The sequence below is a fragment of the Schistocerca americana genome, chromosome 10 (assembly GCF_021461395.2).
Source record: "Schistocerca americana isolate TAMUIC-IGC-003095 chromosome 10, iqSchAmer2.1, whole genome shotgun sequence".
Lineage (NCBI taxonomy): Eukaryota > Metazoa > Arthropoda > Insecta > Orthoptera > Acrididae > Schistocerca > Schistocerca americana.
This window is the reverse complement of record NC_060128.1, coordinates 150,546,932-150,619,020: the sequence shown is the minus strand read 5'-3', so window position 1 is coordinate 150,619,020 and position 72,089 is coordinate 150,546,932. Positions and strand designations below refer to the sequence as shown.

The following is a 72,089-nucleotide window of genomic DNA, read 5'->3' as shown; positions in this document are numbered from 1 at the left end:
CAGGATGGCCGGACGTGGGATTGAACCGTCGTCCTCCCGAATGCGAGTCCAGTGTCCAACCAGGTTTAGTACTGTATGGTAGTTCGGATTCTATAATTTTCACAGTTTTTCCAACAGAAAAGAGTATCAGGAAAGTTTAAGTGCAGAAGATGCAAACGTTGAATCATTACGTCAAGAATTAAAGACTGTTTTAGGAGAGGGACACTGGGTTGCTTCCGAAGTCCAATCCTCATAACGCTGGGTCAGTGCGAATGGCATTTCAGCACCTGGACCCAGAGTGAGTAAGAAAAAACAAATCACTGGTCACTAAAGTGTGGTACTACCGACAGTTCGCACAGGTTGACATCACTCGTAAATGTGGAAACTGTAAATCTTAAAGGAATCAAGAATGCTATTCGGCATCTGTCTGTCATATATAAAACTAACAGAAACGCTTAATTACCACATGGTTAATCTCTGAGTGAACGCTGTACTTCGAAAATTGAAAATTTATGTTACCACTACGTACATAGTATGCCTATAACTATTTCAGAAAACATTTCTGTAACTGTGACTTGCAGAAATTCGACCTTAAGCTCGCCCCAATTAGATTCAGTACGGTTTTACTATATTTAAAATCCTGTTTCCAACTAGCAGAATGCTTGCTACTTTAATGTAAGCTGCTTTAAAACATCGTCAGTGGTCTGAATTAAAACACATTTTACAATTTCGATAAGGGATCCCAGATCGATTCCATGTTCTTAGATTTCCAGAAGGCTTTTGATACCGTTCATCACAAGTGAATATTAATCAAATTGCGTGCATATGGAGTATCGTCTCAGTTGTGTGACTGGATTCGTGATTTCCTCTCAGATAGGTCACAGTTCGTAGTGACAGACGGTAAACTGTCGAGTGGAACAGAAGTGATATCTGGCGTTCCGCAAGGTAGTGTCATAGGCCCTCTGCTGTTCCTGATTTACATAAATGATCTATGTGATAATCGGAGCAGACTACTTAGATTGTTTGCAGATGACGCTGTAATTTACCGTCTAGTAAAATCATCAGACGAGCAATTCCAATTACAAAATGATCTAGAGACAATCTCTGTATGGTGCGAAAAGTGGCAATTGGTACTAAACAAAAGTGCGAGGTCATTCACATGAGTACTAAAAGAAATCCGATAAATTTTGGGCGTACGATAAATCGCAAAAATCTAAGAACTGACAATTCGACTAAATACCTGGGAATTACAATTACGAGCATCTTAAATTGGAAGGGCCACATAGATAATATTGTGGGGAAGGCGAAACAAAGACTGCGCTTTGTTGGCAGAACACTTAGAAGATGCGACAAACCCACTAAAGAGACAGCCTACATTCCTCTTGTCCGTCCTCTGCTGGAATATTGCTGCGCGGTGTGGGATCCTTACCAGGTAGTATTGACGGCGGACATCGAAAAAGTGCAAAGAGGGGCAGCTCGTTTCGTGTTATCGTGTAATAGGGGTGAGACGGTCTCTGATATGATACGCGAGTTGGGGGTGGCAGTCACTGAAACAAAGGCGGTTTACGTAATTTCAATCACCAACTTTCTCTTCCAAATGCGAAAATATTTTGTTGACACTCACCTACGTAGGTAAAAATGATCATCATAATAAAATAAGAGAAATCAGAGCTGGAACGGAAAGATTTAGGTGTTCGTTTTTCCCACTTGCCATTCCAGAGTGGAATGGTAGAGAAGTAGGACGGATCCTCAAAATTACAGACCAATATCCTTAACATCGGTTTGTTTCAGAATTCTCGAACATATTCTCAGTTCGAATATAATGAATTTCCTTGAGACAGAGAAGTTCATGCATCAGCACGGCTTTAGAAAGCATCGCTCATGCGAAACGCAACTCGCCCTTTTTTTGACATGATATCTTGCGAACCATGGATGAAGGGTACCAGACGGATGCCATATTCCTTCCGGAAAGCGTTTGACTCGGTGCCCCACTGCAGACTAATAACTAAGGTACGAGCATATGGGACTGGTTCCCAAGTATGTGGGCGGCTCGAAGACTTCTTAAGTAATAGAACCCAGTACATTGTCCTCGATGGTGAGTGTTCATCGGAGGTGAGGGTATCATCTGGAGTGCCCCAGGGAAGTGTGGTAGGTCCGCTGTTGTTTTCTATCTACATAAATGATCTTTTGGATAGGGTGGATAGCAATGTGCGGCTGTTTGCTGATGATGCTGTGGTGTACGGGAAGGTGTCGTCGTTGAGTGAGTGTTGGAGGATACGACTTGGACAGGATTTGTGATTGGTGTAAAGAATGGCAGCTAACTCTAAATATAGATAAATGTAAATTAATGCAGATGAATAGCAAAAGGAATCCAGTTATGTTTGAATACTCCATTAGTAGTGTAACGCTTGACACAGTCACGTCGATTAAATATTTGGGCGTAACACTGCAGAGCGATATGAAGTGGGACAAGCATGTAATGGCAGTTGTGGGGAAGGCGGATAGTCGTCTTCGGTTCATTGGTAGAATTTTGGGAAGATGTGGTTCATCTGTAAAGGAGACCGCTTATAAAACACTAATACGACCTATTCTTGAGTACTGCTCGATCTTTTGGGATCCCTATCAGGTCGGATTAAGGGGGGACATAGAAGCAATTCAGAGGCGGGCTGCTAGATTTGTTACTGGTAGGTCTGATCACGCGAGTGTTACGGTAGTGCTTCAGGAAGTTTGGTGGGAGTCTCTGGAGGAAAGGAGGCGTTCTTTTCGTGAATCGCTACTGAGGAAATTTAGAGAACCAGCATTTGAGGCTGACTGCAGTACGATTTTACTGCCGCCAACTTATATTTCGCAGAAAGACCGCAAAGATAAGAGAGATTAGGGCTCGTACAGAGGCGTATAGGCAGTCATTTTTCCCTCGTTCTGTTTGGGAGTGGAACAGGGAGAGAAGATGCTAGTTGTGGTACGAGGTACCCTCCACCACGCACCGTATGGTGGGTTGCGGAGTATGTATGTAGACGTAGATGTAATTGAAGTAGTATGAAAATGTTTCGATGAACCCTCTGCCAGGTACTTAAGTGTGAATTGCAGAGTAACCATGTAAATGTAGATAAAAAAATTCGACTATCTGTTGTCTTGTTGTTCCCCTTCCAAGAGGATCAGTGCCTCAGCTTTCTTACAGATACTTTCTGAACCAGTTTTATTTTCACCAGCCTGTATCTAACAATGTAAACCCTTTCAGTAAAGTGCGCTATGGGGCGGGAAGGGTTGCGACACGTCGCTCACAGTGCGCACGTGTCTCGCTGGCATATACTGTGAAGTACGGTCTTCAACGCTCAGACGCTGGGACGTGTCCTGGATGATGTGTGTGGCACAGAGAGAGCTATGCAGATGCTGTCCGTTGAAGAGCAGCGGCTGATACTCCAGCCCGGGGGTCGGATCGTGTAACTTCCTGGTGGTCGCTCTGGCTGACGAAGATTGATGGCCCGACACGACACGCCGCGGCCTCCTCCTCCTCCCAACTTGTTGAGCGCTGCCACTGGTCCGGAAAGATGAGATGGGAGGGTGGCGACAGAGACGTCTTAATGGTGTCACCGTGAAAGAGCACTGCTAGCAGTTCCAGCAGGGGCGGCTTTTCTTAAAGGACTTATCCAGAGACGCGTGAACTCTACGAAAAGATGGCAACACTTCCCTGCGTGTCACTTTCTGTTAGCGTGACGGTGTATAGGATCCGGAAGTTCACTGAAGGGAAAAAATCGCAACACCAAAAAATAATTGATAGTGAGTAATGAAAACTTGGGAATGCGTTTGATTAGGATATTTAAGTGATTAACACTGCAAGTGTTACGGCGTAAAGTCTACATCTACATCCATACTCAGCAAGCCACCTGACGGAGTGTGGCGGAGGGTACCTTGAGTATCTCTATCGGTTCTCCCTTCTATTCCAGTCTCGTATTGTTCATGGAAAGAAAGACTGTCGGTATGCCTCTGTGTGGGCTCTAATCTGTCTGATTTTACCCTCATGGTCTCTTCGCTAGATATAAGTAGGAGCAAATATTGCAGACAATATCGAAATATACCACTGTACGTACTTGCAAAATTGTATCATCGTACGACACTTAGTTCAAGATCTATATCAAGTCATACAGTTTGAGAGGCGTGGAACACTAGGTTCTGCTGAAATGGGAACGCAGTTTACCCAGAATATACTCATCAGGTTTTTGATAATGAGAACACTTGAACTTTCCCTGTCCATTCTTCGAAGACCCTCCTCATTCCTTATCTCGTTAGTCTACCTAATTTTCAACATTCTTTTGTAGCACGATATCTCATAGGGGGAAGTGGCAAAAAAACGACTATTCACGTTGGTGTGTAGAATATATGAGTCTGGCGACATACCATCTGACTTTCGGAAAAGCAACATCCACACAATTCCGAAGACGGCAAGAGCTGACAAGTGCGAGAATTATCGCACAATCAGCTTAACAGCTCATGCATCGAAGCTGCTTACAAGAATAATATACAGAAGAATGGAAAAGAAAATTGAGAATGCGCTAGGTGACGATCAGTTTGGCTTTAGGAAAAGTAAAGGGACGAGAGAGGCAATTCTGACGTTACGGCTAATAATGGAAGCAAGGCTAAAGAAAAATCAAGACACTTTCATAGGATTTGTCGACCTGGAAAAAGCGTTCGACAATATAAAATGGTGCAAGCTGTTCGAGATTCTGAAAAAAGTAGGAGTAAGCTATAGGGAGAGACAGGTCATATACAATATGTACAACAACCAAGAGGGAATAATAAGAGTGGACGACCAAGAACGAAGTGCTCGTATTAAGAAGGGTGTAAGACAAGGCTGTAGCCTTTCGCCCCTACTCTTCAATATGTATATCGAGGAAGCAATGATGGAAATAAAAGAAAGGTTCAGGAGCGGAATTAAAATACAAGGTGAAAGGATATCAATGATACGATTCGCTGATGACATTGCTATCCTGAGTGAAAGTGAAGAAGAATTAAATGATATGCTGAACGGAATGGACAGTCTAATGAGTACGCTGTATGGTTTAAGAGTAAATCGGAGAAAGACGAAGGTAATGAGAAATAGTAGAAATGAGAACAGCGAGAAACTTAACATCAGGATTGATGGTCACGAAGTCAATGAAGTTAAGGAATTCTGCTACCTAGGCAGTAAAATAACCAATGACGGACGGAGCAAGGAGGACATCAAAAGCAGACTCGCTATGGCAAAAAAGGCATTTCTGGCCAAGAGAAGTCTACTAATATGAAATACCGGCCTTAATTTGAGGAAGAAATTTCTGAGGATGTACGTCTGGAGTACTGCATTGTATGGTAGTGAAACATGGACTGTGGGAAAACCGGAACAGAAGAGAATCCAAGCATTTGAGATGTAGTGCTATAGACTAATGTTGAAAATTAGGTGGACTGATAAGGTAAGGAATGGGGAGGTTCTACGCAGAATCGCAGAGGAAATGAATATGTGGAAAACACTGATAAGGAGAAGGGACAGGATGATAGGACAGATGCTAAGACATGAGGGAATGACTTCCATGGTACTAGAGGGAGCTGTAGAGTGCAAAAACTGTAGAGGAAGACAGAGATTGGAATACGTCAAGAAATAATTGAGGAAGTAGGTTGCAAGTGCTACTCTGAGATGAAGAGGTTAGCACAGGAAAGGAATTCGTGGCGGGCCGCATCAAACCAGTCAGTAGACTGATGACCAAAAAAAAGAAAAAAAAAAAAATCTCGAATACTTCGATTCTCTTCCGTTCCGGTATTCCCGCAGCCCACGTTTCACTACCATACAGTGCTGTGCAACATTTGGACATTCTCAGAGAAATTTCTTCCTCGAATTAAGGCGTAAGTTTGATATTGCTCGTTGCCCTGTCCGTCATGGGTTGTTTTACTGCGTAGGTAGCAGAATACCTGAACTTCATTATCACCAGTCCCGATGTTAAGTTCCTCGCTGTTCTCATTTCAGCTGCGTCTCATTACTTTCGTCTTTCTCCAATTTATACTCAATCCATGTATCTGTCTTACTCCCTCTTTAACCCGAGCACTTAGTTCTTCGCGTTCAAGTAGTACTGCCCGTTCTTGATTATTGCACGTGTTTTTTTTTTGTCCGTCTTTTTCTACAGATTACGATCATTTTTTCTGAGAATGTTGAACTACTTCCAGCTGTGGTGTGGCGGTGGTATTCCCGATCGATTCTTGATCGTTGGGCCTCCGAGTGCGCGGGCAGTCAAGTTTGGGCGCGAGCATTGCCTTTTGCGTCGGACGGTGGCTGCCTCCGCGCTGTCGCTGCCCTGGCCTGGTGTTAACTTGCTGTTCCCCAGGGCGGTGGTTGGAGTCGTTGCCTAATTACCGACTTTCCTGTCCTGTCTGACTGCGCCTTGCTGAGGTCTGGGTCACGATACTCGTGCTGGATCATCGTTCTCGCGGCGATTTCCCTGGACCGCGCCTCGGCAGGAGCTTGTGGCTGTGCTGCTCCCGGATATAGGGGAGTACTCTTCCGCCCTCGGAAGTTTGGTGCTGTTTGTGTATTTCAGCGTGCTATGGCTAGATGAAGAATACTATCTTCGTTGTTATGATTGTGTCAGAAACGTAGGCAAACCCCAGTGTTCGTGTTTCTCGGCATGCTGTAGGGTGATGTACCTTACTTAGTGTGGTTTTATTGGCGTTCTACTGTGCCGTTGCAGAACTTTAACCTTTTCCCTCCTTACTCTTCTGCAGAGTGCCTTTGCATCCTGTGGCCTGTAATTTCGCTTGTGCCAAGTTCCGAGGTTTTGGGGGGATAATTGATTGAATTATGTTTTGGAATTTATGGAATTCTGTGAGTTTGTCTGGGTTTTTGCTGGCCTGTGCCCGTACGATTTCCCGTTTCCTCACCCGGGCGTCGTACGTAAAGTTTAAGGTGAGTGAATTTTGGTAGTTCCCGTCGAGTGATTCGGTGGGCCCCCGTGACGTACTGTTTTTCTTGCACCCTGCCTGTCCCATCTCCCGCCGGCCGGAGTGGCCGTGCGGTTCTAGGCGTTACAGTCTGGAACCGCGCTACAGCTACGGCCACAGGTTCGAATTCTGCCTCGGGTATGGATGTGTGTGATGTCCTTAGGTTAGTTAGGTTTAAGTAGTTCTAAGTTCTAGGCGACTGATGACCTCAGAAGTTAAGTCGCGTAGTGCTCAGAGCCATTTGAACTATTTTGTCCTATCTCCCTGGCTTAAGGTTGGCTCCTCTGTGCCCGTGCGTGAGTGTGTATGTGGGCGACGGTGATCGTTTCCTGACTTCTTTACCGTTTCTTGCCGACTTCTCTCCATAGACTACCGAATCTGTAATTTGGTCTATGCCATGTTATAGTTGCTTCAAGTTGGTTCGCACATTCCCCTTGGTAATGACGGCTGCGCACGTATGAGATTCTACAATGTTTTGAACTATAGTAAGCTGGCGGTTGTCGCCGTGTGTGTTAAATTTTAACTTGTATTTGAGTTTTGGTGTAATTGTATTTTGTTAACTGAGCTAATTTTATCTTGCCTACTGCTGCGATGTCAGAAAAAAATTTAACAATCGTAAATTTAATCTTACCTGTGCAGCCATATTTGTGGAGACTTGTTACTAAAATTTCATTCTCTTCCCAGCTTGCCCTTTGCTGCTGTATTAAAAGTGTTTGTTGTTTTGATTAATCGGAGCTGCTTGCCTTAAAGAACTAAAGCTGATTGTGAAACATTGAGAATTAATGTAACTGTTCACTCGAATAAAGCCACCCTGTTAAAAGAAAAATGTTGGTGCTACCTTATGTTTCCCCCTTGTTCCCCTTCAACGGCTCACCACCATTTCACATTGTCGAACGCCTTTTCTGCCTCGACAAAATCCCGTGACAGTGTCTTGATTTTCCTGAAGTCCTTGGTCAAGTGAAGCGTCGTAACTGCCTCGCTGGTTTACCGTTCGTAAAGCCGAACTGATCGCCATGTGACAGGTCCTCATTTTTCAGTGCTACAGGAGTGAAGGATTGCCTTCGGCTGTTGTGCAGAGCGAGTAAGGCCGCAGTTATTGTCTCGTTTTACGCTTTCCTCTTCTGCAATGTGGAACACAGCGTTAGCTGTTACGGAACTCGGGAAGCGAATATTTTGCAAGCGTTCCTTTCTGCGTAACGAGCACCCTCTCTCGCAACTCCATTCTCAACGAGGGACAATTTATCTCCTACCTCGCCCGCAATTAGATTTATAACGCCGCTGTACGGCGAGGTTCAAGAGTTCTGCTACCTGGCTCGCGCTCGATTGCAGTTGGTTGCGTGAGGGAAGAAGAAGAAGAGAGAGAGAGAGAGAGAGAGAGAGAGGAAGTAGGAGTGAGGGTGGAATGAAGGGAGAGGTAGAGGCGGGAAGATACAGGAGGAGGAGATTAAGAGGGTGTGGGAGTTGCCACGCGCTAGACTCGACCGTGGCAGAGCGGAATGTTAGGGTGGGAGGTGTGATGTTGGCCTTGATGCCGGCGTGGGGCGGATTGCGTTAGGGGAATCCCCCCAGGAGCCGCGCCGCGCGATATTGCAGGCAGCGATAGCTCGCGTGCGGCCGGTATCGATTATCGCCCGCGGCATCCAAGAGGCGAGCACGCAGTCGGTACGACCGCAGGGCAGTGTTACTGAAAGAGAGAGAGAGAAAGAAAGAGGGGGAGAGAGAGAGAGAGAGCGCAGAAGAGCGACCTCGCAGCCGCGGCGGATGGAAGACGCCTCCGCCTGCGGCGCCCTCTCTTCTATTGTCCTCTACGTCCACAGCCCCAGGCTGGAACGAGACACCCGGCCTCCATCTCGCATTCGCGTGGCAGCGACCAACGCTGTATATTCTTCTCAGAATATCTGATCCCACGATCTAAGAAACAGTACGTAGATAGATATTTTGTAGGAAATCGTTTTTAACACACTACGGACGGTACCGAAGTATAGTCTCGCAAAGTGTCCAGTTTTAGCCAGGCATTTCCAGCTTCTTACGGTCGTGTTGTGACGATACATGGTGAATGTTACTTAAGTTTCTTCTGCTTGAAACTTCCTAGCAGATTGAAACTGTGTGCCGGGCCGAGACTCGAACTCGGGACCTTTGCCTTTCGCGGGCAAGTGCTCTACCATCTGAGCTACCCAAGCACGATTCACGCCCCGTCCTCACAGCTTTACTTCTGCCAGTACCTCGTCTCCTACCTTCCAAACTCTACAGAAGCTCTCCTGTGAACCTTGCAAAACTAGCACTCCTGAAAGAAAGGATATTGCGAGACATGGCTTAGCCACAGTCTAGGGCACGTTCCCAGAATGAGATTTTCACTCTGCAGCAGAGTGTGCGCTAATATGAAACTTCCTGGCAGATTAAAACTATGTGCTGGGCCGAGTCGAACTCGGGACCTTTGCCTTTAGCGGGCAAGTGCTCTACCAACTGAGCTACCCAAGCACGACTCACGCCCGGTACTCACAGCTTTACTTCTGCCAGTATCTCGTCTCCTACCTTCCAAACTTTACAGAAGCTCTGTCCCGAGTTCGAGTCTCGGTCGGGCACACACTTTTAATCTGTCAGGAAGTTTCATATCAGCGCACACTCCGCTGCAGAGTGAAAATTTCATTCTGGAAACATCCCCCAGGCTGTGGCTAAGCCATGTCTCCGCAGTATCCTTTCTTTCAGGAGTGCTAGTACTGCAAGGTTCGCAGGAGAGCTTCTGTAAAGTTTGGAAGATAGGAGACGAGATACTGGTAGAAGCAAAGCTGTGAGTACCGGGCGTGAGTCGTGCTTCGGTAGCTCAGATGGTAGAGCACTTGCCCGCGAAAGGCAAAGGTCCCGAGTTCGAGTCTCGGTCGGGCACACAGTTTTGATCTGTCAGGAAATTTCATGAAATTACACATTTAAAAAATATTATTTTTTCGAGTTTTTGAACTTCCACTGCTATGAGTGTGATTCCTGAATCCTCCCTGGTCATGCTGAAGGCGACCGCTGTGGCCGAGCGGTTCTAGGCGCTACAGTCCGGAACCGCGCGACCGCTACGGTCGCAGGTTCGAATCCTGCTTCGTGCATGGATGTGTGTGATGACCTTAGGTTAGTTAGGTTTCAGTATTTCTAAGTGCTATGGGACTGATGACCTCAGTAGTTAAGTCCCACAGTGCTCAGAGCCATTTGAACCATTTTTGGTCATGCTGACAAAGTCTTATGAATTTATTTGTAAAAGTATAGACAGTGCAAATTAAATTGTCCTGTGGTGCCTCTCCTTCTCGAAGTTGGCCCGTTTGACGTCCTAGCCCCCTTAAAGCGTCTAGTGAACAGCTACAGAATAGCACGGACAGTATGCAGCGATTTATGATTTAGTAGCAAAAAGATAAATTCCGAGAGACGTGTAATTACCAAGGGATGTCACTGTAAAGGACAGAATAGGGCATTTGAATGTGGTATTGCGACAATTCATCTGAAACAGGGACACAGCACAACGTCAACTAATGTTTATTTTGATTTGCCGTCACTGGGGAGACATACAGCTGCCTTCTTTTGACAAAATGTATTCCGCTAATCCCGGCTCAGAACATTACGGTGGCGGCAACTCGCGTGCTGAACGCTCATTTCGCGCTATCGGCCGAGATGTCGCGGCAGATATGCTGTTCCACACAGCGGCAATCACTGGCATGAAACTGGAAGCCACTGAGCTGGCGGACTATATTATGGCTGTTAATTATAGAAAGGCTGCCTCGTGTGCTCTGTTATCTGAGCCGGGGAATGAAACGGCCATGGGACACATTAGTTACAGCGTGGAAATACGTCGATTTACCTGTGCGTTCGCGTGCTTTCCTGGACAATATTCACACATACTTCTGTACGACCTGAAAACAAATGGAACGGGACTGTTCACAGCATTATGAAGACTTTTTTTGCCCCGCATTTGTTCGCTATTGTATTCGTACTCTAAAATATATTGTCAATGTGTGGGTTTTATTTTTGTTAAGCTGCGCAATAGATTGATCCAACAAGTACCATTTGGCTCCTACAATTTCCACCCCACACTACTACAAAAGTCAGACAGACGCTCCTAGTGTGCCAACAAGAACTGCTTGAAAAAAATTCAGCAACAGATATCTTCTGGAGTCGTCCGCTGTAAGGAAAAGACACAAAAGTATTCTATATTCTTACATAACTAGCGGGTTACTTGGGTACTGCAACTTATTCTAAAAAAAACCACCACCACATTAAACGAATGAAAAATAATATTTATTGCAAAAAAAACTCTGAGAAATCAAGTGAAACTTTTTCTTATATATTATATATTAATAAATTTTCAGGTTCTTTTCAGAACAGTTGTAAGTAGGCTGTTTAAGTTTTTTTATTGGTAACGCCACCTCTGTATGAAAATCACTGGCTGTGCTGTGTGCAGTCTGTGGCTAGTTTGCATTGTTGTCTGCTATTGTAGTGTTGGGCAGCGGCAGCTGGATGTGAACCGCGCGTAGCGTTGCGCAGTTGGAGGTGAGCCGCCAGCAGTGGTGGATGTGGGGAGAGAGATGGCGGAGTTTTGAAATTTGTCATGAACTGCTATATTTATATATGATGATATCAAGGTAAATACATTGTTTGTTCTCTATTAATATCTTTCATTTGCTAACTATCCCTATCAGTAGTTAGTGCCTTCCATAGTTTGAATCTTTTATTTAGCTGGCAGTAGTGGCGCTCGCTGTATTGCAGTAGTTCGAGTAACCAAGATTTTTGTGAGGTAAGCGATTTGTGAAACTTATAGGTTAATGTTAGTCAGGGCCATTCTTTTGTAGGGATTTTTGAAAGTCAGATTGCGTTGCGCTAAAAAATATTGTGTGTCAGTTTAAGCACAGTCCTGTATAATTGTTCAAAGGGGAAGTTTCACAGTAGATTGCCTCTTATGGATACGAATGCTATTAATTTAGAGAGTATGGAAAGGTTCTTTTCTCCCTTTCCTTTAACACTGTTATTTACCCGGCAGAATGGCTGAGACACGCGCCTACACAACTTCAACAATTTATCTTGGTACGGTCAAGGCTGTCGCGTGAGAAATGTAATGGAGTGTACTGTTATGGCGGACAGATGGGGATCGCATACAGTGTAGCGGACAATACCTTGAGCTGCGACGACTGCTGCCTGCGTCACTTGCTGCTGACAAATGACACAAGTATCTCTTTCTATCTGGATTGACCTTCGCCAATCAAATCTCATTACGCCTTGATGAAGTCAAGGACTCCTATTCGCCCCTAGTCTAACTGTTGGCGTGGTACACCGGTCAGATAACCAGTCCACCGCTCCCAGGCGTTTAACTAGTACTATGTCCGTGTTCACACCGCACAATAAGTGTGGCGGCCAACACAGTGAACAACACTTTATCGCGTGCGACTCAATATAGAGTATCACTCTGATTTGCTAGAGACAGAGGTGCTCTCCCAGTTCAGTAGTGAGTAGAGACTTTGTTCCTCGCTCTTTGCGTACGTGTATGAGCGCATTCGCTCTCGTTACATGTTCCAGCTCCAAGAGCGACAACGGAACGGCCCCTTTTTCTAGAAAAGTTGCAAGGGTATATCATTCGCTGCCTTCCCTCACTCCTCTGGCTCTTTGTGTCAGAAATATTCCACCAATTAGCGTTGCTCTTTTAAATAGGAGAATGACGTTTCGTTTAAGTCGACCAATGCAGAACTATGTAGCATCTCCATTAGGCATATACTGTCCTCCTGTGAGAACTCCGTAACCACGCAGTCGGTCTGTCAAAAAATGCGTCTTTTGAGCGCTCCCACACAGTGTAGAGGAATTTGCTTTTAAGTCAAACATGGGGGTTGTTATCCCTTCGCTCTTGCAAAAGCTGTCCTCTCTCTGGGTGGTCGCTTCGCCCGAAGTAGGTGTGTTGTTGACCCACTCCTCTGAAGGGACGGGCCTCCCAGTGGGCCAGCCATCTAGCTAGAGCGAAAATTCCTGTGGCCATCGAGTTGTGTTCGCCAGCGTCGACTTTTTCAACCTCAGTGCGCACTTGCGATATACTTATTGAATTTGCATATCGTTTACATGAATTCATACGAAATTGGCTCTACCTTATCGAGTTTGGCTTCGAATGAATCGTCTTGATGTGCAGAAGACGATTGTGACGAAAGAATATGTAAGAAATGGTCAGGAGACCAAGCCACCTTACAATATATGTACGAATTTTAGTTGGTTTAGTCGTTTTAGTGTTTTATAATGACATGACCCAATATGCAGAATGATTTTATTCCAGTTATTTAAAGTGAGACTAAATATTTACGGCATTCCTTTATGTCATCAAAGGTGAGAGAACTCATGAAAGGATCTGTGGCTGTACGCTGCTTCTGGTATATGGAACGGACACCTTTAGAAGAATCTAGGTGAGTGGAAAAGAACTTGCGATGTGTAGGCAGGCATCCACTTGCACTTCTTGCGTAGTTGGGGAACAACCTGACAGCGCCCTCACATCGACAGTGAACACTAACCAACCCTCCTTCCCCTTCCCCAGTGTTATCAAACACTGTACGAGTATCGTATCTCCAGAGCTGTTTGTCGTACAATGACATAACTTTGCAGGTACAGTCAGGGGTATACACGGCTTAGCTAAATTCCTTTTACTCTGAGGACATGTTTCTTACAGCAGGACAAGGAAAATATGTCCAGTAAACATGAGCTCTAAAATGCATGCCTTAATAGCTGTGAGCACCTACCCTGAAGAAGCGATGTGTTTTAAAACAGTGAGGGTCACCAGCTGGTCTTAAGCCATTCACTCTGGTGCCCACGTTTATTCGACATTTTTTCCTTGTTTTGGTTCATACTACCTTTTACCAAAATACGGAAAGCAAAGAAACTGCAGTAGAAGAGATGTGTTTAACAGTACCGAAGACGAAGAAATGCTGATAGCTCTTAAAGTATGCATTTCAGAGCCCAAGTTTATCAGACTTTTTTCCATGGTTTGATGTAAGAAACCTATCCTCGAAGTCTATAGGAGATTTATTTACATGCTGTATACGTACACGGCCAGCACAATGTGTTGCGAATGCAGTTGGTAGTAAAGAAGTAACAAACCGCAATACTGTAAGCGGCTAACTGTTTCCTTTCCATATTCTAAGTGTGTGTGTGTGTGTGTGTGTGTGTGTGTGTGGCGGTGGGAGGAGAGATGGGGGGCTGTCAGTGAGAACAGGGAGAAGATGTTTGGTAAGGTTTGAAATTATGTGTAAAATTTGCTGGAAGTTGCCAAGTGCTCTTACGCTCAAAAGCAGGACGACTGCACTCATAATTTGTGCGCCCTGAGTTACGCTGCCTCAAGAAATAAAAAAAGTGTCTAATTTTAGTTAGTAGTTATTGTGCTAAATCTAATGTACGGCTATACGCATGGGGACCCACAGAAATTTTTCCAAGAGGGTAGGGGGAGGGGGAACGGGTGTGGTGAAAAATTCGGAGAGTGTTTCTTTATATAATTATATAATTGATTTGTTGAGTTTGAAGGCGTACACCGTCACAAAATGTAAATTTGACGATGATTACATAAAACTTACTGTGTCTCAAATGAGTGATGGATGTCCAGTCGACGTTTCCAGGAAGATTATCAACATGTTTCACTAGTTAGGTGAAGAAGAGCTTCGGCGGGATCGCTATAAAAAATATGTTCAAATGTGTGTGAATTCCTAAGTGACCAAACTACTGAGGTCATTGCTCCCTAGACTTACACACTACTAAAACCAACTTAAACTTACGCTAAGAACAACGCGGTGAAACTAAGTGACCATCTTCATATCTTTAATAATATTACAAGACATGCTACAAATTGTTACACAAACAGTGCAACATTAGCCCCCAAAAGAACGAAATGACAAAATACATCCATAAAGTTTATTATAAACATATTGTGCCAGCTACACACGAAATCTTACCATTGAATTTCCAGTTACGTAAAACATGAAATGAGCGACGCGTTGGCATGTCAAAATTAAAATTGCTATGTTCACCACAATTCACCGAAACATCGTTCCCACAACATAACACGTCATGGTTACCAGGGCGCCACAGGACTGTCTATAGCCAACGCGTAAGACGAACTGACCACAAACAGAACAGGTTTCACTGCAGTAAATAGATTCCATAAGCAAAAGTCAAATACGTAATTCAAAAACAACCATGATTCCAAAAATACGTATATAAAAATTTTTCTCAAATGTTTATAAAATATTATAAGCAGAATTGAAAGATATTATAAACAATTCAGAATTATTTTATATTTAACGTACAATGGTTGTTTTTAAATTACTTATTTGGCTTTTAATTATTGAATCTATTTACTCCAGTGATACCTGTTGTGGTTCTGGTCAGTTCGCCTCATGCATTGGCTACTGACAGTTTTGTGGCGCCCTGTTAGGTATGACAGGTTATGTTGTGGAAACGATGTTTAGACTGTTTGTTTTGTTTTAGGGTGCAAAAACAACTTGGGTACTACGCCCCATGTTAGAAACGTAGAACACGAAGACGAAAAAGGAGTTACAAACGACAAAACGTTAACCCCAGTCGACGGAAGGAAAGGCAGTGAGAACAGGGACTTTGAGAAAGGTCCATACAATACGCCATAGAGACAACGAAGATCCTGAACTGAAGGTCACATGTCCTTCGCCATACTGCTACGACGGATAAAACGTAGAACTCTGTCGATAGAGCATTGTTCTCTACAACGACAAATTACTCACACGGCAAATATAAATGGAGACCTTTGTTTACGTGGCCATCTTCCGCAGCAGCTGCTGTTATGTTATCTGTCTGGAGTTGACTGCAATCTAATTAAAACGAACTAGACCAGACGCGTTTTGCTTTTATTTGCAAAGCATCTTCTATAGTATTGTGCAAATTGGATACACACGTTTCTACATTTTTTCTGTAAACTGGATACACACGTTAAAAATGTACAAACGTGTGTATCCAATTTACACAATATCACAGAGGATGCTTTGTAAATGAAAGCGAAACGTGTCTGGTGTATTTTTGAATTAACGAGTATTGCGCTCTCACTTAAATATATGGCCGAAAGAGTCAGCCTACAGGAATTGTGAAACGAACCCTATCGTCCAGGACGGTGTGCCATGAAAGGCGCAGATTCACCACCAGATGCGGAAACTCACAGGCGTGTATTGTATATTGAGGCCTAAGCGCTGTGGTGTGCGGGTGAGAGACGATAATCTACGTCATAGGAAAACCCAGTAGAAGCCGTTTGTAGCCGAGAAGACGTAGCAGTGTTAAATATGGCGGTCCTAAGATTGGCCATAAAGAGAAACATTTACGAAAACTATTTATTTCTGTAGTAATGCAGAGAATCAAGCCACAGTAATTTTAATCTGCCATCCTCCAAAAATTTTCACGGTGATCTGAATAAAACTTGAATATTGATCATATCTATATATCATATATACGCTCGAGTGTAATAGTAAATCTAAATACGACCACTTTCGCTATCAGTTTGCTTTCTGGATAAACATTATTGTAACCAAATCGCAGCTGCGAGGTCTACATCATTAATGGCTCCTTAATTTAGTTCCCGATATTATTATCACTGTTATTTTAATGTTACGTTAACTTTGTGTTTCACAAACTTGCCATCAGCCAGGCAATTTGACCAAAGGGTCACATGTGTCTAATTTAGGGAGTGTAATGTGACCCGTGCAGTGCAACCCCTAGACGAGTTTGAGCCAAGACATTTCGACGAAGAGGAATCGCATGTGAGTCCGAACGTCTATGGGATGTCAGGTCGCAAATTCTTTTTAATTAGATTGCAGTCAGCTCAAGACAGATAACCTATAACAGCAGATAAATGGAGACGTAAGTGGTTAAAAAAAGGGCATTCGGTCAGGAAATGAGTCGCCAAAGGTTGAGGATTTCAAATGGGTCAAATGGCTCTGAGCACTATGCGACTTAACTTCTGAGGTCATCAGTCGCCTAGAACTTAGAACCAATTAAACCTAACTAACCTAAGGACATCACACACATTAATGCCCGAGGCAGGATTCGAACCTGCGACCGTAGCGGTCGCTCGGTTCCAGACTGTAGCGCCTAGAACCGCACGGCCACTCCGGCCGGCCAAAGGTTGAGGACAATGAACGGTGGGGGAGGGGGGGGATCTCCACTAAACAAATGGCGATGGATAAAAAGACGGTGCCCAGTAAGCAACCGAGCTAAAAATGATCATCTCACGGCGGCAGGACCGAGGGAGAGGTTTAGTTCCTTGGAGCTTGTTCCCATGAGGGAAAGACAAGTGGTGATGCCGAAGTGACACCATCTGCTGGCAGTAGTCGAATTGTTATGTACATAATAATTTTAATTTTGACGTGGCAACGCACCGCTCATTTCATGTTTTATGTATTCGAAAATTCAATGGAAACATTTCGTGTGTAGCTAGCATAAGATGTTTGTAATATTTTTTTTATGAAGGCATGTTGTCATTTGGTTCTTACGAGTTAGTGGGTTAGTGTTGCATGATTTGTAAGAGTTTTAGCACGTCTTGTAATTTTATTATAGATCCGAATATAGTAACTTAGTTTTACATAAACCGTTACTCTACGGTGAAGTTTTGTTATAGCGATCTCGGCTAAGAAGTTGTTAACCTACTAAGTAATCGCTACAGATCACCCCTACGAACTCAACATGAGTAACCTCATTAATATTTCATTAGTGCCTATATATTAAGAACATAAGGGGCATGAAAGGGAAGCAGTGGTTTGGAAGGGAGTGAGACAGGGTTGTAGCCTATCCCCGATGTTATTCAATCTGTATATTGAGCAAGCAGTAAAGGAAACAAAAGAAAAATTCAGAGTAGGAATTAAAATCCATGGAGAACAAATAAAAACTTTGAGGTTCGCCGATGACATTGTAATTCTGTCAGAGACAGCAAAGGACTTGGAAGAGCAGCTGAACGGAATGGACAGTGTCTTGAAAGGATATGAGATGAACATCAACAAAAGCAAAACAAGGATAATGGAATGTAGTCGAATTAAGTCGGGTGATGCTGAGGGAATTAGATTAGGAAATGTGACGCTTAAAGTAGTAAATGAGTTTTGCTATTTGGGGAGCAAAATAACTGATGATGGTCGAAGTAGAGAGGATATGAAATGTAGACTGGCAATGGCAAGGACAGCGTTTCTGAAGAAGAGAAATTTGTTAACATCGAGTATAGATTTAAGTGTCAGGAAGTCGTTTCTGAAACTATTTGTATGGAGTGTAGCCATGTATGGAAGTGAAACGTGGACGATAAATAGTTTAGACGAGAAGAGAATAGAAGCTTTCGAAATGTGGTGCTGTAGAACAATGCTGAAGATTAAATGGGTAAATCACATAACTAATGAGGATGTATTGAATAGAATTGGAGAGAAGAGAAATTTGTGGCACAACTTGACTAGAAGAAGGGATCGGTTGGTAGGACATGTTCTGAAGCATCAAGGGATCACCAGTTCAGTATTGGAGGGTAAAAATCGTAGAGGGAGGCCAAGAGATGAATACACTAAACAGATTCAGAAGGATGTAGGTTGCAGTAGATACTGGGAAATGAAGAAGCTTGCACAGGATAGAGTAGCATGAAGATCTGCATCAAACCAGTCTCAGGACTGAAGACCACAACAGCAACAACAAGGTTATATTATTCGTACGGATCTGTATGTCACCAGTACATTCTTCTTATGATTAAATCCAAAATATTCATCGAGATATTAACAAAAAATCATTCGCAAACCAATAATGTAACGGTTTCACAAAAAAGTAGAACTTTGAAATGCAATACGACTGAGAAATTCCTTTTTGATTGCAACCAAATTAATCAGGAAGAAAATGACAAATTAAATAGGAAAACCAGAAATAAACTTTAAAAAATCGCAGTATTTCCGTTCACTTTCCATAATGTTGAACCTGTGGTTTAGTAGAAATGCTGTGAGCCACTGCTAGAAATTGAGAAATGAGAGTGAATTCTGTAGTACATCGATGTAGTGCAACGATGAGACAAAGTAAGGAATCGGAACGGTGCAGATTAAGACAGAAAAAAAGCAAACAAAAATGGAAATATCTGAAGTTCTTACATGGAGAACAGCCAGACTTATGAACCTTGTAGTTTATTACCTTTTTTTTTTTTTTTTTTTTTTTTTAAGAGCAGCTGTAAGAAACTCATTGCTTTCGGACTAGGCTGCACCAGTAATCCAGTTTTCGCATCAGTGAAACAAGTGTTCCCGATACTTCGCCGGCTTTCTGGCACCGCCAAACGAACAGCGCAAACCGCTGCAGCTCGTAACGGAATAGCAGCAACTCGCAACGCATTGGATGGCGGTTATCACTCGCCCACGTCACAGCTATTCAGTGTGGACCACACACCGTGCGGGCTGCGCCGATAGCAAAAGGAACAATGGCGGATAATCCGGCCCGTGTGTTCTGCAGAGGCCGTGTCGTATGGAAGTCCGCGCAGCGGTATTTCGGATGTGGCTGCGCACTAGATTACCATATGGCAGCGGCGACGCGCATGGCAATTCCCCTAGTCTATCTTCGCCCTTTTTATTCCTTCACGTACAGGCCAACAACGGATAAACCGCCAATTTGAATGTTTTATTCCTCGTTCTTTCCTTTTGGATATTGCTCGTGTCACAACACTCCCACAAACGTGACGTCATTTTGACGTCACGCTTCATATCGACTACCGCATGATCTACTGTGGGATTTCGTTAGCTTTCGATAAGGGCCTCTCACAACACTTCATGCACACGTACCAGGGATTTTCCAAAACACGTCATTCTTGGTATACTTTATTATAATTATTGCTATAACAAACTCTTACACAATGATTTGTTGACGGTTGATGCCTTCGCATAACAGTGCTCCTGTAAGAGTGCTTATCGTCAATAACTTGCAAATTAAGCAAGGAACGCGCTTGTTTTATAATTTGCGGTACGTCGTTCCAAAGTAAGGGAGCACTGAAAATTGACCACAAACACGTCACTGTCATTAAATGTCATTTAACAATGCATTGACGATATAAGCCTTGAGGAGAGAATATGACAACTAAGACAGGAGGCGAATAGCACATGATTAAATGCTACAGTAATGGGTAACTTCGTCGTCTCTGCAGTCGAAAGTTATGGGTTCGCATCCCATCACAAGAAAATACTTTCTTTTCTTACTAGCATTGTTAACACGTTCTGGGAGTTTTCGATGAATTTAACGAAAGTATGTTCTGCAACATTCGATGTTATTTACATCCTGTCTGATTTGAGGACGAAGGACGAAATAAATATTTAGTGATTTCCGAGTGTGTAGTTAGGCAGGTTGCTAAGAGGACAGATTAAATTTCTGCGAGTAAAACGAGGAGCAATAACATACGTATGCTCCTGTTCACGAGGTCGATAGCCGATCATGACGTTGTCGATTTTATTTATATATTGCCATGTAATAGACCTGTTACCCGATATTTTAAAACAGGTCGTACATCTTACAATATTCGTTTTTCATCTTTCTGCAGTTTTCTTTTGTTTTATCTACTACATTTACAAAGCATAATACTTTTCAAAATAACAATAATTTAAGGTTGAAACAAATTTTTTTAAAGAAGAATATAAAAAGATAGAAGAAGTATCCATCATCGATTGTGACTGACGTTGAATGTCTCGGAATGGTTTCTTCAAGCCGTTGTCCTACACACACACACACACACACACACACACACACGTTATTAGTAGAGAAATAGTACTGCTAATCCTAGTGATTACTAATCCTATTAGGTGCCCATCTGCGTACAGTATTTGGCGATTTCTTGGCTAGATCGCCAGCACCTTATGCTTATTTACTGTCACATCTCGGATTCCTCCTCCTGTTCCTCCCCATTGTCACACTTTTCGCTGTCACTGCGGGTATCGCTGTCCACCCTCTGGAGACTGTTGTTACGTTGCACATCGGCATGTCTGTAATGTCGCGTCCGCATGTACTCTTCATGTGTTGTTTTTTAAATACTGTTTTTCAAAACTTTTAATTGTGCCCGCTGTTCTTCGTCTCTTATTGCTGAGTGTGTATCTATGTCTGTATCTGTGTAATCTAAGTGTAGTGTATGTCTATTGTTCGCGTATTGCCCGCGGAAAAAGACAGTGTGTTCTGGGCGACCTTCTTCCCCGCATGTGCATGTAGGTGTCTGCCTCAGACTCACGCGGCTTAAGTGCGTGGGGTAAGGCCGGTGTCCGGTTAAGAAATGTACCATACCGCGGCTGGGATCGATACGTTTCATTCTCAACCGCTCCCTTATGTCAGGGAGAAAGTCGTGCAGTCTACGTCCCTTATCACTTACATCCTACTCACCTTGCCACGTATCCAAACGCCAACTTTTAAGTTGACGTATCGTCTCTATCAGCACACCAGTTATTGTGTGTACCGTATCTAGTCTCCCCACTTTTAACCAGTACCTTGCAGCTCTGTATTTGATCGTGATATCTATGGGGCATATTCCGAGCACCACACACAGTGCATCCGCTGAGGTGGTACCGAAGGATCCAGATAGCCTAAGCAGGACACTTCTCTGCCCTCGTCTGACCGATGCTTTGTTGGTGACCACGTTCGGTCTATGTGCCCACATACTAGCTGCGAATCTGAATATTGATTCGAGGAGCGCACAGTGGTATGTCCGTATGACTGGTACAGGTAGTCTGTACTGTTTTGTATTTAGCCTCACTAGTTCATGTACTATTTTTTCTGCTTTGTCTGTTGTTAACCTTATGCATTCGTGGAAATTCAATTTTTCACCTATGTGTACCCCAGGATAGCGCGTATCGTGTGCTCCTTTGATGTTTGTGTCCCCAATTTTAACCGAAGGATTCCTTCGGAGTGATCCTTTCCGTAATGTGTATGTTAGCCAGCCGCGGTGGCCGATTGGTTCTACGGTTCTAGGCGCTTCAGTCCGGCACCGCGCGACTGCTACGGTCGCAGGTTCGAATCCTGCCTCGGGCATGGATGTGTGTGATGTCCTTATGTTAGTTAGGTTTAACTAGTTCTAAGTTCTAGGGGACTGATGACCTCTGATGTTAAGACCCATAGTGCTCAGAGCCATTTGAACCAATGTGTATGTTTTTTTTTTTTCCAGCTATCCTGAGTTGTGACATCACTATGTAACTGTTTATAGTATTCCACTGGCTTTCTCTTGTAATTGGGCTCTGTTGCTTGCAGTGACTACAGCTAACAGGTCATCAGCGTAGGCGACAATTCCGTCTGACCTGTCATCCCCCTCCAGAAGTTGAAGGGGGTTCAAAAAAATGGCTCTGAGCACTATGGGACTTAAATGCTGAGGTCATCAGTTCCTTGGAACAGAACTACTTAAACCTAACTAACCTAAGGACATCACACACATCCATGCCCGTGGCAGGATTCGAACCTGCAACCGTAGCGGTCGCGCGGTTCCAGACTGTAGCGCCTAGAACCGCTCGGCCACACCGGCTGGCAGTTGGAGGAGGGGTTCGATTGTTATGGTCCAGAAGGCGGGGCTGCAGATCGACCACTGAGAAGAGCCTTTGGTAATTCTTTTAATTACTCTCTGGCTGCCCATCTGCCATTCGACTACTCTCTCTTTACAGTAGTCTAGTAAACTGTTGTACAATGACTGCGGTAGCACTAGATGCCTTAATTTCTGAAACATTGCGGGCCACCAGAGATTGTCGAATGCCCCGACAATCATTATTGCCAAGGCGTATTTCTGTGCTGTAGTATGTGTAGGGCCTGGTTGAGGGCATCATTTATTGATCTGCCAGTTCTGAAGCCGAACTGGCGTTGCCTCATACCCCTGAGAGCTCTGTGTGTTTGCAAGAGCTTACGCAGTAGCTTCTCCTGAATCTTTGCTTAGTGCGTTTGCACGTGACGCCAAAATGACGTCACTTGCCCGAAAAAGGCACAGCTCCCCTGCGTCTGTTTCACGGTGGGAAGGTATGACTTGCATTTAGGCGTTCTTGTGTTAGTCTGTGGTATTCCATTTGCTCACTCGTTGATCGTATTACTTTGGTTAATTTAATGTCAGGATTTATTCGGAGCTATGTGACATACTGCCGGATTTGCTATCGTGTCAGGGTTTTCATGGAAGGTGTTCGATTTGCCTGTCACCTTACACCCTGTTCCAATCTCGGTCCGGCACACAGTTTTATTCGGCCAGGAAGCTTCAGGACGCGTGAACACGTCGACGATGTTCGGTAAATATCGGACTAGCCTGACACTGCCGAATTCCGTCAGCGTAAAAACACCGCAGGAGTCAGTCTCTCGAGCTCTTGAGTTGCTTACGAGCTGAATACTTTACGCTCTGTGGTGGTCGAGCGGTTCTCTGCTCTCTAAAAACGATTTGATCGTCGACTGCCGCTACGCAATGCACGAGAGCGTATTCCCCGCTGTTGCTTTGGTTTCTACACGCGACGCTGCGGGGTTTGTTCTGGCGTGGCTATCGCATTGTGAACTATTTTATAACCTGCCTCGGAATGGAAATGTCCGGGTTTTGCTGAAACTCCCCCAAGGGCGCGCTGTAAGGTATCGTGGAAACCTATTCAATACCGGCAGAGCACAAAAGCGGTTTCGGTCCGCCAGAAAAGCAAATCCGCTCGCAATGGAATACGCTATTGCGGGACAGAAACGGAACAGCGGAGCTGCTGCACAATGGAAACAAGCCTCAATTTGGAGAATACTGTCACCTGCTGCTTTGATAAAGTCCTTTGTCCTAAACGCAGTGGCGTGTCGCTGAGAGTTCTAAAATCTAGAGGGTGTATATTGGCGTACTAATTCCTGCCAGAGGTAACTTACATTATGTTTTATTTATTTATGGTATTATTACAAATCACATTACCCAACATAAACTAAGAATAATATTGTTAAATAAACATCTAGATCAGAATTATAGTTAACTGAACTATCAGTCGTATTCAGGATACCGTCAAATTTTCGTGTGTAGGCTATTGATAACATATCTGTACGCCGGATCACTTATCTTGCATTTATCTCGAATCTTTCACCCGGCACAAATTTCTAAACGACTGGGAAAAGAGCGTAAGATTGCTGTACAGAAGGAAAGACCGGACCCGTACAAATCTTTTTTGGCCGTCAGTCCGGTTTTCAACATTCTTCTGCAACACCATGTTCCAAATGCTTCGATCCTATACCATTCCCGCTTTCCCGCAACCTAAGTTTCACTACCAAAGAAAGTTCTGCTCTCAGAAATTTCTTCATCAAATTAACGCCAATGTTCGATACTAGCAAACTTCTCTTGGCCAGGAATGCCCTTTATGTCTGTCCTATTCTGCTTTATGTGTTCTAATTGCTTAACTTCATCTGTTTCGTGATCACCAATTCTGATATCAAGTTACTTCATCTGTTTCGTGATCACCAATTCTGATATCATGTTTCTCGATGTTGTTTCTGGTACTTCTCATTACTTTCGTCTTTCTTCGATTTAGTTTCAGTCCCTATTCTGTATTCATTAGACTGTTTATCGCATTCAACAGATTCTGTAGATCTTTCTTCTTGCTTCTTGTACATATTGTAAATTCCCTGTCTTTCCCTATAAGCTTACCTCTATTTTTTTCGAAATTTCGAACATCTTCAAAATTTTACACTGTCAAAAACTTCAACCATGTCGACAGCTCCGGAACGTGTCTTGATTTTTCTTCAGTATTGCTTCCATTATCAACTTCAACGTCAGAACGGCATCTCTGGTGCCTTAACTCTCCTAAAGCCAAACTGACGCCATTTAAAACATCCTCAGTTTTCGTTTCCGTTCTTCTGCGTATATTTCTTGTCAGCAACTTCGATACGTGAGCTTTTAAGCTGATTGTGCCATAGTTCTCACTCTCGTCGGCTCTTCCTATCTTCGGAACTGTGTGGATGATGCTTTTCCGAAAGTCTGATGGTATATCGCCAGTCTCTCTCATTCTACACACAGACGTGAATAGTCGTTCTGTTGCCGCTGCACCCAATAATTTTAGAAATTCTGCTGTCTATCACTTGTGCCATATTTGGTCTTAAGTCTTCCAAAGCTCTTTTTAATTCTGATTCTAATACTGGATCCCTTATCTCTTTCCTATCCTGTTTCTTCTTCTATCACATTAGACAATTCCTTCTCCTCATAGATGTCTTCAGTGTACTCTTTCCACTTACTCTCTCTCGCCTCTGCAATTAAGATGGAATTCCCATAGCACTCGTAATGATACCTCCCTCGCTTTTAACGCAAGGATATTTTGACTTCTCTGTATGCTGAGTCAGTCCTTCCGACGGTCATTTCTTTTCCTATTTCTTCACATGTTTCATGTAGCAATTCCGCCTTAGCTAGCATGCAAAAAAATGGCTCTGAGCACTATGGGCCTGAACAGCTATGGTCATCAGTCCCCTAGAACTTAGAACTACTTAAACCTAACTAACCTAAGGACATCACACTACATCCAGTCATCACGAGGCAGAGAAAATCCCTGACTCCGCCGGGAATCGGACCCGGGAACCCGGGCGCGGGAAGCGAGAACGCTACAGCTAACATGCACTTTCTGTTTATTTCGCTCCGAAGCGACTTGTATTTCCGTCTTTCTGAATTTTCCTGATTTTAATACCTCCTTTCGTTGATGTACCGAAATATTTCTACTGTTGTCCTCTGTTTTTTTTCGCAGTTACCTTCCCAGTACAGTTTTTGAGTCCAACTTCTGAGACTGCCCTTTTTAGAGATGTCGATTCCTCTTCAACTGAAGTGGGTACTAAACAATTCATTATCGCCATATCTATCGCCTGAGATAACTTCAAGTGTATAATGACATACCAAAACCCTAAACGATGGAATGTTGGAGAATACATTCTCAGTTCGAATACAATAAACAATTTCGTCCACGAATCAGCGTGGTTTTAGAAAGCATCGCTCGTCCAAATCTCAGCTTGCCCTTTTCTTGTATGGTATATTGCGAAGTGTAGATGAAGGGCAAGAGTAAAATGCCATATTTCTAGATTTCCGGAAGGCATTCGTCACGGTGTGCCCCGTTGCAGGCCGTTAGCGATTGTATGATAATATGGGAGAAGTTCACACATATATGAGTGGCTCGAAAACTTCCGAAGTAACAGAACCCAGCATGTCGCTCTCGACAGCGAGTGTTCACTAGTGACAAGGGTATCGTCAGGAATGTCCCAGAGAAGTGTGACAGGACGGCTGTTGTTCTCTGTATACGTAAATGCAATCTGCGGTTGTTTGCCGATGATGCTGTCGTGTAAGGGAAGGTGTCTAAGATGAGTGACTAGCAAATACAAGCTCATTCGGCGTGATGAATGACAGATAGCTCTAGATGCAGAAAAATTTAAGTTACTGACGACGAGTAGGAAAAAACAATCTCGTAATGTTCGAATGATCTACACATGCCCAAAATGTTCCTAGCAAAACCAAGTCTATTATATATAGGGTGTTACAAAAAGGTACGGCCAAACTTTCAGGAAACATTCCTGACACACAAAGAAAGAAAATATGTTACGTGGACATGTGTCCTGAAACGCTTACTTTCCATGTTAGAGCTCATTTTATTACTTCTCTTCAAATCACATTAATCATGGAATGGAAACACACAGGAACAGAACGTACCACCGTGACTTCTAACACTTTGTTACACGAAATGTTCAAAATGTCCTCCGTTAGCGAGGATACACGCATCTACCCTCCGTCGCATGGAATCCCTGATGCGCTGATGCAGCCCTGGAGAATGGCGTATTGTATCACAGCCGTCCACAATACGAGCACGAAGAGTCTCTACATTTGCTACCGGGGTTGCGTAGACAAGAGCTTTCAAACGCCCACATAAATGAAAGTCAAGAGGGTTGAGGTCAGGAGAGCGTGGAGGCCATGGAATTGGTCGGCCTCTACCAATCCGTCGGTCACCGAAACTGTTGTTGAGAAGCGTACGAACACTTCGACTGAAATGTGCAGGAGCTCCATCGTGCATGAACCACATGTTGTGTCGTACTTGTAAAGGCACATGTTCTAGCAGCACAGGTAGAGTATCCCGTATGAAATCATGATAATGTGCTCCATTGAGCGTAGGTGGAAGAACATGGGGCCCAATCAAGACATCACCAACAATGCCTGCCCAAACGTTTACAGAAAATCTGTGATGATGATGTGACTGCACAACTGCGTGCGGATTCTCGTCAGCCCATACATGTTGATTGTGAAAATTTACAATTTGATCACGTTGGAATGAAGCCTCATCCGTAAAGAGAACATTTGCACTGAAATGAGGATTGACACATTGTTGGATGAACCATTCGCAGAAGTGTACCCGTGGAGGCCAATCAGCTGCTGATAGTGCCTGCACACGCTGTACATGGTGCGGAAACAACTGGTTCTTCCGTAGCACTCTCCATACAGTGACGTGGTCAACGTTACCTTGTACAGCACCAACTTCTCTGACGCTGAAATTAGGGTTATCGTCAACTGCACGAAGAATTGCCTCGTCCATTGCAGGTGTCCTCGTCGTTCTAGGTCCCCAGTCGCGAGTCATAGGCTGGAATGTTCCGTGCTCCCTAAGACGCTTCGAACGTCTTCCTGTCGGGACACCTTCGTTCTGGAAATGTCTCGATACAAACGTACCGCGCCACGGCTATTGCCCCGTGCTAATCCATACATCAAATGGGTATCTGCCAAGTCCGCATTTGTAAACATTGCACTGACTGAAAAACGACGTTCGTGATGAACACTAACCTGTTGATGCTACGTACTGATGTGCTTGATCCTAGTACTGTAGAGCAATGAGTCGCATGTCAACACAAACACCGAAGTCAACATTACCTTCCTTCAATTGGGCCAACTGGCGGTGAATCGAGGAAGTACAGTACATACTGACGAAACTAAAACGAGCTGTAACATTATGCGTTTCCGGGCACATGTCCACATGACATCTTTTCTTTATTTATGTGTGAGGAATGTTTCCTGAAAGTTTGGCCGTACCTTTTTGTAACACCCTGTCGATTGATCGTGACCGGGCCAAATATCTCACGAAATAAGCGTCAAACGAAAAAACTACAAAGAACAAAACTTATCTAGCTTGAAGGGGGAAACCAGATGGCGCTATGGTTGGCCCGCTAGAAACTGCGTTTTTTAAAATGGGAACCCCCATATTATTACATATTCGTGTAGCACGTAAAGAAATATGAATGTTTTAGTTGGACCATTTTTTTCGATTTCTGATAGATGGTGCTGTAAGTTACAACTGGCATTGCAACCGTGAGAACGCACATCTGAGGTACTTTTGTAAGCGCTCTGGTGTATTAATTTGCGATCGCCTACATGTGATGTGTATACACACAATTGTTATGTATTAGAGTGGTACACACTTGTCATTTGGTTTCCTCCTTTTGCTGCAGGAGACGCGAAGATGGTCTGACGTTGGACAAAATAACGCAATTCGTAACCCAGGATTTTCTTTGTAGTTCAAAGCCAGTCGGTTTTTCAGAGATATATCGGCATTTCTTGATATCCGTTGCTACAATACCTTCCCAGGCTTTCTTCCAGTATTCCGCAATATGAAAACTATTATTCTTCAAGCGTATAGCCTCCATAAATGGTAGTTTACTAGTGAGGGGCTGTTTTCACATTTATGTAATCAGAAGATGAACGAGATTGAAGCTGTCGATTGTTTTCCATTTTTCTAAATTCTGTGAGAAGTGCTTGTGGCATTAGCAGTTGTGGCGAAGGTATATCACTTCGGGCTGGTAGCTAGAAGGTCACAGTGCAGTTAATTGTGCCCAAAATGATTAGTATTTTCTGGTTCAGTGTGATGTCTGTTTTCTTGGTGTGTGAGCTATTCAGCTAGATGGGGTTGTTAATAAACCACAGCTAAGGCTATTGTTGGCAACGCAGATTCTGTAGATGCCGACGAAGCTTATTCGTCATACAAAGTTTTGCAGTTGTCCATCAGGCGTTCCTTATACACTAAAGAGCCAAAGAAAATGATACGCCTGCCTAATATCGTGTAGGGCCCCCACGAGCACGCAGACGTGCCGCAACACGACGTGGCATGCACGACTTTTGTCTGAAGTAGTGCTGGAGGCAATTGACACCATGTTCCCTGCAAGGCTCTTCGTAAATAAGAGTACGAGAGGGTGGAGATCTCTTCTGAACAGCATGTTGCAAGGCATCCCACATACGAGGTGCATTCAAGTTCTAAGGCCTCCGATTTTTTGCTCCGGACTGGAAAGAGATAGAAACACGCGCATTGTTTTAAAATGAGGCCGTGTTCATTGTCAATATGTCCCAGAGATGGCACCACCGTACGACAGATGGAATTTTACCGCCAGCGGCGAGAATGAGAACTGTTTTAAATACTTAAAATGGCGACGTTTTCCTTGCTTGAACAGCATGCAATCATTCGTTTTCTGAATTTGCGTGGTGTGAAACCAATTGAAATTCATCAACAGTTGAAGGAGACATGTGGTTGTTATGGATGTGTCGAAAGTGCGTTCGTGGGTGCGACAGTTTAATGAAGGCAGAACATCATGTGACAACAAACCGAAACAACCCCGGTCTCGCACAAGCCGGTCTGACGACATGATCGAGAAAGTGGAGAGAATTGTTTTGGGGGATCGCTGAATGACTGTTGAACAGATCGCCTCCAGAGTTGGCATTTCTGTGGGTTCTGTGCACACAATCCTGCATGACGACCTGAAAATGTGAAAAGTGTCATTCAGGTGGGTGCCACGAATGCCGACGGACGACCACACGGCTGCCCGTGTGGCATGTTGACAAGCAATGTTGATGCGCAACGACAGCACGAATGGGACTTTCTTCTCGTCAGTTGTGACAATGGATGAGACGTGGATGCCAGTTTTCAATCCAGAAACAAAGCGCCAGTCAGCTCAATGGAAGCGCACAGATTCACCGCCACCAAAAACATTTCGGGTAACCGCCAGTGCTGAAAAAATTATGATGTCCATGTTCTGGGACAGCGAGGGCGTAATCCTTACCCACTGCGTTCCAAAGGGCACTACGGTAATAGGTGCATCCTACGAAAATGTTTTGGAGAAAAAATTCATTCCTGCACTGCAACAAAAACGTCCGGGAAGGGCTGCGGGGAAGGAGAGCGCGTGTGCTGTTTCACCAAGACAACGCACCCCTACATCGAGCTAACGTTACGCAACAGTTTCTTCGTGATAACTTTGAAGTGATTCCTCATGCTCCCTACTCACCTGACCTGGCTCCTAGTGACTTTTGGCTTTTTCCAACAATGAAAGACACTCTCCGTGGCCGCACATTCACCAGCCGTGCTGCTATTGCCTCAGCGATTTTCCAGTGGTCAAAACAGACTCCTAAAGAAGCCTTCGCCGCTGCCATGGAATCATGGTGTCAGCGTTGTGAAAAATGTGTACGTCTGCAGGGCGATTACGTCGAGACGTAACGCCAGTTTCATCGATTTTGGGTGAGTACTTAATTAGAAAAAAAATCGGAGGCCTTAGAACTTGAATGCACCTCGTATGCTCAATAATGTTCAATACCGGGGTGTATGATGACCAGTATAACTGTTTAAACTCAGAAGAGTGTTCCTGGAGCCACTCTGTAGCAATTCTGGAGGTGTGGGGCGCCGCATTGTCCTGCTGGAATTGCCGAAGTCCGTTGGAATGCATAATGGGCATAAATGGATGCAGATGATCAGACACGATGCTTATGTACGTGTCACCTGTCAGAGCTGTACCAGGGTGAGTCAAACGAAAACCTTAAATTTGTAATAACAGATCGAAATTTCGCGCCGTTATCTTGTAAGTTGGTAAGCGTGCTACAAACAGCGTGCAGATGGGCCAGTAGGTGGCAGCATAGTGCAGATGCACACATATCGTCGCAGTATCAGTATAAAGATGGCCGCCCCACTTGCGACTTGCACCAGGGAAGAACAGCGTTCTGTTATTCGGTTTTTGCGTTGTGAAGGTGTGAAACCTATTGAAATTCGCCGACGAATGAAGGTTCAGTACGGTGATGCATGTCTGTCACAGCAGCAAGTCTACGAATGGAGTAGGAAGTTCGCAAATGGTGAGACTTCAGTGGAAGATGCTCCTCGTCCAGGTCAGGCACAACGAGTTGTGACTTCACAGAACATTGCAGCAGTTGAAGGAAAACCGCCGAGTGACACTGAATGACATTGCAGCATGTTTAATTAATCATGGGTCAGCACACCACATTGTGCATGATGTGCTCCAGTTTCAGAAAGTGTCTGCAAGATGGGTGCCACGGCAGCTGACTCCTGAAATGAGAGAACGATGTGTTGATGCTTGTGAAGAATTTCTTCGCCGCTTTGAACGAGAAGGTGATGGCTTCCTTGCAAGAATCGTTACTGGGGGCCAAACCTGGGTTCACTTCCACCAACCGGGAACGAAGAGAGCGAGCAAGGAATGGTGCCATTCCTCAAGTGATTTCCATATGTCTGGACCACTCAAAGACGCAATGGGAGGAAAGAAGTTCCGTTCTGATGAAGAGGTACGCCACGCGGTGCATGAGTGGTTGCACGGACTACCAAAATAATTTTTTTCTAAAGGAATTTATGCACTTTGTAAGCGCTGGAGGACTTGCATTGAGTGTGGGCGAGATTATGTTGAAAAGTGATACAGCTTTGTACCACTTCTGCATAATAAATAATGTTTAAAAAAAATTTAAGGTTTTTGTTTGACTCACCCTCGTTATCTACACGTATCAGATGTCCCAATCACTCCAGCTGCACACGCCCCACACCATTACAGCGCCTCCACCAGCTTGAACAATTCCCTGTTGACATGCGAAGTCCACGGATTCTTGAGGTTGACTCCGTATTTGTACACGACCATCCGCTCGATACAATTTGAAACGAGACGTCCGACAAGGCAACGTTTCCAGTCATCAATAGTCCAGTGCCGGCCCGGGCGAAGCGTAAATTGTATCGTGCAGTCATCTAGGGTATATGAGTGGGCCCCTCGGCTCCGAGAGCCCATATTGATGATGTTTCGTTATTGGTTCGCACACTGACACTTGTTGATAGCCGAGCATTGAAATCTGCAACAATTTTGTGGAAGTGTTTCACTTCTGTCACCTTCTACATTTACATCTACATACATACTCCGCAATCCACAATACGGTGCGTGGCGGAGGGTACCTCGTACCAAAACTACCATCTTCTCTCCCTGTTCCAAACAGAACGAGGGAAAAATGGCTGCCTATATGCCTGTAAGAGCCCTAATCTCTCTTATCTTTGTGGTCTTCCCGCGAAATGTAAGCTGGCGGCAGTAAAATTGTACTGCAGTCAGACTCAAATGCTGGTTCTCTAAATTTCCTCAGTAGCGATTCACGAAAAGAACGCCTCCTTTCCTCTAGAGACTCCTACCCGAGTTCCTGAAGCATTTCCGTAACACTCGCGTGATGGTCAAACCTACCAGTACCAAATCTAGCAGCCCGCCTCTGAATTGCGTCTGTGTCCTCCCACAATCCGACCTGATAGGGATCCCAAACGCTCGAGCAGTACTCAAGAATAGGTCGTATTAGTGTTTTATAAGCGGTCTCCTTTACAGATGAACCACATCTTCCCAAAATTGTACCAATCAACCGAAGACGACTATCCGCCTTCCCCACAACTGCCATTACATGCTTGTCCCACTTCATATCGCTCTGCAATGTTACGCCCAAATATTTAATCGACGTGACTGTGCCAAGCGCTGCACTACTAATGGAGTATTCAAACATTACAGGATTCTTTTTCCTATTCATTAATTTACATTTATCTATATTTAGAGTTAGCTGCCATTCTTTACACCAATCATCCTGTCCAAGTCGTATCCTCCTACAGTCACTCAACGACGACACCTTCTCGTACACCACAGCATCATCAGCAAACAGCCGCACATTGCTATCCACCCTATCCAAAAGATCATTTATGTAGAAAGCAACAGCGGACCTACCACACTTCCCTGGGATACTCCAGATGATACCCTGACCTCCGATGAACACTCACCATCGAGGACAACGTACTGGGTTTTATTACTTAAGAAGTCTTCGAGCCACTCACATACTTGGGAACCAATCCTATATGCTCGTACTTTAGTTAGGAGTCTGCAGTGGGGCACCGAGTCAAATGCTTTCCGGATACCCTTCATCCATGGTTCGCAAGATATCATGTGAAAAAAGGGCGAGTTTCGCAGGAGCGATGCTTTCTAAAGCCGTGTTGATGCATGGACAGCAACTTCTCTGTCTCAAGGAAATTCATTATATTCGAACTGAGAATATGTTCGATAATCTTGCAACAAACTGATGTTAAGGATATTGGTCCGTTATTTCGAGGATTTCTACCCATCTTATATACAGGCGTCACCTGAGCTTTTTTCCAGTCGCTCGGGGCCTTACGTTGGGCAAGAGATTCGCGATAAATGCAAGCTAAGTAAGGAGCCCATGCAGTAGAGTACTCTCCGTAAAACCGAATTGGAATCCCATCAGGACCTGGCGATTTATTTATTTTCAACCCATTCAGCTGCTTCACAACCCCACGGATGTCTATCACTATGTCCTCCATAAGGGAATCTGTACGAGACTCAAACGGCGGTATGTTTGTACGATCCTCCTGCGTGAAAGATTTCTCAAATGCTAAATTTAAAATTTCAGCTTTCGTTTTGCTGTCTTCCGTTGCCAGGCCAGACTGATCAGTGAGTGACTGGATGGAAGCCTTCGACCCGCTTACCGATTTTACGTAAGACCAGAATTTCCTTGGGTTTTCAGCGAGATCGTTTGCTAAGGTGTGACGGTGGTAGTGGTTGAATGCTTCGCCCATCGCTCTTTTTTCAGCAGCACGAATCTCTACTAACTTTTGCCTGTCATTCTCCCGATCAAACGATTCTCTTCAGTCGTCGTTGGTCCCGTGCTTGCAAGATCTTTTTCCAGCAGCAGCATTATCGGAAGTTTGATGTTTTACCGGTTTCCTGATATTCACGGTACACTCGTGAAATGGTCGTACAAGAAAATTCCCACTTCATCACTACCTCGGAGATACTGTGTTTCATCACTCGTGCACCGACTACAAGACCACGTTCAGACTCACTCAAATGTTGATAACCTGCCATTGTAGCAGCAATAACCGATCTAACAACTGTACCAGACACTTGTCTTATATAGGCGTAGCCGATCGCAGCGCCGTATTGTGCCTATTTACGTATCTCTGAATTTGAATACGCATTTTCTTTGGAACTTCAGTGTATTTTTCTATTTTCAGCTAACAAAGATGCAGTTTTTATTTCGTCAGTAGCGAATCTACATAAAAATTAATTCACCCTTTCACGTTCCTTCGCTATGGGCGCAATGTACGTACGGTGAACGAATTTTGGTCGACAGGTGTGCATTCGATTTGTAAAATGAAACGCTAATACACCCGACTGCAGAATACGGTAGCTCTTTGCCTGTTCGCACACTGCAGCGGACAGCTTACCGCATACCAAAGGCACCTGTTCCGACAGAACACAAAAGCAGATTTAATCTGCTGCCCAGTCGATTGTGTCTGATAGAAAATCCACTCATCCCGAAGGACGCGCACAGCCAAAAGGCGCCAGTACCGAGTGTAACTGAAAATTGCCAGAATTGAGTTTGTTGCACGCGCTCCGCTATTGAACAGTAGAATTCTTTTCGGAAGAATAATTATTTAGCGCTAAAATTTATTGAATACTGACATCCGTTAATGAATTCATTTGTGAAACATGTGCAGCGTAGCTAACGCTTAGAATGTGCATGAGGCTTAAAAAAGCCATTTCTGATAACTGTTACCAAGGATTTATTTGACTTTTTCTTAACGACATTATAAAGCAGTCAAATTCTTGAAAACTTCCCCGCGATTACTAGTTTTATTGCTTTCTCCTTCAGCCAAATACAATGATGGAAAAAATCTCACCATCAAAAAAATTAATATACAGTAATGCATTTTTTATTATATTAGAACAAATAAGCCTTCGGTCACAAATATTAGGTCAAAATTGACCAGGTTTCGACGCTAGACTAACTGTTCTAAAACATATTACGTATACAATACATTAATCAAATTAAAGTTTGTACTGACTGGAAAAGATGCAGTACTTACAAGTCATATATTAAAAAAGATCTAAGCCGGAAAGGCGACGTCAGGAATAGTTGTGAGATGGATAGCCGCTAAGATCTGCTCGTACTGTGAACAAGGGTTGCAACTTTAATTTTATTAATGTATTATATACCTAATTTTTTTGAGCAGTTAGTCTTATTCTGAAGAAGTAGCGTCGAAACCTGGTCAATTTTGACTTAATATTTGTGACCGAGGGCTTATTTGTTCTAATATAATTCTGACACGGTCACTGAACCTTAGCATTTTTTGTTTTAGTTATACTTTTTTTTATTTATTTTCTACTCTTCTAGTTCCGTAGGACCAAACTGAGGAGCAAATCTCCAAGGGCATGGACGTGTCAAAACACGAAACTACAACATAAAAGTAATAAGAGATAAACATTTTATTTTATGAACCCAAAGAGAGAGAAGCCATATATTTATGTAAACGCAATCAATAATGTAACACAGGAATCAGCTTAATTTTTTGGTGAACTCCTCGGCAGAATACAAGGCGTGATCCATGAGAAAACTCTTCAGCTTCGATTTGAAAGCGCGTCGATTACTGCTAAGATTTTTAAATTCGTGCGATCCAAATGCATATTGGATTTCTGGTAAGTGAAAGCTGCTAATTCTCGGGAATAAGCTGGCACTGTTAACAAGAAACGACAGTAAAGAATATCAATACTGCGAGGCCAATGTCAGTACACCCAAACAAGTGAACGGGGGTCAACAAGATATTCGCCAAATTACACCACTTACTGGCCGAACAGCCTGTTTCTGGGCCAAAAATATTCTTTTCGAATGGAAAGAGTTACTCCCAAAATACAATACCACATGCCATAAGCGATGGAAAATAAGCAAAGTAGACTACTTTTCGTGACGAACTATCACTTCAGACACTGTTTGAATAGTAAAAATGGTAGTATTAGGTATTTAAACAAGATGCTTAACGTGGGCTTTCCACTACAGTTTACTATCTGAACATCTAAAAATTTGAACTGGTCAGTTTCACTAATCATATGCCCATTCTGTGAAATTCAAACGTCAAATTTTGTTGAATTGTGTGTTAGAAACTGAAAAAAAACTGAGTCTTACTGTGATTTAGCGTTATTTTATTTTCTACAAGCCATGCACTTATGTCACGATGTGCACTATTTGAAACAGTGCCAATGTTACACGCAACATACTTTACTACCAAGTTAGTGTCGTCAGCAAACAGAAATATTTTAGAATTATCTGTAATACTAACGGTCATATTTGACTATGCCCCACTCACCAGACCCCACATCATAGCCATTCTTAACTTCTTAACATTGCGAATAATATAATGAGCTTTTGGTGTCTGTTGCCAATTGTGTGTTGCTCCCCATATTCCATAATGGTCCAACTTCTGGAGCAATATTTTGTGTTCAGACAATCAAACGCCTTAGTTAAATAAAAAAATATGCCTAGCGCCCGAAATCTTTTGTTTAATCCATCCAGTACCTCACAGAAAAAAGAGAATATAGAATTTTCAGTTGTTCAACCATTTCTAATACCGAATTTCGGGAATACATTTGACTAGGGAACATATTTAAGTGATTAACTTTGCAAACTTACTGGTGAGTGTAAGCGCGTGTTAAGTCATTGCAAATATGAAATGCTGGTACATTAAAAAGCTGTGTAACCGCCACAACGTTGAATGCAAGAATGCAAATATACATGTATTGTGTTGTACAGGTGGCGGATGGCAGTTTGTGGGCTGCAAAATGGTTCAAATGGCTCTGAGCACTATGGGACTCAACTGCTGAGGTCATTAGTCCCCTAGAACTTAGAACTAGTTAAACCTAACTAACCTAAGGACATCACGAACATCCATGCCCGAGGCAGATTCGAACCTGCGACCGTAGCGGTCTTGCGGTTCCAGACTGCAGCGCCTTTAACCGCACGGCCACTTCGGCCGGCTTGTGGGCTGCAGTTCTATGCCTGTTGCACTTGGTCGATCAATACAGGGACAGTTAATGGTGGTTCTGGATGACGCTGGAATATAGAACATGTTGGTTTACAAAATGGGTATGTGGACGAACAGTATCTAATTGGAAAATACCCCCTGGAATGCTGTACATGGGTACTTCCCGTTCTACAAAGAAAAAATACGAATATTATTATTTGTTATTAGATCAGTTGCAATTTTTTTGCCGTTTGTTATCTGTCGTTCTGTCCCTCTGCTAAGACACTCTCTTCTCAGGAACAGTAAACGTATGAAGTTGAAATTTATGTCACGTAGTAATGTCTATGGTCCTTTTGCGGTATCATAATCGTTAACTTCTAAGTCAATGCAATTAAAAGATACGGCCGTTTGTGAGACATATTCTGATATTCGCAACCTCATCTACATCTTCGTGATTACTCTGCTTTTCACAATAAAGTGCCTGGTAGAGGGTTCAATGAACCACCTTCAAGCTGTCTCTCTACCGTTCCAATCTCGAGCGGCACGCGGGAAAAATGAGCACTTAAATTTTTCTGTGCAAGTCCTGATTACTCTTATTTTATCGTGATGATCATTTCTCCCTATGTAGGTGGGTGCCAACAGTATGTGTTCGCAATCGGAGGACAAAACTGGTGATTGAAATTTCATGAGAAGATCCCGTCGCAACGAAAAACGTCTTTGTTTTAATGATTGCCACTCCAACTCACGTATCATGTCTGTGACACTATCTCCTCTATTTTCGGATAATACAAAACGAGCTGCCCTTCTTTGTACTTTTCCGATGTCATCCGTCAATCCCGTCTGATGCGGATCCCACACCGCACAGCAATACCCCAGAACAGCGCGGACAAGCTCGGTGTAAGCTGTCTCTTTTCTAGACTGTTGCACCTTCTAAGTGTTCTGGCAATGAGTTGCAGTCTTTGGTTTGCTCTGCCCACATTTAGGTTATTTGTGATTGTAATCCCTAAGTATTTAGTTGAATTTACAGCCTTCAGATTTGTGTGACTTGTCGCGTAGTCGAAATTTAGCTGATTTCTTTTAGTACTCATGTGAATAATTTCACACTTTTTTCAGGGTGAATTGCCACTTTTCGCACCATACGGATACCGTATCTAAATCATTTTGCAGTCATCAAATTCTATAGGATACTTCGTGTTCCTATAGAATCACAAAATTTGGCAAGAAGCCAAGCTTCATCGCACAAGCAAAGAAAAAAAATCGAGAACTTAATTTGTAATTAGGTCAAACGAAAAAAGAAAATTGTCATTCCCTATCTGACTGACCGTCAAGCACCCTTCCTCTCAAGAACGGGTAGACCTAGTAAGCTAAAATTTATATCACATAGTGAGTTCTATAGTCACTTGGAGGCGTAGTAAATGTTAGTTTCTATGTCAGTGTCACGTACTTCGATACACGCAAATTCACCCATTAAAACATACATGGTAATTGCTTTTCGCCTAGATTCATGAAAGTTGCCAAAACGCAATATTTAACAGTGCAGTAAAAGGAAACAATCCGAAAATCGTTAATTTGTATTTGTATCTCATGAAAAAAATATTTATTTTATCATTTTTTATCTGATTTCGAACAGGCAATTAAAACATTCTCGGAAGTCTTGGAATCCATCGGACCGATATCCTGCCAGCATCACTGTCGGTAAGAGGCTAAAATAGTCGAGATGCTCGATTCCCAGAATAAATTAACTGTCTACACATAATAATGTTTATACAGAACAATTAAGGGTGAGTCCTATTCGCACCTGGCCTATTTTTCTAACTTTAATAATTGTTACGTTAAACGTTCAACGTAAAATTGTAGCCCTTAATGTGTATTTTAAGACAGGATTTTAAACTTTCAGATTCGGTCACTCATTATATTAAATAACGTAAATAAATTTATGTTGCCCCTATAAGCCTTTGGATAGACAACCTGCAAGTGACGCTGGATGACTGGGTGACCGTTTTAGCTGTTGAGTAATGTAGATGATGTTCGTGAAACGCTAAATGAGATAGAGTGTACCACGTTCAGTGTGTTTGTTAGAAATACGTAGATTTGAAGTTCATAGAGGCCAGAAAATGCAATAGCGAGGCCACTGTTTCCGTTTTCCATTTTATTACAGATAACTGACGATATATATGGTCTCTCATGCAGTCTACATAGTGTGTAAGCGGAGGTGCAGAACGCTTCCTACAGTTTATTTCTTTTGGGCTGCTGACCATGTAGCCACTTATTAGTCTAAACTACTGGCCATTACAATTGCTACACCACGAAGATGACGTGCTACAGACGCGAAATTTAACCGACAGGAAGAAGATGCTGTCATATGCAAATGATTAGCTTTTCAGAGCGTTCACACAAGGTTGGCGCCGATTTCTCATACACAAACAGCACTTGACCGGCGTTGACTGATGAAACGTTGTTGTGATGCCTCGTGTAAGGAGGAGAAATGCGTACCATCACGTTTCCGACTTTGATAAAGGTCGGATTGTAGCCTATCGCGATTGCGGTTTATCGTATTGCGACATTGCTGCTCGCGTTGCTGGAGACCCAATGACTGTTAGCAGAATATGGAATCGGTGGGTTCAGGAGGGCAATACGGAACGCCGTGCTGGATCCCAACGGCCTCGTATCACAAGCAGTCGAGATGACAGGAATCTTATCTGCAGCCACGTCTCGATCCCCGAGTCAACAGATGGGGACGTTTGGAAGACAACAACCATCTGCACGAACAGTTCGAAGACGTTCGCAGCGGGATGGACTATTAGCTCGGAGACTGTGGCTGCGTTTACCCTTGACGCTGCATCACAGACAGGAGCGCCTGCGATGGTGTACTCAACGACGAACCTGGGTGCGCGAATGGCAAAACGTAATTTTTTCGGATGAATCCAGGTTCTGTGTACAGCATCGTGATGGTCGCATCCGTGTTTGGCGACATCGCAGTGAACACACATTGGAAGCGTGTGTTCGTCATGATTTCGGCGTGATGGTATGGGGTGCCATTGGTTACACGTCACGGTCACCTCTTGTTCGCATTGACGGCGCTTTGAACAGTGGACGTTACATTTCAGATGTGTTACGACCCGTGGCTCTACCCTTCACTCAATCCCTGCGAAACCCTACATTTCCGCAGGATAATGCACGACCGCATGTTGCACGTCCTGTACGGGCCTTTCTGGATATAGAAAATGTTCGACTGCTGGCCTGGCCAGCACATTCTCCAGATCTCTCACGAATTGAAAACGTCTGGTCAATGGTGGCCGAGCAACTGACTCGTCACAATACGCCAGTCACTACTCTTGATGAACTGTGGTATCGGGTTGAAGCTGCATGGGCAGCTGTACCTGTACACACCATCCAAGCTCTTTTTGACTAGATGCCCAGGCGTATCAAGGCCGTTATTACGGCCAGGGGTGGTTGTTCTGGGGACTGATTTCTCAGGATCTATGCACCCAAACTGCGTGAAAATGTATTCACATGTCAGTTCTAGTATAATATATTTGTCCAATGAATACCCGTTTATCATTTGCATTTCTTCTTGATGTAGCAATTTTAATGGCCATTAGTGTATATTAGTGTTTCAAGGGTCTTCTAGTACTCTGCAGAGCAAAATTTATGCTATAAAGAACTCAATCAGTAGCAGACAAAAAATCAAGAACATAAGAATACGTACAAGCAGCAAATTTGTTTCTTTCGGCATCACAAACCTCCACACGAACATCGCAATACAAGTAGTAATTACTGTTATTGAAGATGATCTGATAAGATACAGGGAAACATCTGTAACGGAAACCAATGAAATAATACAGCTGCTGAACCTAGTACTAAACTAAAACTATTTCACATTCACTAAGAAAATTTAAGTGCAGAATGACGAAGTGAAAACTGAAATTAGCATTGCTCTCTCAATAGCTGATATTTTATTGAACACTTTATAACCACAAATATTTTCATTAATAAAGTGATGGGTTACTAATGATGTGTCGACGACACAATAATGATTATAAATGGATACAATGAGGGCATATACTACGTACATACAACAGTCAACAGACCTAAATGAAATTCACAATAAAACGATAAAAACGGCAATGTTTGACTTGACCTTGAATACTATTAACAGCGCTGATAAATTCGAAATATACTAAAAATCAGTAACTAGTAACATTATCGATGTAAATTCATATCATCCGGAATCACAGAAATACGTGTGTTTTCACACCATGATCCACACAATGATAATCCTGCCTCTAGGAAAGGACGCTGCACAAAAAGAAATTAGAGTCCTGTAACACACCAGAATTATTAAAATCCACAAATGATCACAAAATTATGCAACAAATGTACATACCCACTATCAGTAAAGGAATACCACTCATCAGAGAACAACTAATATAACTGACAAGTATATCGAATAAAAGTAACGCACTACTGAAAAATACCAAATACGTTTTTCTAACCAAACACGAAATAATAAAGAAATAAAAATACAGTCATGAAACTGGAAACCACCAATATAGTCAAACACGGGCATACATAAAATTTGCTACACAGACTGTGGAAAATTCTACAGAGGACAGACAGGCAGAAACTTCGCCCCTAGATATCGAGAGCATGTTAAAGTGACAACAGCCCATCCACCTCCTTACACAACGTTAAAAATGAACGACACACAACAGATCGATTGGAAAATGCTGTAAATTTTTCACGCATAACCCCAGAAGGACCGAGAACGAATATATTAGAAGAAATTGTGATATACCAGGCTATCAAAAAGTGAGTATAAAAATTGAATAAATCACGGAATAATGTAGATAGAGAGGTACAAATTGACACACATGCTTGGAATTACAAGAGTTCAAAAAATGTCCGACAGATGGCGCTTCATCTGATCAGAATAGCAATAATTAGCGTAACAAAGTAAGACAAAGCAAAGATGATGTTCTTTACAGGAAATGCTCAATATGTCCACCACCATTTCTCAACAATAGTTGTAGTCGAGGAACAATGTTGTGAACAGCACTGTAAAGCATGTCACTTGCGACTTCAGGTAACCCCAAAGCCAATAATCCCACGGACTGAGGTCTGGGGACCTGGGAGGCCAAGCATGAAGAAAGTGGCGGCTGAGCACACGATCACCACCAAACGACGCGCGCAAGAGATCTTTCACGCGTCTAGCAATATGGGGTGGAGCGCCATCCTGCATAAACATCGTACGTTCCACCAGGTGTTTATCAGCCAGGCTGGGGATGATGCGATTCTGTAACATATCGGACTATCTCTCACCCGTCTCCATTTCTTCCCGAACTGTCTCAGCAGCATTACGCCTTCTGCTCCGTCGGCTACTACGGGTCTATCGTCTAAACAACCCGTGGCTTCGAACTTCGAAATCATTCTCGCCACAGCTGCATTCCCCATTCTGATAATACAGCTTCACTAAAAGCCCCTTTTCAGGTAACGTCAACATGCTGCGACTGCTGGCGCATCTGATTCTCTCTCTCATTACAGCTCCTTTTATACACGATTGTCATGTGCAGTCACTGACGTTTTGCTGTCCAGCGCCATGTGTCGGACATTTTGTGAACTTTGCTTTTTTTGTTCTTATAAAACCCCACGTCACTCCAAGCATGTGTGTCAAATTTTACCTCTCGATCTACATTATTCCATGGTTTATTAAGTTTTCAAATTTATACTGACTTTTTGATCACCCTGTATTTACACACAAGAAATTCGCCGCACCTAATCCTCAACGAAGAAATAAGCGTAAAACATAAACAACGTAACGGATACTTTATTGAAATTATCTATCAAGATCCACGATAAACCATAACACAATCACAGATGTAATTTAACTTAAATAACACAACACCAAAAATATCCATTCAACACAAACCAATAACATCGCTATTAGAATTGTGAACAAGCAGATGTAACAATACAATATCGCTATCCATCTGAAATAATTCCTGTCACAAGATGTCAACTGGAAACTAAGTTTATTCCTGAGCATTAGCAAAGAAATGTCAGAACCGAGCACACAGATGATTACAACAACGAAAGAATATAATCAGTAAATAAATGGGCAGCAAGAGAATTAACAAAACCGCTGACCACATGTCAGAACTGCTGTCGTTCAATGTCAACTAAACACTAAGATTTATTTCTGACTATCTCTAAAAGAAGAGTAAGAACATACAACAAAAGTGGTACAACGACGTATGATATAATCAGTAACAAATAGCCAGCAAGAGAAAAACGATATTGCTTGGAAGTCGGGACTGGAAAACATATGTAAAATAATATTATTCTCAAGTAACTTACATGTAGTACAACTAATGTACAAAAATGTATACTATGTTCTATTACAGATAATCTGAATGATGACTGCATAGCCGAAATGTGACTATAGTTTAAATAAAAATATTAAATCTGAGAAATTGGTTATATATACACTCCTGGAAATGAAAAAAAGAACACATTGACACCGGTGTGTCAGACCCACCATACGTGCTCCGGACACTGCGAGAGGGCTGTACAAGCAATGATCACACGCACGGCACAGCGGACACACCAGGAACTGCGGTGTTGGCCGTCGAATGGCGCTAGCTGCGCAGCATTTGTGCACCGCCGCCGTCAGTGTCAGCCAGTTTGCCGTGCCATACGTAGCTCCATCGCAGTCTTTAACACTGGTAGCATGCCGCGACAGCGTGGACGTGAACCGTATGTGCAGTTGACGGACTTTGAGCGAGGGCGTATAGTGGGCATGCGGGAGGCCGGGTGGTCGTACCGCCGAATTGCTCAACACGTGGGGCGTGAGGTCTCCACAGTACATCGATGTTGTCGCCAGTGGTCGGCGGAAGGTGCACGTGCCCGCCGACCTGAGACCGGACCGCAGCGACGCACGGATGCACGCCAAGGCCGTAGGATCCTACGCAGTGCCGTAGGGGACCGCACCGCCACTTCCCAGCAAATTAGGGACACTGTTGCTCCTGGGGTATCGGCGAGGACCATTCGCAACCGTCTCCATGAAGCTGGGCTACGGTCCCGCACACCGTTAGGCCGTCTTCCGCTCATGCCCCAACATCGTGCAGCCCGCCTCCAGTGGTGTCGCGACAGGCGTGAATGGAGGGACGAATGGAGACGTGTCGTCTTCAGCGATGAGAGTCGCTTCTGCCTTGGTGCCAATGATGGTCGTATGCGTGTTTGGCGCCGTGCAGGTGAGCGCCACAACCAGGACTGCATACGACCGAGGCACACAGGGCCAACATACGGTATCATGGTGTGGGGAGCGATCTCCTACACTGGCCGTACACCACTGGTGATCGTCGAGGGGACACTGAATAGTGCACGGTACATCCAAACCGTCATCGAACCCATTGTTCTACCATTCCTAGACCGGCAAGGGAACTTGCTGCTCCAACAGGACAATGCACGTCCGCATGTATCCCGTGCCACCCAACGTGCTCTAGAAGGTGTAAGTCAACTACCCTGGCCAGCAAGATTTCCGGATCTGTCCCCCATTGAGCATGTTTGGGACTGGATGAAGCGTCGTCTCACGCGGTCTGCACGTCCAGCACGAACGCTGGTCCAACTGAGGCGCCAGGTGGAAATGGCATGGCAAGCCGTTCCACAGGACTACATCCAGCATCTCTACGATCGTCTCCATGGGAGAATAGCAGCCTGCATTGCTGCGAAAGGTGGATGTACACTGTACTAGTGCCGACATTGTGCATGCTCTGTTGCCTGTGTCTATGTGCCTGTGGTTTTGTCAGTGTGATCATGTGATGTATCTGACCCCAGGAATGTGTCAATAAAGTTTCCCCTTCCTGGGACAATAAATTCACGGTGTTCTTATTTCAATTTCCAGGAGTGTAGTACACCCATAAAAATCAATTATATTCAAAAAGTTTCTAATAATTTTTATAAATTAACATTATTCTGAAGAAGGGCGATTATGATATCAGTCGGTGTTGGTTGACGATATCTCAGTACGTGTCGTAGAACGCCATTTTGCTGGTTTGCACACAGCAATCATCACATACATAAGAAAAAACTTCGTTCATTGTTGTTGCTGTGGTCTTCAGTCCAGAGACAGGTTTGATACAGCTTCTTCATATCCCAGTACCTACTGCAACCTACATCCTTCTGAATCTGTTTAGTGTATTCATCATACAGTAAAGCTGCATGCCCTCGGGAAAAATTACGGCTGTAGTTCCCCTTGCTTTCAGCCGTTCGCAGTACCAACACAGCAAGGTTTTGGTTACTGTTACAAGGCCAGATCAGTCAATCATCCAGACTGTTGCCTCTGCAACTACTGAAAAAGGCTGCTGCCCCTCTTCAGGAACCACACGCTTGTCTGGCCTCACAACAGATACCCCTTCGTTGTGGTTGCACCTACGGTACGGTTATCTGTATCGCTGAGGCACGCAAGCCTCCCCACCAACGTCAAGGTCCATGGTTCATGGTGGGGGACTTCGTTCATATCCTAATGTTAACCCATCAGGATTATTTCGCAGTAAGGATTATTTCGCAATAAGTATTATTCCGTACATGAGTTCGATGAAGGTGGACGAACCAATGCTTACATTGACGATATCACTCATAAATGGTTGATTTTATTAAATAACGCACTAAGAATTGATAATTTTAATTTGATGGTGATGCTATTTGCTGATGATCAGATTACGACAGGAGAAACTGAAGAAAAGGTTAAATTTTCAGTACACAAGTTAAGTGAAATTGCAGCGGAGTATGGAATGAGAACGTCGCCAGATAAAACAAAAATGATGGCATTTGAAGGGTTGGAACCCATAAGAGACAAATTGTTGCCAATGGACAAATAACTGGACAAGTGAGAGAGTTTATATATTTAGGGTGCAATTTTAAATATCCTGAGTCATATGATGCGAAGCTAAAATTGGCCAGGTTCAGAAATCTCTACGGAACTATACAACAATACAAGATAACGTACTGAAAGAAACATTAATTAAATTCTGCAAAGTAATAGGCTTATCATCGCTACTGTATGGTAGCGAATGTTGGGCCCTAACATCTGATCAGTTACGACCAATCGAATCGTCAGGAAGTTCATCCGGTTTGTAGCTGGATATTCATTGTTGGAGCATAAAAGAAACCCCGGTATTAGATAAGAACTAAATGTTGAACCTAATACGAATATAACTGAAAAATACCGAATGGATTAGGAAGACCATGTCCGACGTGTGGCTGATGATAGAATGACTAGAGCGGCAATACAATGCAACTCAGCTGGGGATGTCCCTCAAAGAGATGGCGTAAACAATTCTGAGGCGGAACAGGGCAGAAGGCCTCACCCTTGAAGACGATGACGGTGGTGGTGGATGAACCATCTACAGAGTCAGTATGGTGAACTGTTGAACACTGTAGAAGAAAGGAATGGTGTTTTAACGTATACTGACATTCATGGGACGCTAATGAAGATGCAGTGTAATGCGGTCAATGTCGCTGATTATATGTGGGTAGGTGGGAAGTTCAAAGGGCAGAACAGGATGCAATATCTGGGCCAGTGTTTTCTTTTTACAGCTGGGGACAGACGTGCGGTGATGTATAGCCTCCCTCGTGTATATAGTGTATAAGCGTGGGTGGCCTGTTTCAGTGGCGTGTGTGTGCGACATATATCAGACATTGCGGTGTTGGGGCGCCGGCTCCTGGCTTCCGCGTAGCCGCGGGTTTTGACCGATGGCGGGCATCGTCAAATATTGACAGACCGCTAATGGGATTGTCACAGCTGCGCCGCGCTCTCCTCTGTCCACACCCCCGCGCATTCCGGCGGCCAATTCCCAACCGTGCTGGCCATACCGGGACACACGGTCCTCCTGATACACGTAGAACTTTATCCACAAAATTTTTCTACGCTTATCTTTTACTTATTGTGCATGATCTTATCTCATTACTCATCTCATTACTTATTGTGCATGGGAGTAGGCATTAGGAGTGATTTAAAATGGAATGATCATATAAAGTTGATCATCGGTAAAGCAGATGCCAGACTGAGATTCACTGGAAGAATCCTAAGGAAGTGCAATTGGAAAACGAAGGAAGTAGGTTACAGTACACTTGTTCGCCCACTGCTTGAATATTGCTCACCAGTGTGGGATACGTACCAGATAGGGTTGATAGAAGAGATAGAGAAGATCCACAACGGAGAGCAGCTCGCTTAGTTACTGGATCATTTAGTAATCGCGTAAGCGTTACTGAGATGACAAACTCCAGTGGAAGACTCTGCAGGAGAGACGCTCAGTCGCTCGGTACTGGCTTTTGTTGAAGTTTCGAGATCATACCTTCACCGGGGAGTCAAGCAGTATATTGTTCCCTCCTACGTATATCTCGCGAGGGGACCATGAGGATAAAATCAGAGAGGTTAGGGCCTACACAAAGGCATACCGACAATCTTTCTTTCCACGAACAATACGAGACTGGAAGCGAGAACTGATAGAGGTACTCAAGGTATCCTCCGCCACACACCGTCAGGTGGCTTGCGGAGTATGAATGTAGTTGTAGATCTCTTTCGAAATGCTGTCCTCCACAGTCGATACACCGCTCCCGACGAAGTTTCCACTTCTTTTGCTGGATCGCACGAAGCGCCATCTGCGATTTTGTTTTATCTCGCCTATCGTTGCATATCTACCTCATTTAAACGGGCTTTTCAACTTTTGGAAATAAACAAAAGTCCGTAGGGGCCAGGTCTGTTGGGTACGGAGAATGAGACAGCGAAGTGATTTCGTTTTCTGTGCAACAGTAGTGCACCAACAGGTTGCGTTATCGTGATGAAAGCACCCTGAATTGCCTCGCCACATTCCAGGCTATTTCGTTCTCACATTTTGTCGCAGGCGTCGCAACATGTCCCGATAGTACTGGCTGTACAAAAAGTCTCTCCGCAGTGCCGTATGATTGTTAGCCGCGTGTACCGTATGATTGTTCGCCTGCCTGGTTTACTTCCCTTCAAGTGGACTCTCCCAACATTCCACTGTTTCGTTTACCTCAGCCAGCGTCAGTAGTATCGTTGGTGTGCGTCGTTACGTGTTGACGTGGACGTTTAAGTTTAGTTCCTTTGTTTCGTTTTGTCACTCTTAAAATGTTAACCATTGAAGATGTGTGTTTAGGCGAACAAGTGTTCAAAGCTGGCGGTAAATACACAGTTTCAGTTCGACAAACATTTGATTCAGTTTCCTCCGAGACAACACTCCCACAACGCGATACTGTGAGATACTTGATCAACAAATTTCGAAGTACGGGTTCAGTGAGAGAGGCACCGAGAAGTCGTCGTCCCAGCGTTTTGTCTGAGGATAAACTACTCGATATTTCCCGATAAAATGTCCACGAGTCTGAACAAGTCAGTAAGAAAACTCGCCCAGGAAATAGGTGTTAGTGTCGGAACGGCCCACACAGCTGTAAGGAAAAAATTAGAACTTTTCCGGTACAAATTGACAGTTGTGCAAGAACTAAAAAATACTGATCATGGAAAGAGACTAAATTATTGTCAATGATTCAAAAATTTCGTTCAACAAAACGGAAGGGATATTCTTAATGAAACTTTTTTCGCTGATGAGGCGTGGTTTCACTTATCCGGGTACATGAACTCTTAAAATTCTCATATGTGGAATATTGCAAATCCATTGTGTATTCATCGGGAACCACTTCATTCTGTGAAAATAGGAATTTGGATTGCAATTTCTAGACGTCGGATTGTGGGTCACGTATTTTCCAACGAAACAATAAACGCACAACGATACTGCAGTGATATTCTGTACCCATTCATAGGAGAAGTTGTGTTAAGTGAAATATTTAACGGTTATTTTCAACAAGATGGTGCAACCGCGCGGACAGCTCGCGTTCCAATGTCACTGCTTGCAGATGTTTTCGGTGATAGCATAATTTCACAGGGACTTTGGACTCCACGATCGCCTCTTTCTTCTGGGGCGCAGCGACAGAAACGGTCTATAAAAACCGTACAAAAGCCGTCGATGAATTGGAAACTGCAATATCCACTTTCACTGCTTCTACACTCCTGGAAATTGAAATAAGAACACCGTGAATTCATTGTCCCAGGAAGGGGAAACTTTATTGACACATTCCTGGGGTCAGATACATCACATGATCACACTGACAGAACCACAGGCACATAGACACAGGCAACAGAGCATGCACAATGTCGGCACTAGTACAGTGTATATCCACCTTTCGCAGCAATGCAGGCTGCTATTCTCCCATGGAGACGATCGTAGAGATGCTGGATGTAGTCCTGTGGAACGGCTTGCCATGCCATTTCCACCTGGCGCCTCAGTTGGACCAGCGTTCGTGCTGGACGTGCAGACCGCGTGAGACGACGCTTCATCCAGTCCCAAACATGCTCAATGGGGGACAGATCCGGAGATCTTGCTGGCCAGGGTAGTTGACTTACACCTTCTAGAGCACGTTGGGTGGCACGGGATACATTGGGATGCATTGTCCTGTTGGAACAGCAAGTTCCCTTGCCGGTCTAGGAATGGTAGAACGATGGGTTCGATGACGGTTTGGATGTACCGTGCACTATTCAGTGTCCCCTCGACGATCACCAGTGGTGTACGGCCAGTGTAGGAGATCGCTCCCCACACCATGATGCCGGGTGTTGGCCCTGTGCGCCTCGGTCGTATGCAGTCCTGATTGTGGCGCTCACCTGCACGGCGCCAAACACGCATACGACCATCATTGGCACCAAGGCAGAAGCGACTCTCATCGCTGAAGACGACACGTCTCCCTTCGTCCCTCCATTCACGCCTGTCGCGACACCACTGGAGGCGGGCTGCACGATGTTGGGGCGTGAGCGGAAGACGGCCTAACGGTGTGCGGGACCGTAGCCCAGCTTCATGGAGACGGTTGCGAATGGTCCTCGCCGATACCCCAGGAGCAACAGTGTCCCTAATTTGCTGGGAAGTGGCGGTGCGGTCCCCTACGGCACTGCGTAGGATCCTACGGTCTTGGCGTGCATCCGTGCGTCGCTGCGGTCCGGCCCCAGGTCGACGGGCACGTGCACCTTCCGCCGACCACTGGCGACCACATCGATGTACTGTGGAGACCTCACGCCCCACGTGTTGAGCAATTCGGCGGTACGTCCACCCGGCCTCCCGCATGCCCACTATACGCCCTCGCTCAAAGTCCGTCAACTGCACATACGGTTCACGTCCACGCTGTCGCGGCATGCTACCAGTGTTAAAGACTGCGATGGAGCTCCGTATGCCACGGCAAACTGGCTGACACTGACGGCGGCGGTGCACAAATGCTGCGCAGCTAGCGCCATTCGACGGCCAACACCGCGATTCCTGGTGTGTCCGCTGTGCCGTGCGTGTGATCATTGCTTGTACAGCCCTCTCGCAGTGTCCGGAGCAAGTATGGTGGGTCTGACACACCGGTGTCAATGTGTTCTTTTTTCCATTTCCAGGAGTGTATTACACAAGAAATGTCACAGCCTGTGTTTGGAAACATGATTACACGAAATGAATTGTGTATTCTACAACAGGGGGAACAGTTTCAACGTTTAAAGTGGAAATTGCTAAGTAAAAATGAATATTCAATAAATAAATAACTTGTATATCACTGAGTTTCATTTCGGTATATTCACTGCAGCATACGGCACTGCGGAGAGACTCTGTGAACAAGGGCACACAATCGATGAACGGTTTGTCCCTGTGGCACGAGTTCATGATGAACTAATCCTTGAATGTCAAAATTATCAGCATGGCTTTGAGCTGACCTCACGACCTGTTTTTTTGTCTTGGGGAATCTTTCCCGAACTACTGTGAAGATTGAACCTTGGTTTCAACATCATAACCATAGACCCACGTCTCATCAACAGTTATGTTTCTCGTTCCCGTTTGCGCGACCCAAAAGCTCTTCACAGACTGCGAGGCGAAGGTTTTTCTGGTCTAGACTCATGAGCTGTAGGACTAACTTGGCGGCAACACGATGCATTTCAACATGTCATGCCAGGATTTCATGACTTCATCCAAATGAAATGTTAGATTCTTCTGCAATATCTCGGACAGTCAGTCTTCGATTTCGTTCACGTTCCTGACACGACCGTCATGGTAGATGCCGAAGGGCGTCCTGAACGAGGGTCATCTTTAACTTCCGTCCGGCCATTTCTAAACCGTATGAAGATGGTATCTGTTGTTTTGGACATGTCCGAAGCATCTATCGTCTTCATATAGTTAAGGCTAACCGGCCATTGACCTCCTTCTGTGCTGGATGCACACGCATTGCCCGAACTCTTATGGGACTCGGTAAGATTGTCTGCCGCGAGTAATGAGTGTAATGGGCAGGGGCACTACGGAGGTAGTGTGTGGACACTAAGTTGGGAAAGTGGGTCTCACGGGGCGCGTGCAAGGGATAAATCCCTTATCCTCTGTGCCCTCGGTGGCTCAGATGGATAGAGCTTCTGCCCTGTCAGCAGGAGATCCCAGGTTCGAGTCCTGGTCAGGGCACACATTTTCACCTGTCCCCGTTGATGTGTATCTACATCTACATCCATACTCTCCAAATCACCTGACGGTGTGTGGCGGAGGATACCTTGAGTACCTCTATCGGTTCTCCCTTCTATTCCCGTCTCGTATTGTTCGTGGAAAGAAGGATTGTCGGTATGCCCCTGTGTGGGCTCTAATCTCTCCGATTTTATCCTCATGGTCTCTTAGCGAGATATACGTAGGAGGGAGCAATACACTGCTTGACTCCTCGGTAAAGGTATGTTCTCGAAACTTCAACATAAGCCCGTACCGAGCTACTGAGTTTCTCTCTTGCAGAGTCTTCCACTGGAGTTTATTTATCATCTCCGTAAGGCTTGCGCGATTGCTAAATGATGCTGTAACGAAGCGCGCTGCTCTCCGTTGTATCTCCTCTCTCTCTTCTATCAACCCTATCTGGTACGGATCCCACACCGGTGAGCAGTATTCAAGCAGTGGGCGAACAAGCGTACTGTAACCTACTTCCTTTGTTTTCGGATTGCATTTCCTTAGGATTCTTCCAATGAATCTCAGTCTGGCATCTGCTTTACCGACGATCAACTTTATATGATCATTCCATTTTAAATCACTCCTAATGCCTACTCCCAGAAAATTTATGGAATTAATTGCTTCCAGTTGCTGACCTGCTATATTGTAGCTAAATGATAAGGGATCTTTCTTTCTATGTATTCGCAGCACTTTACACTTGTCTACATTGAGATTCAATTGCCATTCCCTGCACCATGGTTCAATTTGCTGCAGATCCTCCTGCATTTCAGTACAATTTTCCATTGTTACAACCTCTCGATATACCACAGCATCATCCGCAAAAAGCCTCAGTGAACTTCCGATGTCATTCACAAGGTCATTTACGTATATTGTGAACAGCAACGGTTCTACGACACTCCCCTGCAGCACACCTGAAATCACTCTTACTTCGAAAGACTTCTCTCCATTGAGAATGACATGCTGCGTTCTGTTATCTAGGAACTCTTCAATGCAATCACACAATTGGTCTGATAGTCCATATGCTCTTACGCCTGTCGACAGCTTAGGGTTTTGATTTAATTATCATTTCATTTCTAAACCGCGTGAACCATTCGTAACACCGAGGACGGCTTAAGCGCTCATCACTGTAGGCATCCTGCATCATTTGGTGCGTTTCTGTAAAGATTTTCTCGAAGTTCGCGCAAAATTTCATGCACACGCGTTGCTCCTCTAACTCTGCCATCTCGAAATTCGTGAAGTGTGCGATACAACGTTCCACCCAAAACAGCACTGAACAATAACAGGCATACAACAATGAAGCTTTCGGCAGTTAAACATTAAACGCAGCCGTGCGCAGGGACGCCAATCGCATTTCGCTCCAACTCACAATTCGAAAAATTACGAATGTTGCGCAATTTTTCTAACAGACCTCGCATAGCGTGTAACACGAGCTATAGTAAGTATTTTAGCGGTGGATAGTATACACTGGAATAACGCATTCCAGCTTTTATTGGTTACAGAGACACATGCGAAGCAAAGACCAGAGCTCTGTTCATCCGAGGTGCAAGATATGTTAATGGTGTAACACTGGCACCAAATTTCACCACAGTTTTGCGCAAAAAGCACCGTGGATGTATCACCCCCTTCCGCCATACTCTCATCTCAGCTTCTTTTGACGCCTCTATGATGTTCAAAACCGTGACGTCCAGCGTTGGAAACGCTATAGGTGATATAGGGAAACATTTCAGACACACCGTCGCTCAGAATCTCCAGAAAGGCCTGAGGAAGTGCCATAAAGGACGTCATTGTAACCATCCCCTCTCTTGGGGCGACAGCACAAATTTCGCAATCTAAACAGACAGTTTACAATATTATGTGCAACAGGACGATGTTCTGGGCGATCTTTGATTATGCTGGCACCCACCGGGTGACTTAACCCTTATAAGAACATCGTGGGGCTGCAACGCCCTTTGCAGAGGTTCTGGCTGGTTGGTTGGTTGGTTTGGGGAAGGAGACCAGACAGCGTGGTCATCGGTCTCATCGGATTAGGGAAGGATGGGGAAGGAAGTCGGCCGTGCCCTTTCAGAGGAACCATCCCGGCATTTGCCTGGAGTGATTTAGGGAAATCACGGAAAACCTAAATCAGGATGGCCGGACGCGGGATTGAACCGTCGTCCTTCCGAATGCGAGTCCAGTGTCTAACCACTGCGCCACCTCGCTCGGTGGTTCTGGCTGCTTTGGAGTGTGGAGTGACCACAATTTTTGCTCTGGTCTATAGGGCAGAAACACTCGGAACCGTTCAAAACTATTTGACGACGTTTGAACTTAATCTGAACTAGCAAAGAGCATACATGCTTTTAGTCTTGCTTTTCCATGCCGTCCCGTGGCGACATCCCTGACAGTGCGACAGTCACACATGCAGGGCGTGTGTGTGTGTGGGGGGGGGGGGGGGGAGGGGGAGTAGAGTAGGTGCAAGTAGTACTCGTCCACTGAGGTTCCTGTACAAACTTAATTATGTGTGTAGACAGTTCAGCCATACCGGAAACAGAGTACCTCGACCATGTGTGCCTGTTATCGATATCGATAATGGCAAGATACCGCTCCCGGCGATTTAAACGTGACAAAATTATGCAGGAGGCAGAGCAATCTGCGAATGTTTGTTTCACGTATAACTTGATACGCCATATATATGTGCAGTAATCGATCATGGATATCTGATAACTTGCGAAACGCCGTCATGTGAGTAATAAAGTCATATCTTTCCTGATGTCTGACTTTGCGACCAAGACTGCTTGAATGTAGAAATGCTGTTTCAAATCTGATTACAAATGACAAAAGAAATATTTTTTTTCCACCTGATGTAATTAAAAATTAAAATTTTCGGATTTTTTCCCTTTATTTGAGCTGCAAAACCTTGCTTATCGTCAAATTTCGATATTATAGATCAACGGGAAGTATCCTCCAGATTTGGATGAGTGCGAGTATTCAAATAAATGACGTAAATGGTCGTATTCTTTGGTTGCACTGAGTTAGCTTGTATTTATGATAGCCGGCCGGGTTGGCCGAGCGGTTCTAGGCGCTTCAACCTGGAACCGCGCTGCTGCTATGGTCGCAGGTTCGAATCCTGCCTTGGGCATGGATGTGTGTGATGTCCTTAGGTTAGTTAGGTTTAAGTAGTTCTAAGTTCTAGGGGACTGATGACCTCAGATGTTAAGTCCCGTAGTACTCAGAGCCATTTGAATCATATTTATGATACTGCCAAAGGCATGTAGACCTAGTATGGGATATAAATATCAACTTGATACCACTACTGATTAGAGATGGTTCGTTCGCGAACTAATGGGTCCAAAGGAACGGTTCACCAAGATGAACGGAACGACCGAGGAACGATTCTAAGGAACGGTCTTTCATAGTTCACTTCGGTCGCGGCTCCCTACTTATAGTTCCCAGGAACGGGAAACGGTCGGTCTCGTTACCGAACGGCACGTCAGCCGATCTCGTTCCAGCCTCGGTGCCGCTCCCGTCTGTTTCGCTAGGCCGGAGTCGTCATTCTTCGCGTGGCCACTCGTCGCAATTCCACTGCCGACTGCTCATAGTTCAGTATGCAGTTGTTCGTTTCGTTCGCTTCACACGCCCATTCTAGAACTGTTTCATACAATTTTTTGAACCCTGAACTTCTGGTTCTTATCCTGTTCTATTCAGCGTCCACGACCGATAATTAAAATGTATTTCATAATTACGTAAATTACGTGGTATGTTGTGCATACATCTTTTCAGGTAACAAAACGGCATATCAACTTACTTCACTCTTTGGATAAACAGTAGAAGAAATACCTGTAAAAAGGCAAGATTTTTTTTGTTATTACGCATGCAAACGAAGTCGGCACGGCACACACGAGTGGCCATTTTCAGTCTTTTTTTGATACAAGGTAAAAGAGCGTGTTCATTGTTATGGAAGGCAGACAGACTTACAACCGAATGAAGTCCGCGCTTCGTAATCGAGTGTATGGTGTCACATTTTGCAAATAGAATATGATAACTCCTACAGTATTATTTCTGTGGTGCAGGGTGTCACACGACAGATCGGCCCCGATTACTAGACTGCTCATTGTCGCCCACCAATTGTCATCTATTGTTTCGAAGTAGTTGTTTCCATTAGCTCATTAGTTATTTCTTCACTACCTAATTACTAAATGTTTATCTATTCTGCTTGTAGCAGTCAACAAATCGTGTGTAATTGGCGAGCAGTCTATACTCGGGGCCGGTTTCTCTTGCGTCACCTTAAATTATTTCACGGCGGTCAGCCACATAACGCTACAATTGGCTAAACGAGAGGTTTTGCAGAATCAGGAAAATTACGAGTGTGTGGGAATTCTGTTGTGAATAAAAACTCTGTACTCCAGGGGGGAGGCAAGTATCCCCTCTTGGCGCCTTTATCTTCAGTCACCTATGTTACTAATTTTCAATTTTTCACATTGGTTCAAATGGCTCTGAGCACTATGGGACTTACAATCTGAGGTCATCAGTCCCCGAGAACTTAGAACTACGAAAACCTATCTAACCTAAGGAGATCACACACATGTGAGGCAGGATTCGAACCTGCGACCGTAGCGGTCGCGCGGTTCCAGACTGAAGCTCCCAGAACCGCTCGGCCACAACGGCCGGCTCAGTTTTTCGTTAGAACGATATACTAAGTAGAATTGAACGGTGAAGAGTCAAAAAGAGCGGTTCCCAAAAAAAGAGCGATCACCAGTGAACTAGTTCCCAAGGATGAACGAGATCTAGTTCCGACACTTCAGCTGGTGATTTCGCTATTCGCCTGCCCCACATCATCGCCAATAATGGCAGGCATATAGAACCTGTCATAACCTAAATCCGAATATCTATAGTGACATCTACAAGTTGAATGAAGTGTGTGCATGCCGTAGTTTGCAACTAATTTACCTTTTTTCCTTCATATAGTTCGATAATTGGCAGCCAGTACATTAACAGCAATTGTGAAGTGACGCTCCGTGTTTGTGGCAGGCGGCCAATGTGGCAACACTGTATCGGCATGTGAGACATCAGCTATCAAATAATCAGACTATAGCTGGAACAGCAGATGAAAAGTAGTAATCAATGTCAGCTCTGAGGGATGTAATCATCAACGACTGGCTTCAGATCTCGCATACCAGACGGAACTTATGGAGCCTCTTCGAAGTCGAACTGACGGCATTATCGAGACCACAGATACGTCGTATTAGCGTAGTGTCTCTTGCGGTAAATGTTCTGTCTGTTGTGCTACAAACTTCAGACTGACAACTGAGGATTAATTTCGTAGAGGTGCTTGCAATAGATTTTGCCCGAACCGATTACAACATGGACTTTTGTGGCGTCCAGTAACTTGTCAGAGAAACTGATCCCGTTATCCGCCTGTCGTCTGCAGCATTAATTCCACGCGGAGAGAGCAGATCGCAAATACGTCCTTAATCACTGTGCACAATTTCCGCGCACACAGAGACCGCAAACATTTGACGTGGCGTTCGGCGCGACCGCACTGTAATCGCAGCTGGGATGAGTGCGTAGCTCGTTCCCGAGCACAATCGATTTAAATGAGACTTCTGCGACGGTGTAATGCGATCTGCTGTACGCACAAAGGGAAGCCGGAGGAATCTGAATAATGACACGCTCCCATTGTCCTACGTCGTTCAGCCGGTACGAACTTGAAACTGTGTGGCAATATATGGACGAGATACCGGAGAGGACAAAAACAGTAATACTGGCCTAATTTATTATTATTATTATTATTACAAAAGCGCTACTGACTGACTGCAGTGAGACCTTCACCAGCTCCCCGTAGAGACGTAGACGATTGCACGTACTTGTCACAGATACCAGGGGTAGTCAGCCTTTGTCACCTTCAACACTAAAGCAATGGAAAGACAGGTGGACTGGAAAGAGTTGCAGTAGAATTGCGGAAATATGGGACTTCTGAAACTGTTCAGTCCTTCGTAGGGGGAGACGAAATATCGTGAGTGTGGTGCGAATCATATACAGGGTGTTACAAAAAGGTACGGCCAAACTTTCAGGAAACATTCCTCACACACAAATAAAGAAAAGACGTTATGTGGACATGTGTCCGGAAACGCTTAATTTCCATGTTAGAGCTCATTTTAGTTTCGTCAGTATGTACTGTACTTCCTCGATTCACCGCCAGTTGGCCCAATTGAAGGAAGGTAATGTTGAGTTCGGTGCTTGTGTTGACATGCGACTCATTGCTCTACAGTACTAGCGTCAAGCACATCAGTACGTAGCATCAACAGGTTAGTGTTCATCACGAACGTGGTTTTGCACTCAGTGCAATGTTCACAAATGCGGAATTGGTAGATGCCCATTTGATGTATGGATTAGCACGGGGCAATAACTGTGGCGCGGTACGTTTGTATCGTGACAGATTTCCAGAACGAAGGTGTCCCGACAGGAACACGTTCGAAGAAATTGATCGGCGTCTTAGGGAGCGCGGAACATTTCAGCCTACGACTCGCGACTGGGGAAGACCTAGAACGACGAGGACACATGCAATGGAGGAGGCAATTCTTCGTGCAGTTGACGATAACCCTAATGTCAGCGTCAGAGAAGTTGCTGCTGTACAAGGTAACGTTGACCACGTCACTGTATGGAGAGTGCTACGGGAGAACCAGTTGTTTCCGTACCATGTACAGCGTGTGCAGGCACTATCAGCAGCTGATTGGCCTCCACGAGTACACTTCTGCGAATGGTTCATCCAACAATGTGTCAATCCTCATTTCAGTGCAAATGTTCTCTTCACGGATGAGGCTTCATTCCAACGTGATCAAATTGTAAATTTTCACAATCAACAGGTGTGGGCTGACAAGAATCCGCACGCAATTGTGCAATCACGTCATCAACACAGATTGTCTGTGAACGTTTGGGCAGGCATTGTTGGTGATGTCTTGATTGGGCCCCATGTTCTTCCACCTACGCTCAATGGAGCGCTTTATCATGATTTCATACGGGATACTCTACCTGTGCTGCTAGAACATGTGCCTTTACAAGTACGACGCAACATGTGGTTCATGCACGATGGAGCTCCTGCACATTTCAGTCGAAGTGTTCGTACGCCTCTCAACAACAGATTCGATGACCGACGGATGGGTAGAGGCGGACCAATTCCGTGGCCTCCACGCTCTCCTGACCTCAACCCTTTTGACTTTCGTTTATGGGGGCATTTGAAAGCTCTTGTCTACGCAACCCCGGTACCAAATGTAGAGACTCTTCGTGCTCGTATTGTGGACGGCTGTGATACAATACGCCATTCTCCAGGGCTGCATCAGCGTATCAGGGATTCCATGCGACGGAGGGTGGATGCATGTATCCTCGCTAACGGAGGACATTTTGAACATTTCCTGTAACAGAGTGTTTGAAGTCACGCTGGTACGTTCTGTTGCTGTGTGTTTCCATTCCATTATTAACGTGATTTGAAGAGAAGTAATAAAATGAGCTCTAACATGGGAAGTAAGCGTTTCCAGACATGGGCACATAACATATTTTCTTTCTTTGTGTGTGAGGAATGTTTCCTGTAAGTTTGGCCGTACCTTTTTGTAACACCCTGTATACTGACGAGATATCGGAGACGACAAACACAGTAATACAGGTCCAATTTGTTATTATTACAACAGCGCTACTCCCTCACTGCAGTGAGACCTTCACCAGCTCCCCGTAGAGACGTAGACGATTGCACTTACTTGTGACACATACCCGGGGGTAGTCAACCTTTGTCATGTAGAACACTAAAGCAATGCTAAGGCAGGTGGACTGGAAAGAGTTGCAATAGAATTGCGGAAATATGAGACTTCTGAAATTGTTCAGTCATTTGCAAGGGGGGGGGGGGGGGGGAGACGAAATATCATGAGAGCGGTTCGGTGCGTATCATGTATGACATGTATAAAAAAAGGGAACAAGAAGCATCAAAGCAGTAACAGATGGTCAGTGTTGAGTAAATTATCAGCCGATGTTTCAGCGCTATTCTGAAAAATACGGTGGTAAATGAGATTCGTGGAAAGATGCTAGAGGACAAGGCTGGTTTTATGGTTGGACGACCTTGTATGAATCATATTTTTAACCTTATACAATTGAGGAGTCCTTTTCTAAAGCTCAGGAGATACACTTAATGTTTGTAGATTTACAAAAAGCGCGGAAGTTTGTACCGATCAACGCGTTGTGGGAAGCGAGAAAGTATGTAGGTGAAATCTGGTTTCGCAGGACAGAGCGGATCAGGTTGTGGAAAGGAGCCAAGGTCAATTACTGCTAGTTATACAAGAACACACACATCTTTATTGCTCAAACCAATGCACAGTACTCTCCTTAAAACAACAAAGATCAATTCACGGCTCAGGGCCAAAGTAACTTCTCCAAAATAAGTTGGAATGATTGATTTTAAAACACCAGGATTTAAAGTAACGGTTGAAGGCCTTACTTAAGAAAAATTACAATATCTTCTCGGCTAAAGGCCGAAATAATATTTCAGATCAGCTAAGGAATTCTTTAGAAAGCAAAGCATTTACAAATTCCGGCTAAAGGCCATTAAGGAAAATTCAAGTTAATTCTTCGACTGAAGGCTGTAATTTTACTTGAATTACGTAACCACTACGGCACCTCACCTGACCCTCTCGATACCAGTAATAATCTACTGTGTTTCTGTGAAGTAGTTGACATATTTCTGAGACAACATTCAGATTTTATTTCATTAATGTAGAGATACTTTGATACATCGATATGTTTATATTGCAATGATATTATTCTTATGTGTATTCTTCCTTTTGTCACTATGATCTTTGACGTACTTGTAACTCTGATTTTTGGAGCAGTAGTTAGAGAGTCGGACCTTGAGAAGGTCAAGTCTTGGACGTCGTGTTGGAAAGACGCATAACGCAGCGAGCTTAGAAAATGTGAACTTTAACAGTGAGGAAGATGTTTTCAAGTATGTTTTGTGTTGTGAAGTGATGTTTTGTGTGTTACGTGATAATGCAGCAGAAGTAGTAAAAAAGAAGTATAACTTAAATTCGGAGTGCTGACTATTTTTTTACATCACCATTGTGCTAACTTTGAAAGGTTTAATCTTCAAGAATGGTTTGTGAAGCGCATCTACAAAAGTTTTGAATATAGCAGAATAAAACCTAGGCCTCTTTGCATCCGAGCTTGCAATCACCACCACCTAGATTTTCGACAATTGAGCCATGATTTTACAACGAGACCAGCGTGGGAAACACGAAAAGATGAGTGACTAGTTTATTTATTTTTACATGAAATGACTTTATTAACTGTACTCTTACGACACCTGCCACTTAATAACTTTGTTGTTGCCCGAAAATGCAGTATTTAGCAGCGTGAGCAACACCACAATCGTTATTAAATTTTGACCTTTGTTGTGGTAGGGTTGTTAGAAGGCCCAATAAAAAAATTTCTTTACACAATAAAAGAGAGGTTTTAAAGATAAGCTTTTACACAGTACAACAGAAAAACATCTTAAGAAAACCTGAAGTATCTTGTCGACTGAAGGCCCAAACAATTACTAAAGAATTACTAAAGAATAAATAAAGACAACCTTAAGATAAAGATTTACAGAACATGGCTGGCCGTTTCAAGAATTCAAGATAATTAGAGGGAAACCTTACAGAGAAGGATTTACATATTAAAGCCACAGATTGTAAGACTAACTCGGCTGAAGGCCTAAATACAGAGCGAGAAGAATTTTAAATGAAACACGGCTGAAGGCCTAATCTTAAAGTCGTTATGAAGTTCGGCTGAAGGCCATACACTAAACATAAAACAGACAATATTAATACACGGCTGAAGGCCGGGCACAGTACCTGCGACCAAATAAAATCACAAACAACAGAACAGTGGTGTTCAGAAGTGTTCCAAGGGTCGGCCTGGGGGAGGAAACTCTAATCACAGTTTAGGTGAGACAGGCAGCCAAGCATAATACTACACAATCGGGTTGCAGCAGGACCTACGGACGGCTGACAAACCAACCAACCCCCTAATCAATTCCTTCCACCCGACCAATAGCACGAAAACCAAAGTACCAGCGAAGATGAGGATTGCTGCAGGATTATGTCTTAATAACAGGCGTATAAACACAGTCAAGGCACAGTAAACACTCAAAGATAAAAGGAGAACAACACGAAGCTGTCGAACTACATGCCATGCCAGACAGCGGCGAGGAAAACACACTGCCGCAAAACTATGCTAACCACCAGGGCAGGTAACCGGAATGTTAATGGCCACAAGGCAGAAGATATCGCTGGTGCACTTCACTAATAAATTATAATCATTTCAAACACTATACAGGGAGACGGCTGTAAAATATTGCCGACTCCAACACACCATCACGTTACTGCTTGCGGGGACAGCCCAGGATGCAACAACCGGCAATCAACAGCAGTTGAGCTTTCATCACAGGTTCACTGATTACTCAACTCCAGCATGCAGGTGCCGTGGGTGACGAACTTGGCAGTTCTCGCAGCTAGTGCCACACAACTCTGACATCGCGTGCACGCCGCAGAGACTTCCTCACTGCTCCGCCGCAACCGACCAACTGCCACACACACCATGACACGGAAATATAGCGGCCACGCCAAAGAAGATACAGCAGTACCAGTATCGATAAACGCTGCTGCTGCCGCCACTCACGGAGGCAAGTGAGAAACTCGTACAGATAGTGACTGACGGAGGAATGAGACGCCACTCGACGGTGACAAAACGCCCAAAAGGCAAAACGGCATTAACGCGCAGTAAGTGTAGAGGCACAGAAAATATAGCTAATTCGGAGAATATAGCCGCTATCGTATGCAGTAATTAAAGTAGAGACAAAATTGAGTGGGACATCCTAAACATCAAAAGATCTCAGACAGGGCAGCAGAATATCGCCAACGCTGTTTAAAACAGACTGTGGTCAAGAAAGTCATGGTACGCCACGTAATATCCTATCGGACCAACTAATGCCAGGTGTAGCTCAGCATCTAGACATGGCATGAAATCAACAAGTCATTGGAAGTGCCCTACAGAATTAGCTGTCCATAACTGCAGAACTGTTGCCAATGTACGACTGTGTGTACAAATAACCTCTCGATTGTGTGCCACAAATGTTCGATGGGATACACGTCGGGCAGTCTGGGTGGCCAAGCCATTGTCTCGAATTGTTCAGAATGTTCTTGACACCAGTTACCAACAGTTGGGAACCAGTGACATGGCGCAGTGCCATCCATAAAACTTCCATCTTTGTTTGGAAACATGAAGTCGACGAATGGCTGCAAATGGTCTCCAAACAGCAGAATGTAACCATTTCCAGTCAATGCTTAATTCAGTTAGACCAGAAGATCCAGACCCAGCCCATTCCTTGTAAGCATTTAAATGTAAGTTGAATCTATCTCTTGTTGTATCGTCACCGACAGAGCTGTTTGTGCAGTAATTACCAATGTTATTTTTGATATGTACAACTGACTGGTAAATGTATTCACATGGAGCAGTTAAAATCCCCAGTGTTCTGAACAGATCTTTACAATGAGCTCGACTAGTATTTGTGGTTATTATTCTTATGGCTCTTTTCTGGAGTTTAATGACACGTTGTGTCATACCAGACGGCATGATAAATGACGTGTCATATGATATGAAATGACATCACGTATCATGTTACCAAGACGCCCACGTATGACAATTGCGGGGATAGGGGGTATGGAGTAATTATTAAATAATTGGAAGACCAATGGCGATTTGTAAGCCGCCGTACAAAAGTCCGATTTTTAACCCCGTTAGAAGCCTGCGTAATATCGAGTGTTAATCTCTTGAAAGAAAAACAACTGACTCCACCATCCTTTCCCTTTCTCTGGGAGCTAGGTGGTGGTTCGAGTGTTAATCTCTTGAAAGAAAAACAACTGACTCCACCATCCTTCTTTCCCTTTCTCTTGGAGCTAGGTGGTGGTGGTTCTGAAGGTGCCGGCCAAGTCGAAAAGCTAGTTCCCTTCTTTTACCCCTGTAACTCTGTAAAGGGCATATTCTCTTTTTTTTTTGTACTATGACTTGAGCATTTTTCATTCTGATAGTACATCTACCCAATAAGTACGATTTCGTGATATACTGTATGTCTGACATTGCATCCGTTGTGGGGGCGATCTGGAAGTTAGATTATTGTTGAAAAACCAAGTTTGCCAAGATCGCTGGTAATTATTTTCACTGCTGTTACCAGTTTCGACAGATCTACGCTGTCATCGTCGAGTATTATAACATTATTAGATGTACCTGAAAGTCACATAGCGATGTTGCGTCAAATTGTAGTAAAAACTGGCAGCAAACATCAGGATGTCACAAATAAAAATAAAATATCACACAATTAAAACATACAACATGTTACTTTTGAATGCATTATGAGAACAGCAGTGATCAATGTCTTATAAATAATTACTATTAAAAACAGTCTTGACCACAATTTATTTAACAAGGTGATCGGTTTCGACCACTACTGTGGTCATCTTCAGACCTATAAGTTGTATACAAAGCTCTAATTAGAGGGCTACATACATTAAACAGAATACATAAAGTTATAAAGCTATAAAACGTTGAATTACCATTGAGTAGGAACCTCTTTGTTGGAGAATCACTACTGGAGAAACCAGTGCACGTCTTACTATATATAATGGAGGCTCCACCCACTTCTGACTGCATGATGTCATTATTAACCAATGAGTTATAAGTCGAATCACAAATTTAAAATTTCTTAGTTAAAAGAACATTGTCAAGAATTAGAAATAAATACACTCTAAACTTAGCTTATTAAACAGCTATTGTCAATTAAGAAGCGTTAAAAATATTTAAATATGTAGGAAAATGAACTTCGGTTTGGCAGTACATGGGTTGCCCTCTCGAGGCCTGTCAGTGAACCATTTGGAACCACTGGTTGCTATGGTGAAGTTAGCACAATAGCAGATATATTCGTCAACTACGTTGAAATCCAATTTTTCAAAAATAATCCAGAAATAACAAATAAAATTATATACTACAAAAGATATGTTGACGACACACTGCTATTATATAACGGCTCTAAGGAAGAAATTGATGCTTTTGCTAACAACTTAAATAATTTACATCCAAAACTTGTATTTACAGTAGAACACGAAAGTAACAATAGTATTAATTTCCTTGACCTCACAATTACAAATCAGAATGGAAAACATAATATTTCTATTTATAGAAAACCCACATCAACCGACATAATAATAAATGCTACATCATGCCATCCATTAAGATACAAAATGGCATTTTTTAAAACTATGATACATAGGATACTGAAATTACCCCTCCAACATGACGCAATCCAAAAGGAAATTGATACATTAAAACAGATAGCAGTTGCTAACAATTATAATTCCCTTCAGGTTGATCTGTTATATCAAAAATTAAAAGAAAAAAATGACGCTGTTTTAAATTCCAAGAAGAGATTTACACAAATGACATACATGGGACCTATCTCAGATAAAATAAATAAATTATTTAAGAACACAAGCGTGACAATAGCATTTAAAACTAATAACCCCCTACAGATGAAACTGAAACACACAATTGGAGACTCAAATAGATACCAAAAGTCAGGCGTTTATAAAATAATATGTAATGACTGTGAGAAACAGTATATTGGCCAAACTGGCCATAACTTTTTAACACGTTTCAAAGAACATACTACTGGTACTGCACGCATAAAATCAATATTTGGTCAACATCTTGATGGATACAATCATTCTGAAGGTTGCATTTCTAGCAATTTGAAAATATTACATACTGTGCCAAAAGGACCACTGCTAAATACCTTAGAAGAAATTGAAATTTTTTCACTTCACAAAAGTAATCCATTATCTGTTTTAAACGAACAACTTCAGTTCAAAGACAAACATTTCTTTGAGCTTTTCGATGATCTGCTTTAGAATGTTTACTCTTCTGTTCTTTGTTTTAAAAGGTTAAATTATATATATATATATATATATATATATATATATATATATATTAACTATAAAGACTTTTATCAAATATTTTAGCTTCACATTGTAATTGTCTTTTACCAAACATTATTTTATGATTGACTATATGTTTTAGAATTTTTGATTTTATGCTTTTAGACTGCATATTGCTAATTCGCATCGTTTTATTTTTGACACCGGTTCATAATTTTATAATTTTAAAGTCTTTCGTTTTTATTTGCTTATATGACTGGCATATAAACAGAGGAATAGCAATGCATCAAAGGAAGAGAAAAAAAAAGGCTCATGTAATCTACATATCAACTTCATAGATATTATTTCATATATACGGACAACTACTTCGTATCATATTTGGGCAGCATGTAGTATACATGTTAGCTACAGATTATTGTAGCTTACTCGTTTCGTTTCAATAAAGACAAGTTGTTATTCAAGAATACATCGTCTGACGCCACAGTCTTTGCCATTCTACTTCGCAACAACTTCGTTGGAAAGAATCCTGCTGCCACATCTTTGCACTGGTGTTTGTCCTCACCATGGCAACCACTAGTTCGACTATCGACTGTACAACAACTTCAGTGAAGAAAGGATGCTGCATCATCTTTGCAACGGCGTCTAACTTCACCATAGCAACCAGTGGTTCCAAATGGTTCACTGACAGGCCTCGAGAGGGCAACCCATGTACTGCCAAACCGAAGTTCATTTTCCTACATATTTAAATATTTTTAACGCTTCTTAATTGACAATAGCTGTTTAATAAGCTAAGTTTAGTGTGTATTTATTTCTAATTCTTGACAATGTTCTTTTAACTAAGAAATTTTAAATTTGTAATTCGACTTGTAACTCATTGGTTAATAATGACATCATGCAGTCAGAAGTGGGTGGAGCCTCCATTATATATAGTAAGACGTGCACTGGTTTCTCCAATAGTGATTCTCCAACAAAGAGGTTCCTACTCAATGGTAATTCAACGTTTTATAGCTTTATAACTATGTATTCTGTTTAATGTATGTAGCCCTCTAATTAGAGCTTTGTATACAACTTATAGCTCTGAAGATGACCACAGTAGTGGTCGAAACCGGTCACCTTGTTAAATAAATTGTGGTCAAGACTGTTTTTAATAGTAATTATACAACATGTTGTCCTGATATCCCAGCATACATTAATCACGTGACAGCACAATGCCGACTCACCTAGTACGATTTTGCACAGATGAATCTCGCCATTACGGCGTCAAGTGGATTGATGTACGCTGGGACATCAGCGCAACATGCTGTATGTTTTGTGTGGTATTTTGTGACATACTGGAGTTCGCTACGTGACTTGCAATGTTGTAAATAGCAAGTACTTCTTCTTCTCCTCCTCCTCCTCCTCCTCCTCCTCCTCCTCCTCCTCCGTGTATAAAAGGCAATGTCTTAAGGACAGAAACTTCAAATTTGGAAATGCTGTGGATCTCATACTGTAGGTATCGTTTGAGATGAGGTTTTGCGAAATTCGAACCCGAAGGGGGGTGAAACAGCGGAAGAAAAATTTTTTAAAGCTAGACCTACGAAAACTGGTATTTGGTTTCTCAGTCGGAAAACAAAGAATACATGTTTAAGCATTTTTGAAATTCTACCACATTGTCGGGTAAAATAGTGGGGGAAAGTTTTTTTGAAAATAAATAATTATTAAAGAACTAAAGGTTTTCAGGGTACATCTATGACAACTGGTATTTGACTTATTGGTTGCAAATTCAAATATATATATATATATATATATATACACACACGTGTTTCAGTGTTCCTGGAAATTCGACCCGTAGGGGAGTGGAATAGGGGATGAAAATTTTAAGGCAAATGTTTCGTTACATAACAAAATTTAAACCTAAATTTATCAAAATTGGTATTCCACTTCTCTGTTAGATATGAACAAATATTTGTTAGCGGATGAAAGTTGCTATGCAAATATCTCCACAAGAAGACAAAAGGCATGATTAAGAAAGACTTTGGATTCCAGTTACCAGTATCACTTTCTGGTCAGAATTACATTCGGATCAGAGCATGGTTGTTTGGTCTTAATTAGCGTGAAAAGCTTAGAAGTTGTTGGAATCTGCCGGCCCTGTGGCCGAGCGGTTCTAGGCGCTTCAGTCTGGAACCGCGCGACCGCTACGGTCGCAGGTTCGAATCCTGCCTCGGGCATTGATGTGTGTGATGTCCTTAAGTTAGTTAGGTTTAAGTAGTTCTAAGTTTTAGGGGACTGATGAGCACAGATGTTAAGTCCCGCAGTGCTCAGAGCCATTTGTTGCAATTTGTGAACAACATAAATATTTGATTAAATAAAATGATCCCTCTGCAGGCCATACAATCTACGCGAGTGAAGCAGCGGGCGCTAAACTAGTCTAATAATGAAACTTCCTGGCAGATTAAAACTGTGTGCCGGACCGAGACTCGAACTCGGGACCTTTGCCTTTCGCGGGCAATTGCTCTACCAACTGAGCTACCCAAGCACGACTATCGCCCCGTCCTCACAGCTCTACTTCCGCCAGTACCCCGTCTCCTACCTTTAAACTTCACATAAGCTCTCCTGCTCCTGGTAGAGCACTTGCCCGCGAAAGGCAAAGGTCTCGAGTTCGAGTCTCGGACCGGCACACAGTTTTAATCTGCCAGGAAGTTTCACACCAGCGCACACTCCGCTGTAGAGTGAAAATTTCATTCTAGTCTAATAATGTTATACGACTTGATGATGACAGCGTAGATGTATCGAAACCGCTAATAGTAATAAAAAGAATTACTAGCAATTATCGGAAACTTGATTCTTCTAGAATAATATAAAATTTCGTTACTCGCTATTCTTCACGGTGTTGCACTTTTGAGACTTTCGCTTGACTGAATTAAACTTGCCACAGGACAAAGTCCATAAATACAGATCGGAGTGAGGCTGTAAGCTTACAGTATGCAGGGAGAGAGGATGGGGTTACTCGGGAAAGAGCACTGGTTGGTTGATCTGGGGCAGGGGACGAAACAGAAAGTCTCATCGTATTAGGGGCGGATGGTGAAGCAAGTCGGCCGCGCCCTTTCAAAGGAGCCATCCCGGCATTTGCTGAAGCGATTTAGGGAAATCACGGAAAACCTGAATCAGAATGGCTGGACGCAAGGTCGAAGCGTCGTCCTTGCCAATTCCAGTCCAGTGTGCTAACCACTACGCCACTTCGCTCGGTTGGAAGCAGGACTGACGCAACTTCAATAAAGCACAGTGCCATCTAGTATGCACCAAGAGAATCTGATATGAGAGCAGCAGCAGCGCAGACCGGCGCTGAACAAACGTCACACACGCACGCAGCCTGCCCTGAGCCGCCAGCGACACAGAGGGAAGCCGGGATTATGAGTGGATAAGCGGCAAGTTCACACGAGGAAGGCCCACACTGTGCAAATGAGGCTACCACCGACCGCCCCCGCCTGGGACAGGTGCAAACACCCAACACCACAGCCTCTGAGCCAACTCTCCGCCCCCCCCCCTCCCCTGCGCGCACACACACACCTGCAGCCCTCCACTGTGCTCCACGCTCAGTTTGCCTACTGCCTCCTCCTGCTCGCTTTTCTACATTTGTGAGGTGCAAATAAAAGTAATGAGGCATCCCTCGCTTGCCGAAACACAGCCAAGCTGCAGCCCCCTTTGTGTCCTCATATTCTACCTCCGTCTTTATTTTTAAGTCCACCTCTTCTACAAGCCGTCTATTAAGCTTCAATCCCCCGTTTTCACAAATCGTCCTCCCACTTTGTAGCCTCTCCCCGATGTTATTTAATCTCTATATTGAGCAAGCAGTAAAGGAAACAAAAGAAAAATTCGCAGTGGGTATTAAAATCCATGGAGAAGAAATAAAAAACTTTGAGGTTTGCCGATGACATTGTAATTCTGTCAGAGACAGCAGAGGACTTGGAAGAGCAGCTGAACTGAATGGACAGTGTCTTGAAAGGAGGATATAAGATGAACATCAACAAAAGCAAAACGAGGATAATGGAATGTAGTCCAATTAAATCGGGTGATGCTGAGGGAATTAGATTAGGAAATGAGACACTTAAAGTAGTAAAGGAGTTTTGCTATTTGGGGAGCAAAATAACTGATAATGGTCGAAGTAGAGAGGATATAAAATGTAGACTGGCAATGGCAAGGAAAGCGTTTCTGAAGAAGAGAAATTTGTTAACATCGAGTATAGATTTAAGTGTCAGGAAGTCGTTTCTGAAAGTATTTGTATGGAGTGTGGCCATGTATGGAAGTGAAACATGGACGATAAATAGTTTGGACAAGAAGAGAATAGAAGCTTTCGAAATGTAGTGCTACAGAAGAATGCTAACGATTAGATGGGTAGATCACATAACTAATGAGGAGGTATTCAACAGAATTGGGGAGAAGAGGAATTTGTGGCACAACTTGACTGGAAGAAGGGATCGGTTGGTAGGACATGTTCTGAGGCATCAAGGGATCACCAATTTGGTACTGGAGGGCAGCGTGGAGCGTAAAAATCGTAGAGGGAGACCAAGAGATGAATACACTAAGTTGATTCAGAAGGATGTAGGTTGCAGTAGGTACTGGGAGATGAAGAAGCTTGCACAGGATAGAGTAGCATGGAGAGCTGCATCAAAGCAGTCTCAGGACTGACGACGACGACGACGACGACGACGACGACGACGACGACAACAACAACAACTTACTCTTATGACGAAAGTTTTCCTATAGCGAGGTTCTCGTGCGTGAAAACTTGACACTGGAAAGACTGTAAAAAAATTTCTGGTGTATGTGATGCCCATGAACATAAAAAAAGCAATACGAGGACAATGCAGTTTCAGTACTTTCAACATAGTAGCCCAGTCAGCAATCGTGATAATCTAATATATAAGGAACTATCAGCCTCGATCACAGTAATGAAACCAACATTTACCTAGGTTTCAGCCCAAGTAATTGAGCCTCTTCAGAAGATAAACCTTATTCTGTAATATGTTTATGTTGTGTACATAGTTCCGCATAGTCAGCGCGTACACAACTGTTTCCACTAGAGCGCGCCCCGCTAAGCACAACAGCGCAGGTGCAGCGCTCGTCCGTCTCCGCACTACGAGATGGCGCTGCCATAGAGACGGACCAAATTCTGCTTCCACCGATCCGTGTATTAATATGTAACACAGCCCATGAGATTGCTGCTAATGCAGAACCTTTTTCTCCTAGCGGATCACACTCGCGCAGTGATACATGAATGCGCGTAGTATTATAACGAGTGTACAGACCTCCGATTAGTCAGTCTGTATTAGTCTATAGTCAAATTTCAGTCTGCGCCTAATAAGATTATCATATTCCTCTACATAGCCATGAAGATAAATGAATAGACACTGTCAAGTATTAGAGATATGTGAGAATAAGATTAACGTACCAATACCAAAGGAACTTCAGATGGTCAATTGTAAATAGCATCCAGAACCAAGTTAAGTAATTTTTATGCTTGTTATTATTTTAATAAATGTGTGTGAAAATTAATCAAATTCTGTTTAAAGTTGGTCACCGTCAATCTGCTACTCTAAGCGTGCAAGTGGCATTTCTATCGTCTGACCTAACGGCAGAAGATAAACCCGCCACAATAAGACCACGAGACATATTGCTGACACTCGCCTACTTCGATAGAGCGACAGGTCAAATAATCTGATAGTGTGTGTGTACTGAATGTCTTACAGTACGCTCACCACAGTTTATGAGGTCATGGTCTAGAAATAAAACTAAAACAGCCTGAATAGGCGTACCTATGTACTGCATTTTTAAAATGTGACTATGTCTATTCAGGCTGTTTTAGTTTTATTTCTAGACCATGCCCTCGTAGACATACTATAGAATCAGGTTTATCTTCTGAAGAAGGCTCAATTACTTGGGCTGAATCCTAGGTAGAGGTTGGTTTCATTACCGCAATCGAGGCTGATAGTTTCTCACACATTACATTGCAATTTAGTCCAATTAAATCAGGTGATGCTGAAGGAATTAGTTTAGTAAATGGACAGTTAAGGTAATAGACGAGTTTTGCTATTTGGGCAGAAAAATAACTGATGATGGTCGAAGTAGACAGGATATAAAATATATACTGGTAATGGCAAGGAAAGCGTTTCTGAAGAAGAGAAATTTGTTAACATCGAGTATAGATTTGTCAGGAAGTTGTGATATTTTTGGCTGTGGCCGCCAGTATTTTATCTTGCTAGAAGCTCGCCTTCATGCAGCTTGATACAAGTGAAATAGCGTATGGTAGAAAAGTGGATTAAGATACGAGCGACAGATGGTACAGTATGTAACCATTCCCGTGGGAGAGTCCGCCAGTTGTACTGAACTTGCTTCTGATTGGTCGGTACATTCGGGTGTTGGGTGCCAAAACGCCTAACTAATCTTATTAGTTTTCAGTATGACAATCTCTCGTGGTTACCCTACGAGTCTAACGTTTTTACTAAATTTCACTAGTTTTGAGAAACATACAAGTAATGATATTACAATCGAAGTGTTTCGGGCACCTCCAGGTGGCTTTGGCGCGC

At 43.5% G+C, this 72,089-nt stretch overlaps 1 non-coding gene across 1 annotated transcript; it reads left to right on the top strand.

Annotated features, from left to right (window-relative positions):
- The first annotated feature begins 51,445 nt into the window (after positions 1-51,445).
- On the top strand, positions 51,446-51,520 carry Trnat-ugu. The gene has a single exon. It is a non-coding gene; the product is annotated as a tRNA-Thr (tRNA).
- Positions 51,521-72,089: the final 20,569 nt, after the last annotated feature.